The sequence below is a fragment of the Rutidosis leptorrhynchoides genome, chromosome 10 (genome assembly GCF_046630445.1).
Source record: "Rutidosis leptorrhynchoides isolate AG116_Rl617_1_P2 chromosome 10, CSIRO_AGI_Rlap_v1, whole genome shotgun sequence".
Taxonomy (NCBI): domain Eukaryota; kingdom Viridiplantae; phylum Streptophyta; class Magnoliopsida; order Asterales; family Asteraceae; genus Rutidosis; species Rutidosis leptorrhynchoides.
In genome coordinates this window covers 9,361,878-9,433,966 of record NC_092342.1, presented here as the reverse complement: position 1 = coordinate 9,433,966, position 72,089 = coordinate 9,361,878, and the positions used below count along the sequence as shown (strand labels likewise).

The 72,089-nt window shown below is 35.9% G+C and overlaps 4 protein-coding genes across 4 annotated transcripts; 1 reads left to right on the top strand and 3 right to left on the bottom strand.

The window, feature by feature from the left end:
- Window positions 1-44,223: 44,223 nt before the first annotated feature.
- Window positions 44,224-45,879, top strand: LOC139872381 (L-cysteine desulfhydrase). Its single transcript, XM_071860239.1, has one exon. It carries the CDS (start codon window positions 44,265-44,267, stop codon window positions 45,663-45,665), a length of 1,401 nt encoding a protein of 466 aa, XP_071716340.1. The 5' UTR covers window positions 44,224-44,264; the 3' UTR covers window positions 45,666-45,879.
- A 922-nt stretch (window positions 45,880-46,801) lies between these two features.
- On the bottom strand, window positions 46,802-47,650 carry LOC139870017 (cysteine-rich receptor-like protein kinase 2). The gene has a single exon (XM_071857870.1). The coding sequence runs from the start codon at window positions 47,648-47,650 to the stop codon at window positions 46,802-46,804; it is 849 nt and encodes a 282-aa protein (XP_071713971.1).
- A 1,515-nt stretch (window positions 47,651-49,165) lies between these two features.
- Window positions 49,166-50,184, bottom strand: LOC139870016 (cysteine-rich receptor-like protein kinase 2). The gene is made up of 2 exons (XM_071857869.1): window positions 49,392-50,184; window positions 49,166-49,275 (listed from the first exon to the last, which is right to left on the bottom strand). The coding sequence occupies exons 1-2, from the start codon at window positions 50,182-50,184 to the stop codon at window positions 49,166-49,168; spliced, it is 903 nt and encodes a 300-aa protein (XP_071713970.1).
- A 1,751-nt stretch (window positions 50,185-51,935) lies between these two features.
- LOC139870015 (cysteine-rich receptor-like protein kinase 2) lies at window positions 51,936-52,748 on the bottom strand. Its single transcript, XM_071857868.1, has 2 exons — window positions 52,151-52,748; window positions 51,936-52,045 (listed from the first exon to the last, which is right to left on the bottom strand). The coding sequence occupies exons 1-2, from the start codon at window positions 52,746-52,748 to the stop codon at window positions 51,936-51,938; spliced, it is 708 nt and encodes a 235-aa protein (XP_071713969.1).
- Window positions 52,749-72,089: the final 19,341 nt, after the last annotated feature.

Sequence of the window (72,089 nt, the reverse complement as noted above, 5' to 3'; positions counted from 1 at the left end):
TGTAAAGGTAGTCATTTCAGTCGAAAGAACGACGTCTAGATGACCATTTTAGAAAACATACTTCCACTTTGAGTTTAACCATAATTTTTGGATATAGTTTCATGTTCATAATAAAAATCATTTTCTCAGAATAACAACTTTTAAATCAAAGTTTATCATAGTTTTTAATTAACTAACCCAAAACAGCCCGCGGTGTTACTACGACGGCGTAAATCCGGTTTTACGGTGTTTTTTGTGTTTCCAGGTTTTAAATCATTAAGTTAGCATATCATATAGATATAGAACATGTGTTTAGTTGATTTTAAAAGTCAAGTTAGAAGGATTAACTTTTGTTTGCGAACAAGTTTAGAATTAACTAAACTATGTTCTAGTGATTACAAGTTTAAACCTTCGAATAAGATAGCTTTATATGTATGAATAGAATGATGTTATGAACATCATTACTACCTTAAGTTCCTTGGATAAACCTACTGGAAAAGAGAAAAATGGATCTAGCTTCAACGGATCCTTGGATGGCTCGAAGTTCTTGAAGCAGAATCATGACACGAAAACTAGTTCAAGTAAGATCATCACTTGAAATAAGATTGTTATAGTTATAGAAATTGAACCAAAGTTTGAATATGATTATTAAATTGTATTAGAATGATAACCTACTGTAAGAAACAAAGATTTCTTAAGGTTGGATGATCACCTTACAAGATTGGAAGTGAGCTAGCAAACTTGAAAGTATTCTTGATTTTATGTAACTAGAACTTGTAGAATATATGAAGAACACTTAGAACTTGAAGATAGAACTTGAGAGAGATTAATTAGATGAAGAAAATTGAAGAATGAAAGTGTTTGTAGGTGTTTTTGGTCGTTGGTGTATGGATTAGATATAAAGGATATGTAATTTGGTTTTCATGTAAATAAGTCATGAATGATTACTCATATTTTTGTAATTTTATGAGATATTTCATGCTAGTTGCCAAATGATGGTTCCCACATGTGTTAGGTGACTCACATGGGTTGCTAAGATCTGATCATTGGAGTGTATATACCAATAGTACATACATCTAAAAGCTGTGTATTGTACGAGTACGAATACGGGTGCATACGAGTAGAATTGTTGATGAAACTGAACGAGGATGTAATTGTAAGCATTTTTGTTAAGTAGAAGTATTTTGATAAGTGTATTGAAGTCTTTCAAAAGTGTATAAATACATATTAAAACACTACATGTATATACATTTTAACTGGGTCGTTAAGTCATCGTTAGTCGTTACATGTAAGTGTTGTTTTGAAACCTTTAGGTTAACGATCTTGTTAAATGTTGTTAACCCAATGTTTATAATATCAAATGAGATTTTAAATTATTATATTATCATGATATTATCATGTATGAATATCTCTTAATATGATATATATACATTAAATGTCTTTAAAACGATAATCGTTACATATATGTCTCGTTTAAAAATCATTAAGTTAGTAGTCTTGTTTTTACATATGTAGTTCATTGTTAATATACTTAATGATATGTTTACTTATCATAGTATCATGTTAACTATATATATATCCATATATATGTCATCATATAGTTTTTACAAGTTTTAACGTTCGTGAATCACCGGTCAACTTGGGTGGTCAATTGTCTATATGAAACATATTTCAATTAATCAAGTCTTAACAAGTTTGATTGCTTAACATGTTGGAAACATTTAATCATGTAAATATCAATCTCAATTAATATATATAAACATGGAAAAGTTCGGGTCACTACAGTACCTACCCGTTAAATAAATTTCGTCCCGAAATTTTAAGCTGTTGAAGGTGTTGACGAATCTTCTGGAAATAGATGCGGGTATTTCTTCTTCATCTGATCTTCATGCTCCCAGGTGAACTCGGGTCCTCTATGAGCATTCCATCGAACCTTAACAATTGGTATCTTGTTTTGCTTAAGTCTTTTAACCTCACGATCCATTATTTCGACGGGTTCTTCGATGAATTGAAGTTTTTCGTTGATTTGGATTTCATCTAATGGAATAGTGAGATCTTCTTTAGCAAAACATTTCTTCAAATTCGAGACGTGGAAAGTGTTATGTACAGCCGCGAGTTGTTGAGGTAACTCAAGTCGGTAAGCTACTGGTCCGACACGATCAATAATCTTGAATGGTCCAATATACCTTGGATTTAATTTCCATTGTTTACCAAATCGAACAACGCCTTTCCAAGGTGCAACTTTAAGCATGACCATCTCTCCAATTTCAAATTCTATATCTTTTCTTTTAATGTCAGCGTAGCTCTTTTGTCGACTTTGGGCGGTTTTCAACCGTTGTTGAATTTGGATGATCTTCTCGGTAGTTTCTTGTATAATCTCCCGACCCGTAATCTGTCTATCCCCCACTTCACTCCAACAAATCGGAGACCTGCACTTTCTACCATAAAGTGCTTCAAACGGCGTCATCTCAATGCTTGAATGGTAGCTGTTGTTGTAGGAAAATTCTGCTAACGGTAGATGTCGATCCCAACTATTTCCGAAATCAATAACACATGCTCGTAGCATGTCTTCAAGCGTTTGTATCGTCCTTTCGCTCTGCTCATCAGTTTGTGGATGATAGGCAGTACTCATGTCTAGACGAGTTCCTAATGCTTGCTGTAATGTCTGCCAGAATCTTGAAATAAATCTACCATCCCTATCAGAGATAATAGAGATTGGTATTCCATGTCTGGAGAAGACTTCCTTCAATTACAGTCGTGCTAACTTCTCCATCTTGTCATCTTCTCTTATTGGCAGGAAGTGTGCTGATTTAGTGAGACGATCAACTATTACCCAAATAGTATCAAAACCACTTGCAGTCCTTGGCAATTTAGTGATGAAATCCATGGTAATGTTTTCCCATTTCCATTCCGGGATTTTGGGTTGTTGAAGTAGACCTGATGGTTTCTGATGCTCCGCTTTGACCTTAGAACACGTCAAACATTCTCCTACGTATTTAGCAACATCGGCTTTCATACCCGGCCACCAAAAATGTTTCTTGAGATCCTTGTACATCTTCTCCGTTCCAGGATGTATTGAGTATCTGGTTTTATGAGCTTCTCTAAGTACCATTTCTCTCATATCTCCAAATTTTGGTACCCAAATCCTTTCAGCCCTATACCGGGTTCCGTCTTCCCGAATATTAAGATGCTTCTCCGATCCCTTGGGTATTTCATCCTTTAAATTTCCCTCTTTTAAAACTCCTTGTTGCGCCTCCTTTATTTGAGTAGTAAGGTTATTATGAATCATTATATTCATAGATTTTACTCGAATGGGTTCTCTGTCCTTCCTGCTCAAGGCATCGGCTACCACATTTGCCTTTCCCGGGTGGTAACGAATCTCAAAGTCGTAATCATTCAACAATTCAATCCACCTACGCTGCCTCATATTCAGTTGTTTCTGATTAAATATGTGTTGAAGACTTTTGTGGTCGGTATATATAATACTTTTGACCCCATATAAGTAGTGCCTCCAAGTCTTTAATGCAAAAACAATCGCGCCTAATTCCAAATCATGCGTCGTATAATTTTGTTCGTGAATCTTCAATTGTCTAGACGCATAAGCAATCACCTTCGTTCGTTGAATTAATACACAACCGAGACCTTGCTTTGATGCATCACAATAAATCACAAAATCATCATTCCCTTCAGGCAATGACAATATAGGTGCCGTAGTTAGCTTTTTCTTCAATAACTGAAACGCTTTCTCTTGTTCATCATTCCATTCAAATTTCTTCCCTTTATGCGTTAATGCAGTCAAGGGTTTTGCTATTCTGGAAAAGTCTTGGATGAACCTTCTGTAGTAACCAGCTAGTCCTAAAAACTGGCGTATGTGTTTCGGAGTTTTCGGGGTTTCCCACTTTTCAACAGTTTCTATCTTTGCCGGATCCACCTTAATACCTTCTTTGTTCACTATGTGACCGAGGAATTGAACTTCTTCCAACCAAAATGCACACTTTGAAAACTTAGCGTACAATTCTTCCTTCCTCAATACTTCTAACACCTTTCTCAAATGTTCACCGTGTTCTTGGTCATTCTTTGAGTAAATAAGTATGTCATCAATGAAAACAATGACAAACTTGTCAAGGTATGGTCCACACACTCGGTTCATAAGGTCCATGAACACAGCTGGTGCATTAGTTAAACCAAATGGCATGACCATAAACTCGTAATGACCGTAACGTGTTCTGAAAGCAGTCTTTGGAATATCATCTTCTTTCACCCGCATTTGATGATACCCGGAACGTAAGTCAATCTTTGAATAAACAGACGAGCCTTGTAGTTGATCAAATAAGTCGTCGATTCTCGGTAGTGGGTAGCGGTTCTTGATGGTAAGTTTGTTCAACTCTTGGTAGTCGATACACAACCTGAATGTACCATCTTTCTTCTTGACAAACAAAACAGGAGCTCCCCACGGTGATGTGCTTGGTCGAATGAAACCACGCTCTAAAAGTTCTTGTAATTGGCTTTGCAGTTCTTTCATCTCGCTGGGTGCGAGTCTGTAAGGAGCACGAGCTATTGGTGCAGCTCCTGGTACAAGATCTATTTGAAATTCAACGGATCGATGTGGGGGTAATCCCGGTAATTCTTTCGGAAATACATCGGGAAACTCTTTTGCGACGGGAACATCATTGATGCTCTTTTCTTCAGTTTGTACTTTCTCGACGTGTGCTAGAACAGCATAGCAACCTTTTCTTATTAGTTTTTGTGCCTTCAAATTACTAATAAGATGTAGCTTCGTGTTGCCCTTTTCTCCATACACCATTAAGGGTTTTCCTTTTTCTCGTATAATGCGAATTGCATTTTTGTAACAAACGATCTCTGCTTTCACTTCTTTCAACCAGTCCATACCGATTATCACATCAAAACTCCCTAACTCTACTAGTATCAAATCAATCTTAAATGTTTCGCTAACCAGTTTAATTTCTCGATTCCGACATATATTATCTGCTAAAATTAATTTACCATTTGCTAATTCGAGTAAAAATTTACTATCCAAAGGCGTCAATGGACAACTTAATTTAGCACAAAAATCTCTACTCATATAGCTTCTATCCGCACCCGAATCAAATAAAACGTAAGCAGATTTATTGTCAATAAGAAACGTACCCGTAACAAGCTCCGGGTCTTTTTGTGCCTCTGCCGCATTAATATTAAAAACTCTTCCGCGGCCTTGTCCATTCGTGTTCTCCTGGTTCGGGCAATTTCTAATAATGTGGCCCGGTTTTCCACATTTATAACAAACTACATTGGCATAACTTGCTCCGACACTACTTGCTCCGCCATTACTCGTTCCGACACCATTTGTTCCTTTCGTTTTATTAACCCCTGGTCCGTAGACCTCACACTTCGCCGCGCTATGACCATTTCTTTTACACTTGTTGCAAAATTTGGTGCAGAACCCCGAGTGATACTTTTCACACCTTTGGCATAGCTGCTTCTGATTGTTGTTGTTGTTGCGGTTATTATTGTTGTTGGGATGATTGTTGTAGTTGCTGTTGTTGTTGTTGTTGTTGTTGTTGTTGTTGTTGTTGTTGTTGGGCCTTTTGTTGTAGTTGCGATTGATGTTGCGATTGTTGGGATAATTGTTGCAATTATTGTTGTAATTGCTGTTGTTGTTGTATTGGTGATTCTTATCACCGTTTTCCTCCCACTTTCTTTTGACTTGCTTCACATTGGCCTCTTCAGCAGTCTGTTCTTTAATTCTTTCTTCAATCTGGTTCACTAGTTTGTGAGCCATTCTACATGCCTGTTGTATGGAGGTGGGCTCGTGTGAACTTATATCTTCTTGGATTCTTTCCGGTAATCCTTTCACAAACGCGTCGATCTTCTCTTCCTCATCTTCGAATGCTCCCGGACACAATAGGCACAATTCTGTGAATCATCTTTCGTACGTGGTAATATCAAATCCTTGGGTTCGTAACCCTCTAAGTTCTGTCTTGAGCTTATTGACCTCGGTTCTGGGACGGTATTTCTCGTTCATCAAGTGCTTGAATGCTGACCATGGTAGTGCGTACGCATCGTCTTGTCCCACTTGCTCTAGATAGGTATTCCACCATGTTAATGCAGAACCTGTGAAGGTATGCGTAGCGTACTTCACTTTGTCCTCTTCAGTACACTTACTTATGGCAAACACCGATTCGACCTTCTCGGTCCACCGTTTCAATCCGATCGGTCCTTCGGTTCCATCAAATTCCAAAGGTTTGCAGGCAGTGAATTCTTTGTAGGTGCATCTTACACGATTTTCTGTACTGCTAGATCCAAGGTTATTGTTGGTATGTAGCGCAGCCTGTACTGCACACTATATTACATATATTACACCACACGAATACAGCTATCTTATTCCGACTCGCTTGTTTCTTCTTCTTCGGTTTTGGTTCGTTTTGCCAAGTTTCTAGGGATATATGATGTTCCCCTAATACGAGCCGTCGTTATCCACATTGGTTTAGAAAAACCTGGTGGTTTAGAGGTTCCCGGGTCATTGTTACAACTTAAGGACTTCGGGGGTTGACGATACATATAAAGTTCATCGGGGTTGGAATTAGATTTCTCTATTTTTATGCCCTTTCCCTTATTATTTTCTTTTTCCTTTTTAAATTCAGTTGGGGTAATTTCTATAACATCATCGGAATTCTCGTCGGAATCCGATTCATCGGAGAATTGGTAATCCTCCCAATATTTTGCTTCCTTGGCGGAAACACCATTGACCATAATTAACCTTGGTAGGTTGGTTGAGGATTTTCTTTTACTTAACCGTTTTATTATTTCCCCCACCGGTTCTATTTCTTCATCCGGTTCCGATTCTTCTTCCGGTTCCGATTCTTCTTCTGGTTCCGACTCTTCTTCCGGTTCCTCTTCGGGAACTTGTGAATCAGTCCACGAATCATTCCAATTTACATTTGACTCTTCATTATTATTAGGTGAGTCAATGGGACTTGTTCTAGAGGTAGACATCTATCACATAATATCAAACGCGTTAAGAGATTAATATATCACATAATATTCACATGTTAAAAATATATAGTTTCCAACAAAATTTGTTAAGCAATCATTTTTCAAGTAAACACGGTCGAAGTCCAGACTCACTAATGCATCCTAACAAACTCGATAAGACACACTAATGCAAAATTCTGGTTCTCTAAGACCAACGCTCGGATACCAACTGAAATGTCCCGTTCTTATTGATTAAAAACATTCCATATTAATTGATTTCGTTGCGAGGTTTTGACCTCTATATGAGACATTTTTCAAAGACTGCATTCATTTTAAAACAAACCATAACCTTTATTTCATTAATAAAGGTTTAAAAAGCTTTACGTAGATTATCAAATAATGATAATCTAAAATATCCTGTTTACACACGACCATTACATAATGGTTTACAATACAAATATGTTACAACAAAATAAGTTTCTTGAATGCAGTTTTTACACAATATCATACAAACATGGACTCCAAATCTTGTCCTTATTTAAGTATGCGACAGCGGAAGCTCTTAATAATCACCTGAGAATAAACATGCTTAAAACGTCAACAAAAAATGTTGGTGAGTTATAGGTTTAACCTATATATATCAAATCATAATAATAGACCACAAGATTTCATATTTCAATACACATCCCATACATAGAGATAAAAATTATTCATATGGTGAACACCTGGTAACTGACATTAACAAGATGCATATATAAGAATATCCCCATCATTCCGGGACACCCTTCGGATATGATATAAATTTCGAAGTACTAAAGCATCCGGTACTTTGGATAGGGTTTGTTAAGCCCAATAGATCTATCTTTAGGATTCGCGTCAATTAGGGTGTCTGTTCCCTAATTCTTAGATTACCAGACTTAATAAAAAGGGGCATATTCGATTTCGATAATTCAACCATAGAATGTAGTTTCACGTACTTGTGTCTATTTTGTAAATCATTTATAAAACCTGCATGTATTCTCATCCCAAAAATATTAGATTTTAAAAGTGGGACTATAACTCACTTTCACAGATTTTTACTTCGTCAGGAAGTAAGACTTGGCCACTGGTTGATTCACGAACCTATAACAATATATACATATATATCAAAGTATGTTCAAAATATATTTACAATACTTTTAATATATTTTGATATTTTAAGTTTATTAAGTCAGCTGTCCTCGTTAGTAACCTACAACTAGTTGTCCACAGTTAGATGTACATAAATAAATCGATAAATATTATCTTGAATCAATCCAAGACCCAGTGTATACGTATCTCAGTATTGATCACAACTCAAACTATATATATTTTGGAATCAACCTCAACCCTGTATAGCTAACTCCAACATTCACATATAGAGTGTCTATGGTTGTTCCGAAATATATATAGATGTGTCGACATGATAGGTCAAAACATTGTATACGTGTCTATGGTATCTCAAGATTACATAATATACAATACAAGTTGATTAAGTTATGGTTGGAATAGATTTGTTACCAATTTTCACGTAGCTAAAATGAGAAAAATTATCCAATCTTGTTTTACCCATAACTTCTTCATTTTAAATCCGTTTTGAGTGAATAAAATTGCTATGGTTTCATATTGAACTCTATTTTATGAATCTAAACAGAAAAAATATAGGTTTATAGTCGGAAAAATAAGTTACAAGTCGTTTTTGTAAAGGTAGTCATTTCAGTCGAAAGAACGACGTCTAGATGACCATTTTAGAAAACATACTTCCACTTTGAGTTTAACCATAATTTTTGGATATAGTTTCATGTTCATAATAAAAATCATTTTCTCAGAATAACAACTTTTAAATCAAAGTTTATCATAGTTTTTAATTAAATAACCCAAAACAGCCCGCGGTGTTACTACGACGGCGTAAATCCGGTTTTACGGTGTTTTTCGTGTTTCCAGGTTTTAAATCATTAAGTTAGCATATCATATAGATATAGAACATGTGTTTAGTTGATTTTAAAAGTCAAGTTAGAAGTATTAACTTTTGTTTGCAAACAAGTTTAGAATTAACTAAACTATGTTCTAGTGATTACAAGTTTAAACCTTCGAATAAGATAGCTTTATATGTATGAATAGAATGATGTTATGAACATCATTACTACCTTAAGTTCCTTGGATAAACCTACTGGAAAATAGAAAAATGGATCTAGCTTCAACGGATCCTTGGATGGCTCGAAGTTCTTGAAGCAGAATCATGACACGAAAACAAGTTCAAGTAAGATAATCACTTGAAATAAGATTGTTATAGTTATAGAAATTGAACCAAAGTTTGAATATGATTATTAAATTGTATTAGAATGATAACCTACTGTAAGAAACAAAGATTTCTTAAGGTTGGATGATCACCTTACAAGATTGGAAGTGAGCTAGCAAACTTGAAAGTATTCTTGATTTTATGTAACTAGAACTTGTAGAATATATGAAGAACACTTAGAACTTGAAGATAGAACTTGAGAGAGATTAATTAGATGAAGAAAATTGAAGAATGAAAGTGTTTGTAGGTGTTTTTGGTCGTTGGTGTATGGATTAGATATAAAGGATATGTAATTTTGTTTTCATGTAAATAAGTCATGAATGATTACTCATATTTTTGTAATTTTATGAGATATTTCATGCTAGTTGCCAAATGATGGTTCCCACATGTGTTAGGTGACTCACATGGGCTGCTAAGAGCTGATCATTGGAGTGTATATACCAATAGTACATACATCTAAAAGCTGTGTATTATACGAGTACGAATACGGGTGCATACGAGTAGAATTGTTGATGAAACTGAATGAGGATGTAATTGTAAGCATTTTTGTTAAGTAGAAGTATTTTGATAAGTGTATTGAAGTCTTTCAAAAGTGTATAAATACATATTAAAACACTACATGTATATACATTTTAACTGAGTCGTTAAGTCATCGTTAGTCGTTACATGTAAGTGTTGTTTTGAAACCTTTAGGTTAACGATCTTGTTAAATGTTGTTAACCCAATGTTTATAATATCAAATGAGATTTTAAATTATTATATTATCATGATATTATCATGTATGAATATCTCTTAATATGATATATATACATTAAATGTCTTTAAAACGATAATCGTTACATATATGTCTCGTTTAAAAATCATTAAGTTAGTAGTCTTGTTTTTACATATGTAGTTCATTGTTAATATACTTAATGATATGTTTACTTATCATAGTATCATGTTAACTATATATATATCCATATATATATGTCATCATATAGTTTTTACAAGTTTTAACGTTCGTGAATCACCGGTCAACTTGGGTGGTCAATTGTCTATATGAAACATATTTCAATTAATCAAGTCTTAACAAGTTTGATTGCTTAACATGTTGGAAACATTTAATCATGTAAATATCAATCTCAATTAATATATATAAACATGGAAAAGTTCGGGTCACTACACTCAATTCATCCGGGATCAGATAAAATGTACCAGGATTTGAAGGCATTCTATTGGTGGCCAAATTTGAAAGCTGACATTGCTACCTATGTCGGTAAGTGCTTGACTTGCGCTAAAGTCAAGGCTGAGCATCAGAAGCCATCGGGATTATTAACTCAACCAGAGATTCCCCAGTGGAAGTGGGAAGGTATTACCATGGAATTCATCACGAAACTGCAGAGAACGGCGGGAGGTCACGATACTATTTGGGTTATCGTGGATCGTCTCACTAAGTCTGTACACTTTCTACCAATAAGAGAAACTGATAAAATGAAGAAGTTGGCTCAGATCTACATTAAGGAAGTCGTCTCTAGGCATGGAGTGCCTATATCCATTATATCCGATCGTGACAGCGGATTCACTTCCAGATTTTGGCAGTCATTACAGAAAACAATGGAGACTCGTTTAGATATGAGTACAGCATATCACCCCAGACAGATGGCCAGAGCGAACGAACTATTCAGACTTTTGAGGACATGTTGAGGGCATGTGTCATCGATTTCGGGAATGGATGGGATAAGTATTTACCACTAGCTGAGTTCTCATACAATAACAGCCACCATGCGAGCATTAAGGCTGCACCTTTCGAAGCATTGTACGGAAGGAAGTGTAGATCTCCCGTTTGTTGAAGCAAATTGGGAGATAGTCAGTTGACAGGTCCTGAAATTATTCAGGAGACAACTAAGAAAGTTCTACAGATTCAGGAATGATTGAGAACAGCTCGAAGTCGTCAAAAGAGTTACGTCGATCTTAGACGGAAGGATATAGAGTTCCAAGTTGGTGACAAAGTTATGCTTAAAGTATCACCTTGGAAGGGTATTGTACGATTTGAGAAACGAGGTAAACTGAGTCCTAGATATGTTGGACCGTTCGAGATAACTGAAAGAGTTGGATCAGTAGCTTACAGATTGGAACTGCCACAAGCTCTCAGCGGTATACACGACGTTTTTCATGTATCCAATTTAAAGAAGTGCCTAGCAGATGAGAATTTGATTATTCCATTAGAGGAACTACGTATCGACGACAAACTTCATTTCATTGAGGAACCTGTCGAAATCTTAGGCCGTGAGGTCAAACAGCTGAAGTAAAGCCGAATTCCTATCGTTAAAGTTTGGTGGAACGCGAGAAGAGGACCAGAGTTCAAGTGCGAGCGTGAAGACCAGATAAGGCTGAAGTATCCACAACTGTTTCCCGAGGAAACTACTTCAGAGGATGATCACTAAAATTTCGGGACGAAATTTTCAATAACACGTGGGTAATGTAACAACCCTGCTTTTTCCGTTACTTCCGTTAACCTTCCGTTAGTTTACTTAACGGCGATTATTTAACTTTTGTGCGTTTACGTGTAATAAATGCATATTTGATCTTTGGAGGGTTACAATAATTAATATGGGTTGATATTAATTCAAATAAATATTTCGGATAATGAAATACGATAAAACGATACGATTTTGATAACTGCTTTTTGAGCAACGAAACGCTCGGGTTTATTTTAATAATTAATTAATTAATTAATTATTAACTTTTTAAAAATAATTAATTTATTGGATTTTTAATAAATTAACGTTTGGCTGCGTTTAACGATCGGTTTAGCGTTACGGGCCTTCGGTACGACTAAACGACACTTGAAACGAGCCACGATTACACGGAATTGCATAACACGAGCCCGGGAGTACCCCATGGGGCCCAATCGGCTGAAACCCCACTCCCCACCCCTTTTTAATTTAAAAATTGCAACTTGAAGGACTTAGGTGTAAATTAGGAGAATTAGGGCTTAATATATATACTTACTAATACCCTAACTACACAAATCCTTCCCCATTTATTTTTTTTGGTCGACATCTACTCTCCCCCTCCTCTCCTCTGCTGCCGTCGACCACCACACACCCACGCACACTCAATTTTTATTTTTTGATCAAACCTCAAGAACAAACGTTGAGATTCGCGTTATCCTCTACGTATTGGTGTGCTTTAATTCTTGATCTAAGGTATATTTACATGAACCCTAATAATGAAAATCTGATTTTAAATAAAGTTTCATAATTATGTTGTCAATTGCTCAAGTCTATACGCGTACGTGTTAATTGTAATCGTTATATTGATTGTTTGATGCGTTAGGGTTTAAAAACGAATTTGTTTATGCATGATCAGAAAAATTAAGTTTTTCAAATGTTAATTATTATGTTATATTCAGATTCCTTGCGAAAAACTATTGATTTTAGGCTTTGGATTCGCTTGATTTCGTTTCTGGATGATCAAGTTATGCTTAATTGAAATTAACGTTGTGTTTTTGTGATTGATCAGAAATATGGAATTGATAGACCACGAATTGGCATGTGAAACTTATACCAATGAAAAGCTAATTTAAAAACACTCAATTTAGACTAGGATATCATGTCGTTTGCTTATGTATAACCCGAGATATGCTTGAATTAGTGTAAAAGTAGTTTTATACAGCACTTGCATGAAAATAACCTTGTATGATAAAATGTGTTAACTTCCGTGATTAAAGCTTTGCATATTTAAAATGTACACAAAAATTAATTCACCTTTCATGTAGATATCATAGGCTAATTGTATATATATCTTCGGATAATCTCGTGCGAATGTGACTAGCTAAACTAGAATCGAATCTGTAAATTGCTCTCTGTTTTATACTCTGTGGATTGTGTTTATTGAATGAGCTTGTAAGCTTCTGGAATATGAATTTTAACATGATATTTGACTTATTTTTAGCTTATGTCAATCTCTGAAACCTTATGCATTGGGCACAATAGAGCCGTACTTTGTGTGACTTCTGAATTGAGCTGAAAAACTGAACATTCAACTTGCATGAATAAACTGTACAAATTGTGTTACTTTGACTTGTCCTTAAACTATGGCCACTGGTCTTGTATAAATTGCATGTTCCTAACTCCGGTTATAGCCAAAACAAAATCAGTGCGCGGTCAGAAACTGACTTGGCAAACCCCAAATGTACCCCTTCTGATTCCTAACTTTTAATTATCGTATGAGTCCCTGGCTGGACTTTTTAGAATATATTTTAAGTATATTTATGATCTGAAGTTTTCCATGTTTATGTGAATTTTGTACAATGAGATATTGTGCTAAGTATGCTACAAGTTCATGAACTTTGTGCACAACGATAAACTGAAATTGTGAAAATGATCATTCATGACCTGAAACGTATTGTTTGACTTAGGTTTAACATGTTGACCACCATTTGACATGAACCTATTGATGTTGACTTTAGTTGACGACTTTGACCAAGTTTGACTTTCGATTTGACTTCGGTTGACTTTGTTTGACTTGCATGATATAGTTGACTTTTACTTGGAAACGCGTCGAGTCGAGCAATAAGACAACTTATACTATGAAACCACCCTTATTTAAGATACATATATATTGACCAACCTAAATACGTATACTTAGGTTGCATTATTCAGCTGTAAACCGTACAAGTTTTATCTGTCATCCAAGCTTATTCAAAGGTGAGTCTACAGTCCCACTTTTTACATGTTTTCAGGGATGAGAATACACGCTGTTATACTTAATTTATCAAATGCTTTTGTATTGACACGAGTACTATATATGCATATTGAGTTTGTTCAAAAATCCTCTAGCTTGAATACTTTTAATACCATCGGTGTAAGCACAATTTAGATGGACGGATATGTTAGGTTGACAACCTCACCCGCTATAATAACTGTGGTGCATTTATTTTGAACATTAGATACACTCAAACAAGTGTATAACATTTTAGGAGGTAAAGGCGGATATAGTGGATTCTATACTCGGGTCATTGCTAGTATTCAGGTGCTCATATTATGCAAACGTTTTTACGACTTGGTGTTGTACTTGTAAAATCTCGTGGTCAAGGAAACTAAACTATTTTTCTGATAACTGTTTTTCAGATACTGTTACTTAAGTTTAAACCTGTAGATTCACCAACATTATTTGTTGACCTGTTTTGCGTGTTTTTATTCTCAGGTCCTTAAGAGGTAGGCTTCCGCTGTGTTTGCTGCATGTCTGGCCGTGGAGTCAGCATTTGATTTAATGAACATTATTTACTCTCACATTTAATACTTTTATAACTATTTAAATACTGTTGGCTTGTGGTTACCATCACAACAGTGTTTCTATTTTGGGATGATTGACTTATGTTTTGAAAGTCAACTTTTAAATAAAATTAAATGCAATTGCTTTAAACGTCTCATATAGAGGGCGTAACTGTTAACTGTAGGACATGGATTAACACGCCGTCAGATGAAAATTTGGCGGGGTGTTAAAGTAATATTTTTTAGTAACACCGTTGTTTTGGAATATTGTAATAACATTAACTAAGTTGATTTGTTAACTATGGTTTGTAAGCATTAACCAGGATTATTTTAGTCATTAAATGTACTTCCGCTGTGATAAAAAAAATCAGGGTGTTACACTCACAGTCTACGGAAGTTTGCAAACGGATAGATCCCGAAAAAATACACAATTTGAAACCAAACGGTGACCAAATAGGAGTTATGAGTGAAAAGATACGATAGATCTAACATTTTGGGCAAGCACCCTGAACCGTCGGTGGTGTTTGGTGCGTGGTGCAATTTTTCGAGGAATGATGTCTTTTTCGGAATCTAGACGACCTCGAATGGCAAGCAAGTTCATAGAGTCTTGTTTGTTCGGTCGTTTTAGGGTGATCTTGAGAATTTCAGCACAATCTGAAACCGAAGGTTATGCGCCGCCAAATGGTACTCCATCTGGCGGCGCATACTAGTTATTTAAAAAACGTGTTTAATGAAGTGACATTAGATTCAAATTTACACCCGTTACACAAGATTACATTGCAAGTGAAATAATAGTCCTTAAAACGATATATACCATGCTAAGTCATGCATACACAAAATTAATAATAAAATATATATTGAAAACGTTCAAAGAGAATATTAAAAATGAGTAAAATGTCTTTTTTCGGCATCCTGACGACCTCGAATGTCAAGACACTATCCAGGAGTCTTAATGTTAGGGTCGTTTTAGGGTGATCTCGAGAATTTCAGCACAATCCGAAACCGAAGCTTATGCGCCGCCAAATGGTACTCCATTCGGCGGCACATATTAATGATTTACAAAAGCGTGTATAATAAAGTGACATTAGATTAAAATTTATATGCGTTATACATAATTCCATTGCGATTGAACTAATAGGCCTTAAAACAATATGTACCATGCTAAGTCATGCATAAACAAAAGGAATAATATGGATGAAATTTAAAACAGTCAAAATCGAAAAAGGCAAAATTGAAGACTTTCGAGGTCTCTATTCGAAAACTATTAGGGACAAACCTTCTACAACAGTTTGCCAACGGATAGATCCCAAAAAATACACGATTTAAAAAAAAAATGGTTACTATATCAAAGCTACAAGTCAAAAGATACAATAGATCTAATATTTTGGCCAAAAACACAAAACACCAAGCACCACGAACCGTCGGTGGTGTTTAGTGCGTGGTGCGATTTTTCGAGGAAAGATGCCTTTTTCAGAATCTAGACGACCTCGAATGGAAAGAAAGTTCATAGAGTCTTGCTCGTTCGGCCGTTTAAGAATTTCAGCACAATCAGAAACCGAAGGTTATGCGCTGCCAAATGGTACTCCATCTGGCGGCGCATACTAGTGATATAAAAAAAACGTGTTTAAAGAAGTGACATTAGATTCAAATTTCTACCCGTTATACATAATTACATTGCGAGTGAAATAATAGGCCTTAAAACGATATATACCATGCTAAGTCATGCCTACACAAAACTAATAATAAGATATAAATTGAAAACGTTCAAAGAGAATATTAAAATGAGTAAGATGTCTTTTTCGGCATCCTGGACGACCTCAAATGTCAAGAAACTATCCAGGAGGCTTGATGTTAGGGTCGTTTTAGGGTGATCTCGAGAATTTCAGCACAATCTAAAACCGAAGCTTATGCGCCTCCAAATGGTACTCCATCTGGCGGCGCATATTAATGATTTAAAAAAATCGTGTTTAATGAAGTGACTTTAGATTCAAATTTATACCCGTTATACATAATTACATTGCGAATGAAATAATACATTTTAAAACAATATGTACCATGCTAAGTCATGCATACACAAAAGGAATAATATGAATGAAATTCAAAACGGTCAAAATCGAAAAAATCAAAATTAAAGACTTTCGAGGTCTCTTTTCGAAAAATATTTAGGACAAGCCGTCTACGGCAGTTTTCCAACGGAGATCGGGAAAAAATACACGATTTGAAAAAAACGGTGACTAAATTGGAGCTACGATTCAAAAGATACGATCGATCTAAAACTTTGGCCAAAGACACAAAACACCAAACACCACGAACCGTCGATGGTGTTTGGTGCGTAGTACGATTTTTCGTGGAAAGATGTATTTTTTGGAATCTAGACGACCTCGAATGGCAAGCAAGTTCATAGAGTCTTGCTCGTTCGGCCGTTTTAAGGTGATCTTGAGAATTTCAGCACAATCTGAAACCGAAAGTTATGCGCCGCCAAATGGTACTCCATCTGGCGGCGAATACTAGTGATTTATAAAATGTGTTTAATGAAGTGACATTAGATTCTAATTTATACCCGTTATACATAATTACATTGTGAGTGAAATAATAGGCCTTAAAATAATATGTACCATGCTAAGTCATGCATACACAAAAGGAATAATATGAATGAAATTCAAAAAAGTCAAAATCGAAAAATGGCAAAATTGAAGGCTTTCGAAGTCTGTTTTCGAAAAATATTTGGGACTAACTGTAACATCCTTAGACATGGCTTAGATATAAGATGACTATTTTGCCCTTAGGCATAATTGTGTGGTTAATTATGCTTTTATTTTTGTTGAATAGTTTAAGTTATTTTATTATTTGGTTGACCAGTTTGTGACAAGGGTCACAGAACAGGTTCGTTTATTTAATTTAGAGTCCGTTAGGGCGGTCAAATTAAGTACAAAAGTTATCAGATAACTGGTAAATACCCGTGTGTTATGGGGTATGGGGTTTTAACCCCAAATTAAGTGTATGACCAGCTATTTTCCTCTCATTTGTTCCTGAACCTTCCTCTCACTCACTCTCACCTAACTTCACCTCCTTCAAACAACCCTAAATCATTTGATCTCGAATTGATTCTTGATTTTAGTGTCAAATCGTTCCTTGTGTTGTTGTGATTCTAACAAGGTAAAGTTTGTTTGATTTTCGTGATCAAATCAGTGTCAAAATGGGTGTATTAGTTAAGTTTTATGAAAGTGGGTTTTGATGTCAAAATTGGCAAAATTTGTTGTTGTTTGTGCTTAAAAGTTGTGGTTTATGTTTCTAATTGTTTGGTGTAAAAGATGTGTTCAGTTTTGAGGTCATAACGTGTCCAAAATCGAGATTTGGTGATTTTGGGTTGAAACCCGTCACTTTGCTACTGCTGCAGCTGATGAACTACCTTCGGCCGATGGTGACTGACAACTGGTCGATGGTCGTTGACCATCAACCGATGGTGGAAGTCCTTCGGTTAGTGAAATTATATTAGACGTTCGGTCGGTAGAAGAGACCCTCGGGCGATGGTGTAAAAACAGTCGGCCGATTGTCTTGGTCAGTCAGCCGATGGTCTTAGGTAGTGAAAATGTTATTAAGTGTTGATATCTAGCCGTTATGCTGCCCGCGTGACTTATGATAATCAGGATGTAAATTCTGAAAATGCATAAGTGTTAGGTGGACTTTTAGTGGCACTTTTTGTGACTAATTTTCTGTACTGTGCTACTTTGTGTTAACGAACAAAAACTAACTTGATTTGCCTTATGTTCAGGTGATAAGGATAAGGAATCCGCTCAGTGATATATTATCTGAGTTAGTTGCTGGTGTTTGGTGAGTGGGTCTATCTCCGGATAGAGTATTAAGTAGCTGACACGCTGCTTGTTCAGACTCTTTATTTTTATGTTTATGCCCTGTATGAGTACCATGTGTAGTTAGATATTGCCATGCTAGTTAGGATGATTGCATGACTGATTATCTGTGATCTTATGTGCACACTGTTAGTTGGACACCAACCGAGGCTGCAAGGTTGGGAACCCAACGAGACATCAAGGTAGGGTTGATGTGAGGTCGACCGTGGTAGCCTGGTTGGGTCATGATGTTACTGATTGTTCAGTATAGCATAGAAGGACGCATGTGTTGCGTGTGGACGGTTATGCAGTGGAGTCAGTAAAGCGGACTATCGGTAGACTGTAGCCTGATCAGGTAAGTCGTGTGCTTATACAAGCCACCGATCTTCATATTGTCAGTTGTTGTATGCTAGTTCAGGACGTTAGCATAGATGTGACCCTTGCATGTTCAGTTGCTTATGCTTGGTTTGTTAGATAGTATCCATTCACTTAGCGGTTGTGCTAAATCCCCCACATTTCCACCCATTGCGGGTTCAGGTACTGCTGGCTAGAAAGGGTGATACTGACGGGTTGAAGACATGTTTGACTATTAGCTGAACTCTGATGTTTTCTGGTTTTGTAATGTTTTTTAGTAACACCGTTGTTTTGGAATATTGTAATAACATTAACTAAGTTGATTTGTTAACTATGGTTTGTAAGCATTAACCAGGATTATTTTAGTAATTAAATGTACTTCCGCTTTGATAAAAAAAACAGGGTGTTACACTAACCGTCTTCGGAAGTTTGCAAAAGGATAGATCCTGAAAAAATACACAATTTGAAACCAAATGGTGACCAAATCGGAGTTACGAGTCAAAAGATACGATAGATCTAACATTTTGGCCAAAGACACAAAACACCAAGCACCCTGAACCGTCGGTGGTGTTTGGTGCGTGGTGCAATTTTTCGAGGAATGATGTCTTTTTCGGAATCTAGACGACCTCGAATGGCAATAAATTTCATAGAGTCTTGTTCGTTCGGTCGTTTTAGGGTGATCTTGAGAATTTCAGCACAATCTGAAACCGAAGGTTATGCGCCGCCAAATGGCACTCCATCTGGCGGCGCATACTAGTTATTTAAAAAAAATGTGTTTAATGAAGTGACATTAGATTCAAATTTACACCCGTTATACAAGATTACATTGCAAGTGAAATAATAGGCCTTAAAACGATATATACCATGTTAAGTCATGCATACACAAAATTAATAATAAGATATAAATTGAAAACGTTCAAAGAGAATATTAAAAATGAGTAAAATGTCTTTTTTGGCATCCTGACGACCTCGAATGTCAAGACACTATCCAGGAGTCTTGATGTTAGGGTCGTTTTAGGGTGATCTCTAGAATTTCAGCACAATCTGAAATCGAAGCTTATGCGCCGCCAAATGGTACTCCATCCGGCGGCACATATTAATGATTTAAAAAAGCGTGTATAATGAAGTGACATTAGATTCAAATTTATATGCGTTATACATAATTACATTGCGATTGAAGTAATAGGCCTTAAAACAATATGTACCATGCTAAGTCATGCATAAACAAAAGGAATAATATGAATGAAATTCAAAACGGTCAACATCGAAAAAGGCAAAATTGAAGACTTTCGAGGTCTCTATTTGAAATCTATTAGGGACAAACCTTCTACGGAAGTTTGCCAACGGATAGATCCCAAAAAATACAGGATTTAAAAAAAACGGTGACTATATCGAAGATACAAGTCAAAAGATACGATAGATCTAACATTTTGGCCAAAGACACAAAACACCAAGCACCACGAACCGTCGGTGGTGTTTAGTGCGTGGTGCAATTTTTCGAGGAAAGATGCCTTTTTCAGAATCTAGACGACCTCGAATGGAAAGCAAGTTCATAGAGTCTTGCTCGTTCGGCCGTTTAAGAATTTCAGCACAATCAGAAACCGAAGGTTATGCGCTGCCAAATGGTACTCCATCTGGCGGTGCATACTAGTGATATAAAAAAAACGTGTTTAAAGAAGTGACATTAGATTCAAATTTCTACCCGTTATACATAATTACATTGCGAGTGAAATAATAGGCCTTAAAACGATATATACCATGCTAAGTCATGCCTACACAAAACTAATAATAAGATATAAATTGAAAACGTTCAAAGAGAATATTAAAAATGAGTAAGATGTCTTTTTTCAAGTTTGATAAAATGGATTTTTAAATATTATCAGCCGAGTAAATGAAATCTTATATAAGGCATGTCTCGTTTTGTTAAACTATTGTCAAAATTGACTTTTTGAAACAACTTTGGATAACTTTTGTATGTCGATCTCGAGCATTAGGATTGTGATACACTATGACCTGACCTAGCTTAATAGACATTTATTGACCAACATATGTTCTCTAGGTTGAGATCTACGGTTATTTAGTAATCCGAGTTTCAGTCATGTCATAACCCGTCCTTAACCATAAGAACGTGTTAGATAACGTATGATTTCATTGCGAGGTATTGACCTCTATATGCGACATTTTTAAAAGAACAACTGCATATATTTTACATTACAAACCATAATTCTTATTTTGATACAAACTTTAGACAAAATAAAGATGATTATCGTTTAGCGATAATCTTAGACTTACAAACTTTACATGTGATGATAACAATACGATTTCTAGCATATTTTACATTACAAATCCTCCGATATGCAGTTTTATTTTTGACACAAATATGCATACTCAAGATCTTGTTTAAATTCAACATGTTGCAGCGGAAGCTTCTAATTATCACCTGAGAATAGACATGTTTAAAACGTCAACATAAAGTTGGTGAGATATAGGTTTAATGCCGGCAGCGATATAAATATAGACCACAAGATTTCATATATAAACATTTTAATAAAAATATTCTAAGTGGTTGAGCACTTGGTAACCATACTTAACATTTTATCACGTCGCATATTCCCTTTATTATGAAATCTTACTACACCGTACCAAGTGTAGTCACAAAACGAAGTACTGTGCAACCGTTGAATACTGGTCGTCCAGTCCGGTTGGGGTTGTCAGGCCCGATAGATCTATCAACAGGATTCGCGTTTACAATACCGCTGTAAATAATAGTTACCAAGCTACAGGGAAGTATGCCAGTGGTACAACTCAACGTAGAATATATTTTTCAGTTACTTGTGTCCATAACGTAAAACATAAAATACATGTATTCTCATCCCGAAATACTTAGAGTTTAAAAGTGGGACTATATACTCACTGTTGTCTTGAAGATATGTAATTTCGACTTGGTCTCCGATTGATATCACGAACCTATCCATATATAGTTTATCAATATATTTCTATTTTAAACAATCGTCACATATATATATACTTTTTATACTTTTAATAGTTTTAATAATTTCTTAGTCCGTAGTTAGCAGTCCGATGTTAGTAATTCAATTTTAATGGTTCATTTTTAGGTGTTTAATAAACCCCCAATGAAATAAATAAAAACCCCCATCGTATATGTATTGGTCGAGATTAATCTTGACCCACGGTACCGGTGTTGTCAAATGACGTGTTGCGTACATAAAGTACCGGTGTTGTCAAATGACGTGTTGCGTACAATCATGGGATCTTATGATTAATCTTCTCGTATTGTTTACGGGTGATCCTGAACCATATAAAATTAAATTATGAGTACATATATATAAAATATCATGTTATTTTAAAAAGATGTGATTTATTTAATTTTCTCCAATTATTTTCGTAGCTAAACTAGTCTTAGATATCCGATCTCGTTTTGGTCATAGTTTCTTCGTTACAACTCCGTTTTCGTTGATTCAACTTGCCACTTCCTTGGATCGAGTCCCTCTTTAAGACTATGAACTGTAAATATCTTAGTTTGTATTCGAAATCACAGGTCATAGGTCAAACTTTAGTGAAACTTATGGAGTTGATCATTTTCCATCATGTAAACAACCTTAAATGATTATTTTTCTAAAAATACTTATACTTTGAGTTAAATCATGAAATTTTTATGTGTTAACATATTCATAGTAAATATCAATTTTCCAGAAAATAAGCCTCCAATTCAAAGTTCAAAATAGTTTTTAATTATCCAACCCAAAACAGCCCCCGGTTACACTCCGACACCGTAGATTCAGTTTTAAGGTGTTCTTTGAAAAACCAAGTTATACCTTGTTAAATTAGCATATATTTAAGTTATATTACAGGTCTTGAAGTATTTTAAAAGTTAAGTTAGAAGGATCTATTTAGTTTGCAAACAAGTTTGAAAACATTCAAACTATGTTCTTGTTGTTAAAATTTTATACCATAAAATAAGATAGCTATATATATATGAATCGAATAAGGTTATGAACATAGTTACTACCTCAAGTTCCTTGGACAAGGTTGCTGTAAAAGAGGAGTAAAAAGCTAGAACCAAAAGGGTGTTGGAATTGGATGAAAGATTGGAAGTAAGTTTGTGTTCTTGGAAGGATTTCTTGAAGTGTTTTTGTATGGTTTTCTTATGGTGATTAAGTGTTGTTTTTGAAGCTAAATGATGGGGAAAATGCTTAGAGATGATCAAGTATGAAGTTAAGAGTATTTTGAGAGAGAAATGGGAGTGTAAGTATGAGAAAATGGGGTGAAGAAATGGTGTGCATGCATAAAAACGTTTTTAGGTTATAAAGGAAAAAAAAGATACCTAACTTTGTTTTCTTGCTAAATAATTCATGCTACTTGACAAATGGTTGGTTCCACATGTTTTTTAATCATTTAAGGCTGCTAAGGAGCAGATTTTTATTGGTATATACCAATAGTAAATACATCTAGAAGCTGCGTATGATACGGGTACATATACCCTAGGTATACGTATAGAAATCTTTGAGAAAACGGAACGAGGATTCAAATATAGCTATCTTTTGTAAATATACTTATATTGTTTTATGTATGTAAGCCCTTTAAAAGTGATAAAATACATATCTATACGATGCATGTATAAGTATTATAGGTTATAAGTATTTATGTCAAATAACGTTACATATGGTTATCGTTTTGAAAACTTAAGTTAGTAGTTTCAAAATATACTTATAACTTATTGTTATTAATACAAAATGAGATATTAAAACATTCTTAGATCATGTTAAATATGTATATATACATATATATACACAAACATATAATTATCATATATTGTATAGTTCGTGATATCATCGGTCAAACTAGACGGTCAAACGTTGTGTAAAACTCTTTTCGAAAACATAAGTCTCAACAATTTAGATTGCTTATCATGTTGGTAACGTTTAATTTATATAAATATTAATCTTATAAGTATAGAACGATCGAAAAAGTGCGGGTCGTTACAGTACCTACCCGTTAAATAAATTTCGTCCCGAAATTTTAAAATTGTACCTATTTTGCGTCATCGGAAAACAAGTGTGGATATTTTTGTTTCATTTGATCCTCTCGTTCCCAAGTAAACTCGGGACCCCTTCGAGCATTCCAACGAACCTTAACGATCGGTATGTTGCTCTGCTTGAGCCGTTTAACTTCACGATCCATGATTTCGATTGGTTCTTCGATGAATTGTAGTTTCTCGTCGACATGGATTTCTTCAAGAGGAATGGTGAGGTCTTCCTTTGCAAGACACTTCTTAAGGTTTGAGACGTGAAAGGTATTATGTACTCCGGCGAGTTGTTGTGGTAACTCGAGTCGATAAGCTACCGGTCCAATGCGTTCGATAATCTTGAACGGGCCTACATATCATGGGTTCAGTTTACCCCTTTTTCCGAAGCGTATTACACCTTTCCACGGTGACACCTTTAACATAACCATGTCACCGATCTGAAACTCTAATGGTTTCCTTCGAACATCGGCGTAGCTCTTTTGGCGACTACGGGCTGTTTTCAATCTCTCCTTGATTTGTACTATCTTCTCAGTCGTTTCGTGTATGATCTCGGGACCAGTTAATTGTCGATCTCCTACTTCATTCCAACAAATAGGAGATCTACACTTCCTTCCGTACAATGCTTCGAATGGCGCAGCTTTAATGCTCGCATGATAACTATTATTATACGAGAATTCTGCTAATGGTAGATATTTATCCCATCCGTTTCCAAAATCGATCACACATGCCCTGAGCATGTCTTCAAGAGTCTGAATCGTTCTTTCACTCTGCCCGTCGGTTTGCGGATGATACGCGGTACTCATATCCAAACGAGTTCCTAGTGCCTCCTGTAGTGATTGCCAGAACTTTGAGGTAAATCTACTATCACGATCAGATATAATGGAAATAGGTATTCCATGCCTTGAAACTATTTCCTTTATATATAATCGTAATAATTTCTCCATTCTATCCGTTTCCTTTATAGGCAAGAAATGTGCAGATTTGGTAAGACGATCAACAATTACCCAAATAGTGTCGTATCCCCAGGCAGTCTTTGGTAACTTCGTGATGAAATCCATGGTAATACCGTCCCATTTCCATTCTGGGATTTCTGGTTGTTGAAGTAATCCTGACGGCTTTTGGTGTTCTGCTTTGACTTTGGAACAAGTTAAACACTCCCCAACATATGTTGCAACGTCTGTCTTTAAATTAGGCCACCAATAATGCGTCTTAAGATCTTGATACATCTTTCCAACTCCAGGATGTATCGAGTATCTTGTCTTATGTGCCTCATTCAATATCAACTTCCTTAATCCACCCAACTTCGGTACCCAAATACGGTTTGCAAAATATCGAATTCCGTCTTCCCGTATAACGAGTTGCTTCTCATACTTCTTCATTATTTCATTTCTTATGTTTTCTTTAGTAAGTGCTTCTCGTTGAACTTCTTTGATTTGTGAGTTGAGATTCATGCGAATTTTTATGTTCATCGCTCGTACTCGAATTGGTTCTCGTTCCTTTCTGCTTAGAGCATCGGCCACCACGTTCGCCTTCCCGGGATGATAACGAATTTCACAATCATAGTCGTTTATCAGCTCGACCCACCTACGTTGCCTCATGTTCAGCTGTTTTTGATCGAAAATATGTTGAAGGCTTTTATGATCAGTAAACACAGTGCATTTAACCCCATACAAGTAGTGTCTCCATATCTTCAATGCAAACACGACTGCTCCCAGTTCTAGATCATGCGTCGTATAATTCCGCTCGTGAATCTTTAATTGTCGGGATGCGTATGCAATAACTTTCTTCCGTTGCATAAGAACGCAACCAAAACCTTGTCGCGAAGCGTCACAATATATTTCAAAATCATCGTTCCCTTCTGGTAACGATAAAATAGGCGCCGTAGTCAACTTCTTTTTCAGTAATTGAAATGCACTCTCCTGCTCAGAAGTCCATTCATATTTCTTCCCTTTTTGCGTTAACGCTGTCAACGGCTTAGCTATTCGGGAAAAATCTTGAATAAACCTTCTATAATAACCGGCTAAACCCAAAAATTGGCGTATCTGCATTGGTGTCTTAGGAGTCTCCCATTTTTCAATGGCTTCAATTTTTGCTGGATCAACCTGAATTCCTTTGCTACTAACAACGTGGCCAAGAAATTGCACTTCTTTCAACCAGAAAGCACATTTAGAAAATTTAGCATATAGCTGTTCTTTTCTCAACAACTCTAATATCAACCTTAAATGCTGCTCATGCTCTTGCTCACTCTTGGAATAGATAAGAATATCATCAATGAAAACGATAACAAACTTATCTAAATATGGACTACAAACTCGATTCATGAGGTCCATGAATACAGCTGGCGCATTCGTCAATCCAAACGGCATGACCAAAAATTCGTAATGACCGTAGCGTGTCCGAAAAGCAGTTTTCGGTATATCTTCTTCTTTGACACGTAATTGATGATAGCCCGATCTTAGGTCAATTTTCGAGTACACACATGATCCTTGGAGTTGATCAAATAAGTCGTCAATTCTCGGTAGTGGATACCGATTCTTGATAGTTAACTTATTTAATTCACGATAATCTATACACATTCGGAAAGATCCGTCTTTCTTCTTGACGAATAAAATTGGAGCTCCCCACGGTGAAGTACTTGGTCGTATGAATCCACGATTCAGTAATTCTTTTAACTGACTCTGAAGTTCTTTTAACTCGGACGGTGCAAGTCTATATGGAGCACGGGCAACCGGTGCAGCTCCTGGTACAAGATCTATTTGAAATTCTACAGATCTAAATGGAGGTAATCCCGGCAACTCTTCCGGAAATACTTCAGGAAAATCTTTTGCCACAGGCACGTCATTGATGCACTTCTCTTTTTCTTTCTTTTCGACTTTATTAACATGTGCTAAGATAGCATAGCACCCTTTCTTCAAGCACTTTTGAGCTTTCAAATAACTAATGAGTTTTAGCTTTGATTTACCCTTCTCTCCATAAATCATTACTGGCGTTTTATCCTTACGAGGAATGCGAATTGCCTTCTTGGCGCACACAACTTCAGCTCCTATTTTGGACATCCAGTCCATGCCGATTATTACATCAAAACTTCCTAATTCTACGGGTATCAAATCAATCTTAAATGTTTCTCCGGCTAAATTTATTTTACAATCACGGCAAATTTTATCGGCTTTAATTAGTTTACCATTAGCTAACTCAATCATGTACTTAGCATCTAGAGGTAATGATGAACAATTCAATTTAGCGTGAAAGTTTCTACACACGTAACTTCTATCAGCACAGTATCAAATATAATAGATGCGGATAAGTTATTAATGGTAAACGTACCCGTAACAAGCTCCGGGTCTTCACATGCCTCTCTAGCATTAATAACAAATGCTCTCCCACGTGCAGGTCCGATATTCTTCTCTGGATTCGGGCACTGGCTCTTATAGTGACCTTGTTTTCCACACCCAAAACAAGTAATGGTAGCCAAAGCAGTTCTATTTGCATTGGTGGCAGGAGTCTTGGTACCATTTGTATTTGTAACGAGAGCCCTACAATCTTCAGCAAGATGACCCTTTCGATTACATTTGTTGCATACCACATTACAGTAACCAGAGTGATGTTTGTGGCATCGGTTGCATAAAGGATTTTGTCCTTTATAACCAAAGCTTAAACCACTACCCGTACCTTGCGTGTTTTCTTGTTTCTTAAAAGATTGTTGTTGGTTACCTCGATCATAATTTCCATTCCACTTTCTTTTGTTACCTGATACCTTCACATCAGTATTGGATACTTTCTTATCCATGATGACCTGATCCATCAGCTCGTTTGCCATGGTTATAGCTTCATGAATTGTCTTAGGTTTCGATGCTGTAACATTTGCCTTGACCTTTTTGGGCAAACCATCTTTGTACATTTCAATCTTCCGTTCTTCGGTTGGAACCAATTCAGGACATAGCAAAACTAATTCCATGAATCGCTGATTGTAGTTGGTGATTTCAGTACCAAAAACCTTCAGACTTCGTAACTCATCTTCCAACTTCCTAACCTCGTTCCTTGGACAATACTCGTTGATTAACATTGTTTTGAATTCTTCCCAAGGAGTATCATAAGCTACATCTCCTCCTACAGCCTTCACATAATTTTTCCACCACGTGAGTGCACTATCTTGTAAAGTGCACGATGCGTATTTGGTCATGTCCTTTTCAACACAACCACTGATTTTGAACACAGTTTCCATCTTTTCTATCCACCGGGTTAAACCGATCGGTCCTTCTGTTCCACTGAATGATGAGGGCTTGCAAGCTTGAAAAGTTTTGTAAGTGCACCCCACACGAGGATTTGGGTTAACTGCAGCACCTCTTGCAGCCTCGACCCATAACATTCTGTCGTTCACTCGCTGATTGATGAGTTCCTGGATTTCTTGTTCCGTCATTCGGTTCAATCGCGCCATATTCTTCTATAAGAATGAAAAGAAAATAATTATTCACATGGAATATTATAGATGTAGTGTATATTTACAGTACATTATAGCTTATTAATAATATGAACCAGGTATTATTATAAAAGCCTTTTCTTCTTATTAGCGTTTTATAATTATATCTAGGGTAGTACCTACCCGTTAATGTCCATACTTAATAGCTTAGTACAGAATCAATTACTACCATCTAAATAATACTTAACCATGGAAAATTATTGCATTTTACACTTCACTATTTTACATATGCTTATCTTACATCGAACATTAAGCAAACCACACTAATAATATTATACAAAACATTATATGATCCCATGGTTTAATACGGCAGCGCATCGTTTGGTCTATTTTCTAGGACGTTTAGGTTCAGAGAATCGCTTAACGCTTATCCTGGCTGTCTGCCTATATTTTGGCTGTGGGACTGAGGAACTGGATGCCGGGATAGAATGAATAGGAATAGCGGGAATAGGGGTGGTAGTGTCTAGTGGAGTTGGTGCCACATCATCCTTATTAAACTCAGGATTTGAATTTTCTAATTCATTAGCCTTTCGTTTCTTTCCTAGTTCGAACTCTTCTTTTGTAATTTCCTGTATTTCTTCCTCGGGTTCACTTTCCTCCTCGGGTTCACTTTCCTCCTCGGGTTCACTTTCCTCCTCGGGTTCACTTTCCGGGTTCTCTATAGTCGGTTCATCCGGAATTTGTGAGTCTTCCCCAAAGATATTATTTTCGTCATTGGATAGGTTAATGACTGGAACACCATCTGAAGATTCTGGTTCGGAGTCGCTGAATGTGATAACAAGTTTTGAGCCCGACATCTATCACACAACAACTAACCCATTAGTACTACATAATATTTACATATAAATTTTAACCAACAATGATAAGCAATGGTTTTTAAATCAGACCCGGTCAAAGTCCAGACTTACTAATGTATCCTAACGACTTATCAGTTAGACACACTAATGCAAACCTGGTTCGCTAAGACCACCGCTCTGATACCACATGTCATAACCCGTCCTTAACCATAAGAACGTGTTAGATAACGTATGATTTCATTGCGAGGTATTGACCTCTATATGCGACATTTTTAAAAGAACAACTGCATATATTTTACATTACAAACCATAATTCTTATTTTGATACAAGCTTTAGACAAAATAAAGATGATTATCGTTTAGCGATAATCTTAGACTTACAAACTTTACATGTGATGATAACAATACGATTTCTAGCATATTTTACATTACAAATCCTCCGATATGCAGTTTTATTTTTGACACAAATATGCATACTCAAGATCTTGTTTAAATTCAACATGTTGCAGCGGAAGCTTCTAATTATCACCTGAGAATAGACATGTTTAAAACGTCAACATAAAGTTGGTGAGATATAGGTTTAATGCCGGCAGCGATATAAATATAGACCACAAGATTTCATATATAAACATTTTAATAAAAATATTCTAAGTGGTTGAGCACTTGGTAACCATACTTAACATTTTATCACGTCGCATATTCCCTTTATTATGAAATCTTACTACACCGTACCAAGTGTAGTCACAAAACGAAGTACTGTGCAACCGTTGAATACTGGTCGTCCAGTCCGGTTGGGGTTGTCAGGCCCGATAGATCTATCAACAGGATTCGCGTTTACAATACCGCTGTAAATAATAGTTACCAAGCTACAGGGAAGTATGCCAGTGGTACAACTCAACGTAGAATATATTTTTCAGTTACTTGTGTCCATAACGTAAAACATAAAATACATGTATTCTCATCCCGAAATACTTAGAGTTTAAAAGTGGGACTATATACTCACTGTTGTCTTGAAGATATGTAATTTTGACTTGGTCTCCGATTGATATCACGAACCTATCCATATATAGTTTATCAATATATTTCTATTTTAAACAATCGTCACATATATATATACTTTTTATACTTTTAATAGTTTTAATAATTTCTTAGTCCGTAGTTAGCAGTCCGATGTTAGTAATTCAATTTTAATGGTTCATTTTTAGGTGTTTAATAAACCCCCAATGAAATAAATAAAAACCCCCATCGTATATGTATTGGTCGAGATTAATCTTGACCCACGGTACCGGTGTTGTCAAATGACGTGTTGCGTACATAAAGTACCGGTGTTGTCAAATGACGTGTTGCGTACAATCATGGGATCTTATGATTAATCTTCTCGTATTGTTTACGGGTGATCCTGAACCATATAAAATTAAATTATGAGTACATATATATAAAATATCATGTTATTTTAAAAAGATGTGATTTATTTAATTTTCTCCAATTATTTTCGTAGCTAAACTAGTCTTAGATATCCGATCTCGTTTTGGTCATAGTTTCTTCGTTACAACTCCGTTTTCGTTGATTCAACTTGCCACTTCCTTGGATCGAGTCCCTCTTTAAGACTATGAACTGTAAATACCTTAGTTTGTATTCAAAATCACAGGTCATAGGTCAAACTTTAGTGAAACTTATGGAGTTGATCATTTTCCATCATGTAAACAACCTTAAATGATTATTTTTCTAAAAATACTTATACTTTGAGTTAAATCATGAAATTTTTATGTGTTAACATATTCATAGTAAATATCAATTTTCCAGAAAATAAGCCTCCAATTCAAAGTTCAAAATAGTTTTTAATTATCCAACCCAAAACAGCCCCCGGTTACACTCCGACACCGTAGATTCAGTTTTAAGGTGTTCTTTGAAAAACCAAGTTATACCTTGTTAAATTAGCATATATTTAAGTTATATTACAGGTCTTGAAGTATTTTAAAAGTTAAGTTAGAAGGATCTATTTAGTTTGCAAACAAGTTTGAAAACATTCAAACTATGTTCTTGTTGTTAAAATTTTATACCATAAAATAAGATAGCTATATATATATGAATCGAATAAGGTTATGAACATAGTTACTACCTCAAGTTCCTTGGACAAGGTTGCTGTAAAATAGGAGTAAAAAGCTAGAACCAAAAGGGTGTTGGAATTGGATGAAAGATTGGAAGTAAGTTTGTGTTCTTGGAAGGATTTCTTGAAGTGTTTTTGTATGGTTTTCTTATGGTGATTAAGTGTTGTTTTTGAAGCTAAATGATGGGAAAAATGCTTAGAGATGATCAAGTATGAAGTTAAGAGTATTTTGAGAGAGAAATGGGAGTGTAAGTATGAGAAAATGGGGTGAAGAAATGGTGTGCATGCATAAAAACGTTTTTAGGTTATAAAGGAAAAAAAAGATACCTAACTTTGTTTTCTTGCTAAATAATTCATGCTACTTGACAAATGGTTGGTTCCACATGTTTCTTAATCATTTAAGGCTACTAAGGAGCAGATTTTTATTGGTATATACCAATAGTAAATACATCTAGAAGCTGCGTATGATACGGGTACATATACCCTAGGTATACGTATAGAAATCTTTGAGAAAACGGAACGAGGATTCAAATATAGCTATCTTTTGTAAATATACTTATATTGTTTTATGTATGTAAGCCCTTTAAAAGTGATAAAATACATATCTATACGATGCATGTATAAGTATTATAGGTTATAAGTATTTATGTCAAATAACGTTACATATGGTTATCGTTTTGAAAACTTAAGTTAGTAGTTTCAAAATATACTTATAACTTATTGTTATTAATACAAAATGAGATATTAAAACATTCTTAGATCATGTTAAATATGTATATATACATATATATACACAAACATATAATTATCATATATTGTATAGTTCGTGATATCATCGGTCAAACTAGACGGTCAAACGTTGTGTAAAACTCTTTTCGAAAACATAAGTCTCAACAATTTGGATTGCTTATCACGTTGGTAAGGTTTAATTTATATAAATATTAATCTTATAAGTATAGAACGATCGAAAAAGTGCGGGTCGTTACAAGTCACATTTTGGTGAACGACTTTATATGCTGCTAAGGTGAGTTTCATATGCTCCCTTTTTAATTGCTTTTGCAATCTATATTTTTGGGCTGAGAATACATGCAGTTTATTTTAAACAATGGACACAAGTACATACTTAATTCTACACTGAGTTTGAACCGAAAACCTCTTAGCTTTGGTAACTAGTAACTGCCGGTTATAAGAACTGGTGGGCGCGAGTAGTTATATATGGATCCATAGGGCTTGATATCCCCGTTCGAGCTAGAGCACTAGCCTTTTAACGGACGTATGCTATTTGAGAAGCGTACACGTTGGTTTGCGTGTATTATTAAGATGATTATACAAAGGGTACAAATTATATATACGTTAAGTTTAGTTACCAGGGTGCTCAATCTTGTAGAATATTTTGATAAACGTTTCTAGATGAAACAACTGAAATCTTGTGGTCCACCTTTATATACAGATTATGCGAAATACTAAAACTATGAACTCACCAACCTTTGTGTTGACACTTGTTAGCATGTTTATTCTCAGGTTCCTAGAAGTCTTCCGCTGTTTGCTTATATGTTAGACAAGCTATGTGTATGGAGTCTTACGTGGCATATTTATCAAGGAAACGTTGCATTCACCAAATCATCACCATGTATCTTATTTTGACTGCATTGTCAATGGAAGTACTATTGTAAACTATTATTTACGGTGATTGTCTATATGTAGAAATCATCAGATGTCGAAAACCTTTGATTTAAATATTCATTTATGGTGTGCCTTTTCAAAAGAATGCAATGTTTACAAAACGTATCATATAGAGGTCAAATACCTCGTAATGAAATCGATGAATGACGTGTTCGTCCATATGAATTTGGAGCGATCGTCACAATTTTCTTTCTCAAAGATTGGGATTATTGAATTATTTCCAGAATAAGATTGAGGGGGAATGTTAAAATATATATATATATATATATATATATATATATATATATATATATATATATATATATATATATATATATTCAATGTTATTCTGAAATATTATTTTTTTTCTTATATTTGTTTTTTATTGTTTATTTTTTGTAGGTTTTTTATTCTTTTGCTAATTAAGAAGTAAAGTTGCTGAATGTTGATATTTGGAGTCTTGAGGGATCTATTTGTGAAGAATTAAAGTTGCAGGGACCAAAGTGCAATATGGGCTATATATACCTTGTATCTGGATGCATCTCCTCATTCATTCATTCGGCTAATCTGTTCATCATTTGTTTTCTCTCTTGTTTCATCACCAAACCCTAGTTTACACGATCTGTTGATTTGTGAAATATCATCTTGATACTCTGTGTTCTTGTGGGAGATATTCAATTAGTTTGCTCGTTTCTTAGAGTTCTATTTCTGTATTTGTTATTGGATCTTTGTTCTGTAATTTTGGTTATAATCTAAAGATTTACAAGGTTTGGTGATAGTTTCGTACACAATTCAATTAGGATCCACTGGTATCATTGGTGTTGAATCACGGTTTGCAAGAGGGAAAGTGAATGGATAATGAATGCTTATGAATTTAGACTGTGTATGTCTGTGTTTGTTATTATTATTTTTTGTACCATAATTAATTTAACGGTATTTAGAGCTTTTTCATGTTGATTAGCTAATGAAATTTATTTGTTAACTAATGACTCTAATGAAATTTATTCATCGCGGAAATTCATAGCAAATGCTTCGAGTGGATAAGTAGTAGTTGAAAAAAAGACTCGTTGAATTGGCTAATGTGGATTACGGACCCTAAAAGCTTCGATGCAACACACTCAAGAGTAGGTGTTGGTTAAGGTAGGTTTTTTATGCCGGATCTCGTCGAATTATTACTTAGTAGGGTCCAAGTGGTTTTAGTCTCTATTGCTTCGCTCCGCTTGACCAGCACTGTTCGAGTTCTAAACCGGCTTGTCTTTTCAAGTTGATCCTCCTTTGTAGTAACCGATGGGTGAAGACTTTTTCCTACCATCATTTTACCAACCTAATTTTGTCCATATATATCGTGTAATCCATAGAGTTTCTTTTCCCTTTCGAGTTATAGTTATAGGTTTACATAGTCCTGATGTTCCTAATTAGTCCTTAGGACCTCCTGATTGTACTCTCTTTTTTAATAATAAAATTGTTGGCTTTTCAAAAAAAATGGATGACTAAAATTGATTTCTGAAACAGTGGCGAAGCCAGAATTTTAGATGAATGGGGTCTATATCGAAACGTAATAAGTCAGAAAATTTAACTAATAAAATATGATTAAGTACCAATATAAAAAATCAAGTTATATTTTAACATAAACGTACCCTATGATCTCTCATCCGTTCAAAACAATCCATAATTGCTACGTCCGTATACCCTAGTTATTGCATTTTTATATAAATAAATTATAAATCATATAAATAATAATTAGATAACTACTCAAATTTGTTATGTTCATTAAAGAGTATTAAATAAATGGGCTGTGGCTTTAGTATTGTTTGGGAATCAAATTCCCAGCCACCAAAAAGGTAATTAAATTTAATATTATTTTCATTGAATGGGGTCTTATATAAATGGTGTCAATTTTTTTTTTTTTTTAAAGCAAAAAAGTATTATTATTATTATCTGGAATATAATAGTACAAGTCTCTACACGCATCTATACAATGATATGAATAATATCGGAACAATCGGGAAAAGATTGGATTATAAACAATAATGTAATTAAAAGTCGGGAGCGACGAAGCCAACTTAACGTTAAGCGGGAACGAACTTGAAAAAACAAGCAGAGAAGGAGGAGACAACAGTGCCGATCAAGCGGCGACAAAGGTGCCAAACAACCAACTCTTTTAATCTAACCCACATAAGTTAAGAAAAGACTGCGAACACTACCCGATTTATGTAATGTCATGTTAACCGATACCCATGCGATTTGGAGGCGATGCCACATAAAAGGAAGGGTTAAGGAGCCATTGATGCCAATCGATAGGTTTTTTCTTCCGAGAACGGTTTGAGATCCAGCTAAAACTTTGAGTTTGTATCTCGGAGATAATCATGGCGGGATTCCACACTTTACTTGAGAAGACTTTTAAATTTCTATGTTTCCATAATATATAGCACGCAATCCATTTGGTGGCTTACCATAAGGAAGATCCAATGGAGTTATGTGAAAATCCTCGATCGGAGATGATGACATCATTGATGCTAGAAATTGTTATGTTATTTTGGTTCCACCAGTCGAGCAATTGTGTCCAAATTGAAGACACATTATGACAATTAACCAAAGCGTGTTCAATGGTTTCGATATGGTGATCGCATAAGGGACATAAGATGGTGTGTAGGTCAATTCCTTTTTTATCAAGTTCACTTCTAACCGGAATTTTTAGTTAGATGACTCTCCATGAGAATATGAAGACCTTTTGTGGAACGAATTTGTTGCGGGGTAGTGGCATGTTTCGAGAGTGGACGCCGTATTTTAGATTGTTAATCAAATTCGATAATGATGATGTAGTGAAGGTGCCGGATGTGTCAAGGGAGAATTTTCATGAGTCGGGGCGATCCGAAATACTTACGGATGATATTAGATTATTGAGTTCCGTAAGTTCATCCAATGCCCGACCACCAGGTGACCGGGACCAATCCCAATTTCCGGTTGAAATCGAGTTGACATTCAAAATTCTATCGGCAACAGTTGCTTCTTTATGAGATTCCAACATGAATAATCTATGAAATGGTGTTTTGAGACTTTCGGATCCGATCCATATGTCATGCCAGAAACTAATCGATGTGCCATTGCCGATACGTTTTGAAATCGAAGATGTAAAGAAAGTGCCTAATTTGTCAGCGACTTTTCCGGCTTTAATGATCTCTTTCCAAATGGTGTGACCTGAAATATTCCTGCATAAAACATTAGTATCCCCCCCCCCCGGCCCGTAAATACTTTTTATGATTTTTACCCATAAAGCATTATGTTCGTTTTTATTATTATCCTACATACTAAAACATATTCAGAATTTCGTCGTTTCAGTTGTTTCGGATTATCGTTTTCAGTTTGCGTTCACACTGCAATCGGTCCCTCAACTTTGGCTCAATTTACACAACGACCCCTCAAGTTTACATTTTTTCAGGAGTTGAAAGTGTAAATATATAATTTTATTAAAATAAAAGAAACTAATTACACCCGAATTTTTAACGGGCCCTATCTTCTCGCTCGGTGCGAGTTAAATTTTTCCGAAACCACCGTTCAACTCGAAATAATTTTACGAACACAACGCGACTAACTATACACGAAACGGAGATCATTAAAAAAACACTAAATATTTCGGGCTATATTTCATACATATACATACACGTACAACAAACAACCCAACCTATTAGATATATTAGGTACCAAACAACGTATATTCAAATTTGACCGCGCGTTGAATACTACCGCAGCAATGATCGAATTTTTTTCTAGTTTCATATAAAACTACAAGCCCAATTTTTTCCAGTGGTGTCAATTGAGCCACCTAAATTATATGTGGCTCCGCCACTGTTTTGAGGTGATTATATGGTCATGAAGGAGTTTGATTTTTTAATGAGGTGAGATAATGCTCATCTTTTAATATATAAAAATGAGAAAGAAATGCATTATCGAGTATGTATGTATGTATAGTAAGAGAGAAATGGTGATATTGTTAAATAAATCCACCATGATACGACCATACATTAGTGTTTTTTGGCTTGCGATAGTTTAGCCTAAATATTTGCATTCGCAAGGCGACATTGCGAAATGGGGTAAGGTTCGTTAAATTGTAATAAGTTTCTTGTAAACTTTAAATGGTCGTATCTTTTGACTCGTAGCTCCGACTTAGTCACTATTTTTTTATCCGTTGACAAATGGCTGAAAGCGGTTTGTCCCAAAATGTTTTCGAAATTCAGCCTCGAAGACCTTCAATTTTGACATTTCTATTGATTTTGACTTTTAAACATGCTTTAACCACTCATAACTTGCTATGGAAGATTCTAATTTGTAATTCGTTAAATTTATCACCAATGTTGACAAAAGTACACGAAACCCCTCAATCAATTTGAGTAAATAACACATTTCACGAATCGACACATGCGTGCATAAATCGCAACTCGCAATATGCGGTTGATTTTGAATAAAAAATAGGCCATTGGTTTTAGTAAAATCACGTAGATCTCTAAAAATGGTGTCTAACTACGAGTTACGGATTAAAAGTTATCGCGATTTAAAATATTTTTGATCGTGTCCGATCTCGCGCCTAGTCGTAAGTTAGCAAGACCACCTTTCAACTCGGTGATCGCATGGTCACAAGCCCAAGTCGCAAGGTCGCAAGGGCACCTTGCGAGGGCATTTTGACAATTTCTTTTTTTAAAGGAAAATTGTTATAGTTTGTTGATACCTATTTCCGACCAGCGGCTTATAAGTATCAGTACAAGACTAGAAATCCTTAGCGTGATGGGATGAATTGCCGATTGATATTGCCAATAACGGAGGTTGATAATGATATTCTCAAGATTTCAAAAAGTTGTACTTCAAGGAACATTAGTTGTCCTTTTCACATATATGTATAAATGCAGTAAGTGCGTGCCATCCACCTTTAGCATGTGTAAAAGGTAATCATGAGGTTTGTGTGGTAAATATGAGTTCCACCTTGCATATATATTACTCCATTATATATGACTTATAAGATTTCAGTTGAAATTTTGAATCATCTAATTACAACCTGATAACAGATGGTGATGACAGTACAGATGGATTACGTATGAAAAGCTTTTGTTTCCTTATGTCTTATGGGTACGGAAGTATTTCAGTTCCTTTTGCTTTAAAATTTTTGCATTGTTGAGATTCTTTGAAACGGATGGCGCCATATGTTGGTATGTATTTTCGATAAAAGAGTAGATATACATACCAGTGCAAGGTAGAATATATTACGCGAGGGGTAGTTTGCCGATTGACGTTTACTCTTGGGACGAATCCCTGCAAACCAGGATCATGGTCTAAAACCATGGGTTGACTTAAGTCAATCTTCAAGTAAGGCTTATGTATGTATTGCATGTGTCATGAGTGAGAAAGTATTTCTTGAAGTCATGTAGTCTTGTGATGTTATGGTATGCTTCTTGAAGGTTTAATGTTTGAACTCCAGAAACTTTATCCTCCCAGCGAGTTGATTCGCCCAGCGCTCAGCATTTGATGTCGTCCTGCACTCAGGACTTGATGTCGTCCAACGCCCAGCTCTTGAGGTCGTCCAGCACTCAGGGCTTGGTGTCGTCCAGCACTTAGGCCTTGATGTCGTCAAACTACCAGATCTTGAGGGAGAGAGTCTAGAGAGAGAAACTGTGTGTGAGAGAAAGTGAAATATCTGATCTCTCGTGTAAGTCTCAAATGAGGTGAGGAGTCCCTCTATTTATAGGAAAAAACTTGGGCTTGTAAGGAAGCTTCTTGGGCTTAAATCATGGATAAGCCCAATAACATGTATATTAATATATACACCAATAATGTTTACCCTCAGGATGGAGTCCCTGCGGACCCAGATGACGGTCTAAAACCATGGGGTGGCTTAATAAATCTTGCAAAACCAAACTGAGTGTTGGTCCGTCTAGCATTATGCAGGTAAGTCTTCAAGTTCTAGAGTAAGAAAGTATTGTGTGTGAGAGAAAGTGTGTTCACTGCCACAAGTCCAAGTGTCTGAAAAGTGATGCCCCGGGTGACCTATTGTAAGCGTGGGTGCTCTGTAATGTTCGGAGACACATGTCACGTTTCCATTGATTGATTTATGCGAAAAGTGCGTAATCGACTTTGTGCTTTATGCTGACGTGGTATGTGTGTTACTCGTGTGTTCTTTTTAGGGCTTAAGCATAAGCAGCGGCATACGAGGCATACACAAAACACTGTGCGGCCTAATTTTTCATTTATCATGTTCTTCTCTACGGCAGACGCTCACCGTGGGGTATGCTTCCACCCAAGTTAATGATAACAGCGTGGGGTATGTTTCTAGTGGAAGTAAAAGTGGCGATAAGCATAGCAGTAAGCATACAATTCAATTGAATTCCAAGGACAGTTGTGCTAAATCTTTTGACAGCTCATATGATATTCACGAGGGGCCCACGCAAGTTAATGATTTCAGTCCTTTAATGACAGTCAAACTAAATTTTAACAACAACATGGATCAAAATGTTGCGGGCCAAAATAAAAACGACGCTGTTGGGCCTAACAAGACAAGCCCCATTGCTCAACATTCATCCAACCAATCACAAAACAATTCAATTAATATTGAAGACGTTGGTGCTCACTGTTGCAACAGTAATCGACATATTCCTTTAAATAAGGATGATGATAGGCATGTTGGGCCTGAGGTTGAAGCTAAGTTGGCGAGCCCATCTGTCTCACAAAGTGGCGATTGTATTCCTGAGAACTCAAAGACTATCAATATACCAAGTTCGGCCAAAGAGAAAAGGGATAACAGACCGCTCAAAGACAAAAGTAAAAAAAGTTCAATGAAGAATGATTGCTGTCGTTCCAAACTTCGCAACTGGAAGGCGTCTTCTAGACTCATGAATTTTAAAAGTGTTGCTAGGAAGGATCAATCGGGTAGAGGCCCTCTAAAATCCACTTGCACCTCGTGTGCAATTAACTCAAAATCCAAAGACAAACTGAAAAAGCCGTCCAGCTCTCATACCTCCAGGCAAGCTTCTGAATCTAGCTTTTCGATTAACAATGATGGTATCCACGAATTCAGCCGACAATTAGGGTTGAAGTGGGTGGAAAAATCCATTCATTAATTTTTTCCATTCCTTATCGTATTTTATTGTTTTCTTATGAAGATGATCTCACTTAATATTCGGGGATTTGGGGGTGGGAAAGACAGTAAAATTGGTTGGGTTAAAAGTTTGTGTCGTTCTGAAAATCCTAACCTTTTAGCTCTTCAAGAAACTAAGTTGCACACTGTTGACTTAAATTGGATCCGAAATATTTGGGGTAAAAATGACTGTAATTTTATCCAAAAAGAGATGGTCGGGAAGTCGGGTGGTCAGATTATAATTTGGGATACTAACATGTTCTCTGTTGCTAATTCGTATATCTCGGATTTTTGTATTGGCATTCGAGGGAACTGGGTTCGATGCGGCGGCGCTTTTAACATCATAAACGTTTACGGGCCACATGATGATCTCAATAAACACAGATTATGGGATCTCTTGCATAGTACCGTCGTGTCAAGAATGAATGAAAGTTGGGTTATTTGTGGTGATTTCAACGAAGTTCGCAATGAGGATGAAAGGATGAATTGCAATTTTATTGAGAGCAGGGCAAAAAAATTTAATGATTTTATTGACAAGACCAAATTGATAGACATTCCTCTTGGCGGTAGGAAGTTTACTCGAATTAGTGATGACGGTCTCAAATTTAGCAAATTGGATCGGTTCCTAATTAATGATAATTTTCATGCTATATGGAATCGCCTGTCGGTTGTTGCTCTTGATCGAAAACAATCCGATCATTGTCCTATCGTTCTAAAAGATGATGTAAAAAACTTTGGTCCCAAACCGATTAAAGTGTTCGATGATTGGTTAGATATGGACGGTGTGGAACAAACCATTAAAGAGGCTTGGGATGAATACGGTGGGGGAGGATCACGGAAAGATTGTTGCTTGAGAAATAAAATGAAAAAAACCAAGCTTGCTTTAAAAGATAAAAGTATTGAAAAATTTGGGAACTTAGATGGTGAAATTGAAGTTTTTAAAAGTATAGCAAATGCTCTTGAATTAAAGGCGGAATCAGGCAGTATTAATGATGGAGAAAGATCTCAATGGTTAGAAGCTAGAATGAAATGGTTACAAAGAGAGAAAGTCAAATCAAATATGTTGAAGCAAAAAGCTCGCGTGAGGTGGATTCTTGAAGGTGATGAGAACTCCAAGTTTTTTCATGCTTTAATTAGAAGAGGATACAACAAAAACAACATTCGGGGTCTATCCATTAATGGTGTATGGAGCGAAGATCCTCTTGAAATTAAGGAAGCTATCTTCAATCACTTCAAAGGTATTTTTGCAGATCACACGACTTCAAGACCTAGTCTTGTAGACTTAGTGTACCCGACTTTGTCGGCCGAAGAAGCGAATAGTCTCGAATGCCCCATTTGTGAATCGGAGATTGTTGAAGCCATCAATTATTGCGGTAGCACCAAAGCCCCTGGTCCGGATGGTTTGAACTTGAGGTTTTTTAAAAAATTCTGGGATGTGATTAAAGTTGATGTTGTTAATGCCATCTCTTGGTTTTGGAGCAATGGGGAATTTTCGAAGGGTTGTAACGCTTCTTTCATCACTTTGGTCCCGAAGAAGAATGACCCCATTACCCTTAGTGACTATCGACCTATTAGTCTCATTGGAAGCTTCTACAAAATTGTAGCCAAAATTCTATCCAATAGACTCAGAAAGGTTATTCCTAGACTTGTTGGTTCGGAGCAAAGCGCCTTCTTGAAGGAAAGATACATTTTAGATGGTGTGTTAATCGCTAACGAATCCCTCGGTTACATGAAGGCACACAAGAAAAAAGGCATTGTTTTTAAGGTGGACTTTGAAAAGGCATTTGATAGTTTGAATTGGGATTTCCTCATGGAAGTCATGGCTAGTATGGGATTCGGGGCTAAATGGAGGAAGTGGATCTTATCGTGTCTAAAATCGGCTAGCATATCCATCTTAGTAAATGGATCTCCAACTCGTGAGTTTTCTATTTGTAGGGGTGTTCGACAAGGCGATCCCTTGTCTCCTTTTTTATTTATCCTTGCTGCCGAAGGTCTAAATATTCTCACTAAAGCCGCGGTTGAACGTAATCTCTTCAAAGGAGTTAAAATTGGGAGCGATAATATCTTGATATCCCATTTACAATATGCCGATGATACCATTTTCTTCGGTGAATGGTCCCGATTAAATGCGCGAAACCTTCTTAATATCCTTAAATGCTTTGAATTGGCCTCAGGGTTAAAGGTAAATCTCCAAAAAAGTTGTCTTTATGGCGTTGGTGTCAACTCGGTCGAAATTGAAGCTCTTGCTAGACGTATGGGTTGTCAAGCCGGGAATTTTCCCTTTATTTATCTTGGGCTTCCTATTGGTACTAATATGAAAAAATTGAGTGATTGGGCGCCGGTAATTGAAAAATTCAAGAAAAGGTTATCGGAATGGAAGATGAAATCGTTGTCCTATGGTGGAAGATTAGTTCTTTTAAAATCGGTTCTTAGTAGCCTTCCGTTGTATTACTTCTCGCTCTTTCGTGCCCCGCCTTGTGTGCTTAAACTGCTTGAGAGTGTGAGACGTAATTTCTTTTGGGGTGGGGATCTTTCGGGTTCTAAAATGTCATGGGTTAAATGGGATACAATTCTTTCACCTTACGGGTCGGGAGGGTTAAATATTGGATCCCTAAAAAGCAAAAATCTTGCTCTTTTGGGCAAGTGGTGGTGGAGGTTCAAAACCGAAACCGATTGTCTATGGACCAAAATTATTTGTAGCATTTATGGAATTGACGGTGGCTTACGGTCGGAGGGTGGGATTGCCCACCTTTCGGGCGCAAGTACTTGGAAAAATATTATTTCTGCAGGTCTCAAAATTGAAGATTTACAAGTTCCCTTCATTAACTCCTTCAAAAGATCTTTAGGTGACGGTCGATCTACATCTTTTTGGAGCGACATTTGGTGCGGTTCGGTTAGCTTCAAAGACTCGTTCCCAAGACTATATAGACTCGAGTGTAACACGGATGCTGCTGTCAGAGATCGTATCATTGCATGGGACAACAACTCGGGATCTTTCTTCTGGAACTGGTTACGAGTCCCTCGTGGCCGTACCGCGGATGAATTCGAAGAGATGCTCCTGTTGCTGCGTTCCATTTCGATAAATTTTCAAGATAAAAGTTCCTGGTCGTGGACTCTTGCAACCAACGGGGTCTTCACAGTTAAACGGCTCGCATATCTTATTGATCATCAGATTCTTAACTTACCAATCTCACCGTCTCAACAAACCTTGCGAAACAACCTCGTTCCGAAAAAAGTGGAAATTTTTGTGTGGAGAATGTTGAAGAAAAGAATTCCGGTTCGGGTGGAACTAGATAAAAGGGGTGTGGATCTTCATAGTTCTCGATGCCCCGTTTGTGATGAAGATCTTGAATCGGTTGTTCACTCAATGGTCTCTTGTAAGTTTTCAAAGGATGTGTGGTCTCGGATCCTCAAATGGTGGAATTTTGGTTCGTGCTCAAATATTAACTTCATGGATATGTTCCAAGGTAAATCGCCAAATTCAACGTCTCCTCTTGGTCTAAAAATATGGCAAGCCGTAGAGTGGGTTTGTGGATACTACATTTGGAAGAATCGTAATAGGGTGGTGTTCGAAAACAAAAGTTGGTCTCCGGCGGTCGTCATTAATGAAATTCAAGTCAAAACATTTGAATGGATTTCGAATAAAATCAAAGGCAAAAGTATTGAATGGCATGTGTGGCTCACAATTCCTTCATTGTATTTAGATATTTAGTCGTGTTGGGTGCTTCTCCGCCCCTTTAGTTGTTTGTTTTTTCGTTGTTTCGTTCTTGTTTTCGGCTAGTGCTTAGCCGGGTTCTCTTTGTTTCTTCGTTTTGATTTGTTTATGAAAGTCTCTTCTTGCTCTTCAAAAAAAAAAAAAAAAAAAAAAAAAAAAATTATCATTTTTATGCCTTTCAAGTGTTTTCTTCATTTTGAAGTGATGTTTTTATTCGTACAAATCATATGAACGTTTTTATAATACTCTTCTATGTAGACGGTAGTTTCTCCATGGTAAAACAGATTTATTAATTTCTATATCAATTGTACTCATTTTCACCTTCCACCATTCTGTTGTAATGTTTAAAAAAAAAAAAAAGGGTTTTTATCAAGGGGGATGATTCTCACACACACTTTTTTGATCCTCACACACATATTTTAACCTTTTACTCTTCTAATAATATTCAATTGGTGTGTGAGAATCAAAAAAGTGTGCGTGAGAATCATCTCCTTTTATCAAACACATGGAAATAGGATCCGAATCGGGTTTCTGTGACGGGGCTACTTGAAAACACAAAATCAAAATTCTTGCAAATGAAACCCTAAAAACAAAATACACACACAAAAATGGGGGAAATTAGAAACCATGAAGATAATAATGTTGAAGAAGATAACAATAACAATAACAATCACAATCAAACCCTAATTCACCTCCAAAAGAAACCTAAATTTGCATCATTCATAACTCAATCTCAAATCCAACAAGAATTCTCTCATCACTTGTCCGGCGTTGCCCGTATCAACAACGGCAGCTTCGGCAGCTGCCCAGCTTCCATCATCGCTGCTCAAAAACGTTATCAGCTCCAATTTCTCCAACAACCTGATGATTTCTTCTTTAATCAACTCCCTACACAAATCCTCCGTTCACGAACACTTATTAAAACCCTAATTAACGCGGATGACGTCAGCGAAGTATCAATTGTCGATAATGCTACAACCGCTGCTGCCATTGTTCTTCAGCACGTCGGTTGGGCGTTCGCCGAGGGCCGGTTTCGAAAAGGCGATACGGTGGTTATGCTTCACTGCGCGTTTCAAGCGGTTAAGAAATCGATCGAAGCCTATGTTACCCGCGCTGGTGGTTCGGTAATTGTAGTACATCTTCCTTTTCCTATTAGTTCGAATGAACAAATTGTTAATGAGTTTAGATTAGGGTTAGAAAGGGGGAAAATGAATGGTAGGAAAGTTAGATTAGCTATAATTGATCATATAACGTCGATGCCATCTGTTATTATCCCTGTTCGTGAATTGGTATCGATTTGTAGAGAAGAAGGTGTTAATCAGGTGTTTGTTGATGCTGCTCATGCTGTTGGTAGTGTTCCGGTTGACGTGAAAGAAATCGGGGCGGATTTTTACGTTAGTAATTTGCATAAGTGGTTTTTTTGTCCACCGTCTGTTGCGGTTTTGTACTGTCGGAAATCATCTTTATCGTCAGATTTACATCATCCTGTTGTGTCACATGAGTATGGGAATGGGTTAGCGATTGAGAGTGCGTGGATTGGGACTCGTGATTATAGCTCACAGTTGCTTGTTCCCGAGGTTATAGATTTTGTTAACAGGTTTGAAGGTGGAATTGACGGGATTATGAAAAGGAATCATGATGCGGTTATTGAAATGGGGTCGATGCTGGCTAAGGCTTGGGGTACGAGAATGGGTTCACCACCTGAAATGTGTCCTAGTATGGCTATGGTTGGGTTACCGTCTTGTTTGGAGGTTTTAAGCGATGAAGATGCTTTAAATTTCAGGAATCATTTGAGAGATGAATTTAGTGTCGAAGTTCCTATACATTACCAGCCGTTGAAAGAATCAGAGGTTGGTCCTAGGGATGAGAACGGTGGTTTTATTACAGGGTATGCTAGGATATCTCATCAGGTTTATAACACAGTCGATGATTATATCAAGTTTAGAGATGCTGTTAACAAGCTGTTGCAAGATGGTTTTAATTGCAAGAGGCTGCTTTCTAAAGAGTAATAAAGTGGGTATGTTTTCACCCTTTTCTTGTTATTTCTATTTACAAGACATAAAATTTGTGATATGTTGTGTAGAATGTGTGCTTTGCACCGAGTTGTTTGTATGGAGATGTTAATGTTTTGTACAATGACCATATTCTTTACACAATATCAATCTCAAAGGGCAAGTCTTTTAGCTTTATGTTTGTGCATGAGAATAATGTATCCTGGTTTTATGTGACAATAATGCAGTTTTTTGTTTCTGTCTCTTGTTCTATGACTGCTTATTGATACCATCATTTCTTCATTGATATCCTTCTAAAGCTTAGAAATACGTGAATGTTACCATTCCCATTTGTTATATGCTTATAAGAAGTGCATCATGATATAATATCTTAGGACTTTTTACAATTGCTCTGTTTTTTTGTCCTATTGACACTTGTATTCTACAAGTGTTGGGTTGCTTATTGTTGCTACAATAGTCTCATATAATCGTATTATTTACTTTGCCACATTAGTTAAAACTGTATTTTTAGAACTAAACTAGTACGTGAGGAACCATTTTAACTAAGAGGTTTTGGGTTCAAGCCTTGTTGTGGCATTATTCCGTGAATAAATGAGTGAACACGCAAAAAAATAAAAAAAATAAAAAAATTATAATAATAATAAATAAATACTCCGTACTATATAAGAAATCATCAATGTTATCAACCAAAAAATATTCTAACTATTTGTATATGTAATATTATATTTATTTATCAATTTATCAATGTTATCAACCAAAAAGAATACTAACTACTCCCTCCATTCTGTCACAAGTGTCCACATTTCCATTTTGGATATCTTATTTCAAGTGTCCACTTTGTATTTCTACCAATGAGAAGAGGTTATTATGGAGAGAACCTTTCTGATTGGTGGAAAATGAAGTTAGTGGAATTTCCTAAAACTGTGTTATCAAAGTAAGTGAACACTTGTAATGAGACGGAGGACACTTGTAATGAGACGGAGGCTGTATTTTTCATTTATCATTCTATCATTCTATATAATTAAAAGAGTAATTAAAAGAGTAACTAGAAAAGTATATGTGACATTTTTTAAAAAACTAAGTACGATTCCTAGTCATCCTCACACAATTTTTGGAGTCCTCTCACAATGATCTCACACAGCGTCGCACACAGTGAGCACGCATGCAGTAATACTAATAATTACAACCAACAAAGCACCTAAAACGGAAATAATAATAGTTTTTATAGCATGACTTGTGTGACGAACATGATTGAGAAAATTGGTATCCGAATACCTTAGAAAACATCCCGTATTCAGTGCACGACCTTCGGACCATGGTAGGCACTTGGAAACCGATGCAGTTGCGTTCGTCAAACACGCACTACAAGAGCTCGGACTCAAAGTCCCCCAACAGTTAGCAAGCACATACACAGATTCATTCTTATTACCAGAAACCAACATTTGGTCCTTACCAAAATATTCCTTGTTTCTTAATGCATCTGTTACAGCATTAGACATTGCCGGTGTTACCGTATCTTGAAACGCCGTACTCTTTCTTGTTTCGTTCCCACAAACGTTCGTGTCGTCAGGCCCTGTATACTCCTCAAAAAAATTGTAGTTTTGGAATCGTGTAAAGCAACCGTCTAGATAAATTCGACCCCCGTTGCTGGGAAAACAACGGGGAAGAGCATTACGAGCTTCATTGTAGCATAAGTTACAATCTTTTGTAGATAGATCACCATAGCATTGGGCAAGGCCGAAGTTACTGTCAGGTCCGGTACTGATACTTGCTGTTCCAATACGTGATTTTTGCATTTGGGCGCCAAGTAAATCTGTCATGTTGACAAAATTCTGATTGAATTCGGTTACATTGTTTTGTTCCTTCTGATCACAAGTGATTTTGATGATCTGGGCTCTGGCATGCAATTCTGTTGTGGATACTAGTTGTAGGATTATGATCAAAGTAAAGAAAATCACAGGTTTAAGTGACGATTCCCTCATCATCAACTAGTAAGCAAAGCGAGTTTTATGGGCTAGAGAGGCTGTTTACAATAGGGAATTGCACAGTTAGTTTACTAAAATCGTATTAATATCTTGGGGTATAATATTAAGGGTTAATATTATAAAGATCTTATACAGAGTAAATATTTGAAGTAATATATAATATTTTATTCATAAAGATATTTATCTTATACGGAGTATAATATTAAGGATTAATATTTTTTCCCTAAATAAATAAATATACAATATATTATTTATGAATGATATTTATTTTATATACTCCTATAAAAGAATGCAATTAGTTCGTTCTAGCGATAAAAAGGATGTAATGCAACTCTCTGTTTGAACTTAATCGTTAATTGTCACATTTTATAGTTCCTTATGCTCAATTAATCATTAATAACTTAACTTATGTATTATTAGATGCTTTTATAAAAATGTTCATATATATGCACTAACAATTTTTAACTCTTAATTCATAAATCATATTAATGTAATAATTATAATTATATTAACATATTAATATTTAATATTAATATTATAATGATGTGTCCAAGTTCGAAGGCCCGTGCGTATACAGATGTTTTAATCCTAGTGGAGTTGATAAATTAAGCATGCGATATGCAGTCCTGGAGCAAGATTGACTTGTAGTTTTGTACACTTCTGTAACCTACCAGGGTGTTGGAACGCTGAGATAACTCACTGATAAAGGTGCGAGCATTTGCCAACCAATATTTTAGCCTCGGGTGCATCACCGTTGTTCCTGTAAGCAATGTTGGCTCGAATAGTGGTGTCATTGAACAACACAGGTTCTTGCAATTAGTTTGTTAAGTTGAATAAAGTGGATGGGTGTTGGGTTGCTACATTAGTCCCATATAATCATATTATCTACTTTGCCACATTAGTTAAAACTGTATTTTTAGCACTACGTGAGGAACCATTTTAGGCGAGAAGCCATTTTAACTGAGAAGCCATTTTAACTAAGAGGTTGTGGGTTCTAGCCTTGTTGTGGCATTATTCATGGGTGATTGATTTGTACTCGAAGGCTTATGTTGGGGTTACAGTCTTATGGTTACTTTTTGATTTTGTCGGTCTGTATTGTTTATTTGTTTAGATGGTTTGTCAATGTGTGGTGTTTGGTACAAAATCTACATAGATGGTTTGCTTTCAGATTTTCATACAAAATCTTAAGCTAAAAAGATTTAGGGATATTATTGAATTTACGGAGTAGTTAACTAAATAATATCACATCACAACAATATGTATATGTATATAAGTATAAATAAATGTATAATATTAATACGGAGTCTTAAATTAGAAAAATAAATATTATATTTATTTATTATTGTTAACAACCAAAAAAAATTAGGTAACTATTTTTATTAATCACTCTATATAATTAAAAAGAGTAACTATAAAAGTATACGTAACAATTTGTTTAACAACTAAATAAAATTCTTATAATCATCCTCACAAATTCTTGGACTCAATCTCACAATGAACTAATAATAATAACTACAAGTAATTCCGCTTCTCAAACCATCTTATAGCGAACCCGCATGAGGTAACAAAAACTACAGACCCCACAGCACCTAGAACACAAAGAACAATAGTTTTCCAATTCACTGCAAAACTCACATATAAGAAATCATCAGAGCCACATACATAATAAAGACATTTATGGAGAGGACTTACACTAATTTTGTCATCATTAAGTGAATAGTTTGACTAATTTCGTTACCTTTTTTGTTGATAGCGCGACCTGTGTCAAGAACAGGATTGTGAAAATTGGTATCCGAATACCTTAGAAAACATCCCGTATTTAGTGCACGACCCTCGGACCATGGCAGGCACTTCGAAACCGATGCAGTCGCGTTCGCCAAACACGCACTACAAGAGCTCGGACTCAAAGTCCCCCAACAGTTTGCAAGCACATACACAAATTCATTCACATTCCCATTCCAATTCCCATTACCAGAAACTAACATTTGATCCTTACCAAAATATTCTTTGTTTCTTAATGCATTTGTTACAGCATTAGACATTGCCAGTTTTACTGTATCTTGAAACGCCATACTCTTTCTTGTTTCGTTCCCACAAACGTACGTGTCGTCAGGCCCTGTATACTCCTCGAAAAAATTGTAAGTCTGGAATCGAGTAAAGCAACCGTCTAGATAAATTCGACCCCCGTTACTGGGATAACAATGGGGAACAACTTTACGGGCTTCTGTGTAGCATAAGATACAATCTTCTGTAGATAGATCACCGTAGCATTGGGCAAGGCCGAAGTTACTGTCGGGTCCGGTACCGATACTTGCTGTTCCAATGCTTGAGTTTTGCATTTGGGCGGCAAGTAAGTCTGTCATGTTGACAAAATTCTGGTTGAATTCGGTTACATTGTTTTGTTCCTTCTGATCACAAGTGATTTTGATGATCTGGGCTCTGGCATGCAATTCTGTTGTGGATACTAGTTGTAGGATTATGATCAAACTAACGAAAATCGTAGCTTTTAGTGACGATTCGCTCATCATCATCGATCTAGTAAGCAGCTGCTGTTTACAATGGGAATTAATCCACAGTTAGTATGACACCATGCTCATAAGAAGTACACTACGTGTATTATTTATCATTAGACTTATAATTATATTATTATAGTAAATAGTAAAAGTAAATATAAAGGAAAAAATTACTATAAAGTTGCTGATCAGAGCTAAGTTCATACCTGGCGATCACTTTTCAAATAACGTTGAGGGGATAACAGATTTTTATTTTCTTATTTCCGATAGGTATGTATGATATATAGTTTGTTTATATTTATATTACGGAGTGTTACATTTTGTCTGCAAGGATTGGGTTATAATTGGAAAATTACAATTCCGTACAACAATATTTTTTAGACGTATAATTAATTAATTTAAGGGAAAGTGTTAGTTGCAATGGTTCCCTACATACACGACCAGGATAATATGTTTGAATTTATTTTTGATTCTCAATATTCACCATAAATACACAGACACTTTATTGATTGGAAATCATTTCCTTTTCATGGTCAAGTATTGTACGGAGTACGGAATATTATTTATGTGTTTCCAATATAATAGCCAAAGATAGATCGTATTCACAATCATATAAGTCAATCTTAGTACTTTATGGTTGATATAGTAAAAGTAATGGTTGAAATATCAATCCCCATTTATTTAAGCATATGCGATACGCGCAGTTTGGAGCAAATATTGACTTGCCGTTTGTTACAATTATTTTTCTTTTCTATCTCCATCATAAATTTTGATTTTGATTTTAATTTCAATTTTAACTTTATTAGATTACTAGTTTAGTTTAAGACCCGTGAATTCGCACGATTACGACTACTTTACAACTAATTCATGACTACGGACGACTGCCTGTAGGGGGTTTAGTGCACAAGGGCCCTGCAGAGCCCGGGGACAATCTCTCAAATACACATTAAGATGTTGACCCTCTTTCTTTTCTTTGATGATTCCTCTCAATAAAATTCGCCATTGGTCTATCGAGAGGGAACGAGAAATTCTCAACGAAAAACCCGCCACCTCATGTGCCAAAAAAAAAAGGGTAAAAATGGAGTGATACGTTTTAGGTACCGAAGTAAATGTGTATTTTAGTTACATGTATGTAATGAACTTTAAAGAGATTGACAAAGATAAACACAAATTTTGACATAGTTTTATAGATCATTTTAGTTTATCTTTGTCATTTCAATCGCTATCGCTTTATAGATCCGATATCAACCTAGCCCAGTTGTATGGTTGAACTCTTATTCTTTCATTTGTACTTGTATCAGCATACATTCAAGTAACCGAAATTCGATAATAATAATAATACAAAAGATCATGCATTTGATCACAGGGTCAAATGATGTAAATCACAGACCATGCGTAGATTTGTAGCTGCATTTATAATACATTGTGCAATAGATGTATTGAAATTGACTTGTTAAATTTCAAGACCACAATTTAGAGGTGATTAGGTTGAATGATGAATGAAACTTATTTATTTATCTACAATGTTACCATTTGATGTGTATCTAAAACACGGCAACCAATAGTTCTGGATTGTAAATCTCAAACTGAAAAGGATATCAATCCAAATGTAATAAAAAATTAAAATAGGTAACTAATTTTATTAATCAGTAAATAATTTAAAGAGTAACTAGAAAAGTATACGTGACATTTGTTTAACAATTAAGTAATATTCCTATAGTCATCCTCACACAATTCTTGGACTCCATCTCACAACGAACACGCATGAACTAACATAAACTTGAACGGCATCTCATAACGAACACGCATAAACTAATAAGAAGTAGAAACCCACACACTGCACCACCTATAATGAGACCACGTTTAATTATCTTCTTCACTGCAAAACCCACATATAAGAAATCATTAGATACATAAACACATTTATGAAGGACTTACACTAATTTTGTCATCATTAAGTCGATAGTTTGACTAATTTCGTTACCTTTTTCATTGCGAGCGTGACGAGCAAGATTGAGAAAATTTGTATCCGAATACCTTAGAAAACATCCCGTATTCAGTGCACGACCCTCAGACCATGGTAGGCACTTGGAAACCGATGCAGTTGCGTTCGCCAAACACGCACTACAAGAGCTCGGACTCAAAGTCCCCCAACAGTTAGCAAGCACATACACAGATTCATTCTTATTACCAGAAACCAACATTTGTTCCTTACCAAAATATTCCTTGTTTTTTAATGCATTTGTTACAGCATTAGACATTGCTTGTGTTACCGTATCTTGATACGCCGTACTCTTTATTGTTTCGTTCCCACAAACGTACGTGTCGTCAGGCCCAGTATACTCATCGAAAAAATTGTAATTCTGGAATCGAGTAAAGCAACCTTCTAGATAAATTCGACCCCCGTTGCTAGGAAAACAACGGGGAAGAACATTACTAGCTTCGTTGTAGCATAAGTTACAATCTTTTGTAGATAGATCACCGTAGCATTGGGCAAGGCCGAAGTTACTATCGGGTCCTGTACCGATACTTGCTGTTCCAATATGTGATCTTTGCATTTGGGCGCCAAGTAAATCTGTCATATTGACAAAATTTTGATTAAATTCGCTTACATTGTTTTCTTCCGGCTGATCACAGGTGATTTTGATGATCTCGGCTCTGGCATGCAATTCTGTTGTGGATCCTAGTTGTAGGATTACGATCAAACTAACGAAAATCGCATATTTAAGTGGCGATTCGCTCATCATTATCAATCTAGTAAGCAGCTGCTGTTTACAATGGGAATCTACAGTTAGTATGACACCGTGCTCATAAGAACTACGTACGTGTATTATTTATATTTAGACTTATATTATTATATTATTATTATAGTAAAAGTAAATATAAAGGAGAAAATTACTATACAGTTGCTGATCGGAGCTTAGTTCATACCTGGCGATCACTTTTCAAATAACGTTGAGGGGATAACAGATTTTTATTTTCTTATTTCCGATGGGTATGTATGATATATATATAGTTTGTTTATATTTATATAATACATTTTGTCTGCAAAGATTGGGTTATAATTGGAATATTACAAATCCGTACAACAATTTTTTTAGACGTATAGTTAACTAAATTAAGGGAATATCTTAGTTGCAATTGTTTGCTGCCAACTCCCTACATACACGACCAGGATAATATGTTTGAATTTATTTTTGATTCTCAATATTCACCATACATACAGAGGCACTTTATTGATTGGAAATCATTTCCTTTTCATGGTCAACTAATTATACGGAGTACGGAGTATTATTTTTGTGTTTCCAATATAATAGCCATAGATAGACTAGATTAAAAAAAAAAAAAAAAAGAGACTAGATCGTATTCACAATCATATATCTAAGCATATGCGATACGTAGTCTGGAGCAAAGATTGACTTGCCATTTATTGTTAGACTAGCTATTATTAGTCCATATGCTAGCCCATGTTCTTTCTTGTATTGGGCTTAGCCCATTATCTCTTGTAGGGTTCATGCCTATATATTTATGCTTTGTATGATCATTTAGCAATCAAGAAATAATACGAATCATCTATTAACATGGTATCAGAGCCACCATCTACTTTCTAACCCTTATCATATTTTCATCATAATTATCTTTATCTTCTTTTCCTATTCTTCATCTTCCCTGCCGTTCTACAAATCCCTACTACACAAAAGAACACAAACACGTGACTTCCTCCTTTTTCTAGGGATAGATTTCAATATTAGTTTATTTGATTTTTTTTATGTGGCATGTGGAAGCAATAAAAGAAACTACATCAATTAAATATTGTGTTTGGTGTATTGGAGATCTACAACATCCTTTCTTATCTTTTCACTCCGTAAAATCGAAGACAAATAATTTTTTTTTTCTTTTTTTTTTCTCTACTTTTCAACCTACTTTATCTTTCAACGCAAATAAGTGGTGACATAATCCACTTTCTTGAAGACCATAATAAACGTATACGGTACTAGTTTTTTTTTTCTAATATGGCTGGAAATCAGAATATTGGGCCGCAAATTTCTGGCCTGCTTTCAAGTGGGCTTCTACCAAATAGTTATGGGCCACCTCTGTTTGGGCATACCAGTTTTTCTCCTTACCATGTTGGGCTACATCAACAACCAGTTGGTAATTTACATGTTTTGCCACAACAACAACAAGCTTTTCAGGCTTCCATTTCTACTCAACCCAGCTTGCTTGGGCCTTATCCTCATGGTACTAATGATTCTGGTTGGAATATGGATACTGGTGCGTCCACTCATCTTACCTCTTGTATTAATAATTTGAGTACTGTTTTTAATAATTGCAAATATCCGTCAGTCGCTGTCGGTGACGGGAACACCATTCCCGTCACCAATACCGGCCATAGCTTGTTGCCTAATTCTCACCGACCTCTTCACTTACATAATGTCCTTGTTACACCTAACATAGTTAAAAATCTAATTTCCGTTCGTCAATTTACACGTGATAATCTTGTTTCTGTTGAATTCGATCCTTTTGGTTTTTCTGTGAAGGATTATCTGACGCGCCAGCTTCTTCTCCGATGTGATAGCACCGGAGATTTGTACCCCGTTACACCACACTCTTCCCAACATGCTCTCCTCGCTAGCCCCGTCACCTGGCATCAACGTCTCGGTCATCCTGGACATGACGTTCTTCGTAAACTTGTTTCTAATAAAGATATTGTGTGTAATAAAATTATGTCTCCTTTGTTTTGTCACGCATGTCAGCTTGGCAAATATGTGCGCCTTCCATTTTCTGTTTCTAGTTCTAATGTAACTTCTGCTTTTGATATTATTCATTCTGATTTATGGACTTCTCCTGTTGCTAGTATTAGTGGCTTGAAATATTATATTATCTTTCTTGATCATTTTACTCATTATGTTTGGGTATTTCCATTACGTTATAAATCTGATGCGCTTAAGACATTTGTTCAATTTCGTATCTTTGTAAGAACTCAATTTAACAAAGAAATCAAAGCCTTTCAATGCGACAATGGTGGTGAATTTGATAATACAGCGTTTCATCATCTCTTACAATCTAACGGTATGCAATTCCGATTCTCGTGCCCTCACACTTCTCAGCAAAATGGGAAATCTGAACGAATGCTTCGCACAATTAACAACCTCATTCGCACTCTTCTATTCCAAGCTCATCTTCCACCTATGTACTGGGTTGAAGCTCTTCATATGGCAGCCCATCTTCTCAATATTCTCCCCTCTTCCGCCATAAACCACGACATTCCGCATACTCGCCTCTACAAACAAAAACCTAACTACTCCACTCTTCGCGTCTTTGGTTGTCTCTGCTACCCGCACCTTCACACCACAAACAAACTTGAACCTCGCTCTACTCCATGTATCTTTCTTGGCTACCCGTCGAACCACCGAGGCTACCGTTGTCTCGATCTTACTACCAACAAAATTATCTTATCCCGCCATGTTACATTTGATGAAACCGCCTTTCCATTCGGCTCCATGACTCCCACTCAACCTCCTTCTTACGATTTCCTCGACCCCCCACCTAATATTTTCTCTCGTACCCTTCACCTCTCTGAACCCGTCGTTACTACTCCCACTCACTCGCTCCCGGAGACACAGCCTCCTCCTACTGAGGCTACTACCGCTACTTCGGAGACTCAGCCTCCTCCTGTTGAGGCTACCACCACTCATCCTGTGCCTACTACTACTCTTCCGGAGACACAGCCTCCTCCTACTGAGGCTACCACCACTACCGCATCTCAGTCTACTCACCCTATGATCACCCGCACTCGTACTGGTACCACCAAGCCTGTTCAAAGGCTTAATCTTCATACCTCTGTCATCTCTCCTATTCCTCGCACTTACCCAGATGCACTTCGTGACCCTAATTGGAAACAAGCAATGACTGACGAATTTAATGCTTTAATTAAAAATAGTACTTGGAAACTTGTGCCCCGCCCATCGGACACGAACATAGTTCGCTCCATGTGGCTTTTCAAGCACAAGTTTAATGCAGATGGTAATTTGAACAGGTATAAGGCTCGACTCATTGCTAACGGTTGCAGCCAGCAGGTTGGGGTGGATTGTGATGAGACCTTCAGTCCGGTTGTTAAACCGGGTACTATACGGACTGTTCTTAGCCTGGCTATTTCTCGACACTGGCCTGTTCATCAGCTGGATGTCAAGAACGCCTTTCTTCACGGCCAGATATCTGAGACTGTCTACATGCACCAGCCTCAGGTTTTCGGGACCCTAGATACCCTGATTATGTATGTCTTTTGCAAAAATCTTTATACGGCCTCAAGCAGGCACCCCGGGCTTGGTTTCAGCGATTTGCAGGGTATGCTAAGCGGATTGGTTTTCATAATAGCCGTTGTGATACATCTCTATTTATCTATCGTGAGGGCTCCGAAACTGCTTACCTGCTCCTCTATGTTGATGACATTATCTTGACAGCCTCTTCCACATGTTTACTTCAGCGGATAATCTCCTCTCTTCACAAAGAATTTGCCATGACCGATCTAGGGCCGCTGAACTATTTTTTGGGTATCTCCGCCACTCGCACCACCACTGGGTTATTTTTGTCTCAGAAACAGTACGCCATAGAGATTCTTGAGCGTGCTGATATGGCCACATGTCACCCATGTAGAACCCCGGTCGAACCAGGGGCCAAACTCACTACTCACGGTCCTCCCGTGAAGGACCCGACTTTATATCGTAGTCTCGCAGGCGCATTACAGTATCTGACCTTTACTCGGCCTGACATCACTTATGCTGTTCAGCAGATTTGCCTCTTCATGCACGATCCCCGAGAGCAGCATCTTCACGCTCTCAGGCGGATCTTACGGTATATTCAGGGTACTACAGATCTTGGTTTACAGTTGTACGCATCATCTCCTACCACCTTGGTTGCCTACTCTGACGCTGATTGGGCTGGTTGCCCTACCACCAGACGCTCTACATCTGGTTATTGTGTGTTCCTTGGAAACAACTTGCTATCGTGGTCGTCTAAACGACAACATACTCCTTCTCGCTCTAGTGCTGAGGCCGAGTACCGCGGCGTGGCCAACGCCGTTGTAGAGACATGTTGGATTCGTAATCTTCTTCGTGAGCTGCACTGTCCTCTTACTTCAGCTACTCTCGTCTACTGCGACAACGTCAGCTCTGTATATCTCTCCTCCAATCCGGTTCAACATCAACGAACCAAACACATTGAGATTGACATTCACTTCGTTAGAGACTTGGTTGCTCAGGGACAGGTCCGAGTTCTTCATGTGCCTTCGAGATATCCGTTTGCAGATATTTTCACTAAAGGTCTCCCGTATGCCTTGTTTGATGACTTTCGGTCCAGTTTGAGCGTCCGCAGCACTCCCGCTCCAACTGCGGGGGGATGTTAGACTAGCTATTATTAGTCCATATGCTAGCCCATGTTCTTTCTTGTATTGGGCTTAGCCCATTATCTCTTGTAGGGTTCATGCCTATATATTTATGCTTTGTATGATCATTTAGCAATCAAGAAATAATACGAATCATCTATTAACATTTATTACAATTATTTTTCTTTTCTTTTCTATCTCCATTATAAGTAGTAGAAACCCACACACTCCACCACCTATAATGAGACCACGTTTAATTATCTTCTTCACTGCAAAACCCACATATAAGAACTCATAAGAGCATATACATAAACACATTTATAAAATCATTAAGTCGATAGTTTGACTAATTTCGTTACCTTTTTCATTACGAGCGCGACCAGCAAGATTGAGAAAATTTGTATCCGAATACCTTAGAAAACATCCCGTATTCAGTGCACGACCCTCAAACCATGGTAGGCACTTGGAAACCGATGCAGTTGCGTTCGCCAAACACGAACTACAAGAGCTCGGACTAAGTCCCCCAACAGTTAGCAAGCACATACACAGATTCATTCTTATTACCAGAAACCAACATTTGTTCCTTACCAAAATATTCCTTGTTTTTTAATGCATTTGTTACAGCATTAGACATTGCTTGTGTTACCGTATCTTGAAACGCCGTACTCTTTATTGTTTCGTTCCCACAAACGTACGTGTCGTCAGGCCAGTATACTCGTCGAAAAAATTGTAATTCTGGAATCGAGTAAAGCAACCGTCTAGATAAATTCGACCCCCGTTGCTAGGAAAACAACGCGGAAGTACATTACGTGCTTCTTTGTAGCATAAGTTACAATCTTTTGTAGATAGATCACCGTAGCATTGGGCAAGGCCGAAGTTACTATCGGGTCCCGTACCGATACTTGCTGTTCCAATATGTGATCTTTGCATTTGGGCGCCAAGTAAATCTGTCATATTGACAAAATTTTGATTAAATTCACTTACATTGTTTTCATCCGGCTGATCACATGTGATTTTGATGATCTGGGCTCTGGCATGCAATTCTTTTGTGGATTAGTTGTAGGATTACGATTAAACTAACAAAAATCGAATATTTAAGTGGCGTTTAGCTCATCATCGATCTAGTAAGCAGCCGCTGTTTACCATGAAAATTGCACAGTTAGTTTAATAAAATCATATTAATGGAGTATATATGCTTACAGTGTTGCAAAAAACCCGATTACTCGCCGATTAATCCCAAATTAATCATTTTTAAGAGCAATCCGTTCCGATTTCCAAAAATCCGTTTAATTAAACAGTCAACGTCAATTGATGGGTCAAAATCGAATTTGGTAATCAAAGTTGGTCAAAGTTAAAAATGGTTAACATTTTAACATGAATTTATACTAGAACTTTATAGTTTTTGAGAAAAAATAGATAATTTTAGACAGTTACGTTAGAGTTTATTTTTATATTTATGGTTTTTTTTCTATATTTACACATATAATTTTAAAAATTTAGTATTTAAATGTATACAGTACAATCCGATTAATCCCCGAATTACCGATTAATCCTTTTAAAGTCCCGACCGATTAATCCTTGAATAGCGAATTTTGCAACCTTGTATGTAAATATAAATACAATATAGAATTTGCTAACGATAGAAGTAGGGATTGTCGTTAAGATGCATAAAAAAGTTGTACACGACGGTTACATGTGACTTTAATCATAAGAGATGTTGTTAGCATTTTCTATATAATATAAGGACTATTAAATTTTGTATGACACCATGCTCATAACTCATAAGAACTGCTCCGTATAGTAATTATCTATATCTATCTATAGTCTATACTATATATATATATATATATATATATATATATACACACACATTAAAAGAAAAGAAAAATTGAGTTATTCCTTTTTAACATTATTGAATTTGGACCCTTAGATCAAAAAAATGACCTCCATTGCCCTTACTTGATAACCATTGGATCAACCTATAACCTTATAATTATTTGCATTCTTACAAGACTTCCAATAATACCCTTGATGCAATAAAAATTACCGGAGTATTGCATCTAAACAAGGGTCACACTATTCTAATCCATTTACGCCATTCACCCATTATCATCAACCCTAATCTACAGTGCTTTCTTTCTAATGATGCCTCCTCCTACATTCATCATCTCAAAAATCAAAGGCAATTATCACGATCGAACAAGGTTAGCGGGTTGATTTTCATCACGATCGAACAAGGTTAGGGTTCAATTCACGCTGAACCCTAATTTTTTTCATCTAAGCATTCCTCCCGATCAACTATTATCGTTTGAATCGTCTCCTTTTTTTAATTTATTCAAATCTATTGAAGATTTAGGGTATAAATCAAGGTTTGAGGCGATTGATCTGAAACCGTTTTCCATCATTTCTGTCAGTCAATTCACACTTACTGAATCGTTATTAATTCAACCTGAGTTGCTAATCGGTTGTTACCTTTTTTTCATTTAGTTAATTTGCATAGTGAATCGTTATTACTTCAGCGTGAGTTACTAATCCGTAGTTATCTGTTTTTTTTTCTTTCGATTGAAATTTGCAACTCGATGAGTTAGGGTTCAAACAAGGTTGTTGTTGTGCGTGGATTATCTTCTGTTTAAGGTAATAATAATTTATGTTTCATGATTTTTTGCTTTCTTCAATTTGTGTATTTTGGTTGTTTTTAGTTAATATCGATTGTTTACATGTTTCTTCATACGATTTGCTTTCATCTCAGATTCCTCTCAATTTATTCGTAGAAGCGTTGGTTGAAATTACCAGGTTAGTATTTGTTATAATTCAAAATCATTAAATTATTTCAATCAGAAATTATTAAATGATTTGCTTTCGTCTCCATTGCGTTCTAGGGTTCTACAATCACGATGCAATTTAAGAGGTTTTAATTCAAGGGTTCTATAATCAACCAGTCGCATATATGCTTTTCAATCAATTGGTAAGTTATGTTTGGAGATTATCTGATCATATTAACATTTGGTTGAATACTAATAGAATTTGAAAACTAGAGATGAATAAATTGAGAGGAATCTGAGAGGAAATATGTTTAATTAGTATTTTTTTTGGTGTATGCGACTACAATTTCGGGCTATGGTTTTGTTATTTGGTGAGTTTCTCTTGGTAATTTTCAGAATTTAAAAAAGGATTAGGTATAAATCGGTTACGTTTGTTCGATTACAGACTATAAATTAGGGTTTTTTCATTGCATTATGTTTGTTAGATTACAAACAATAAATTATGGTTTTGTTATAGTATTGTTTCTAAATTGTTGTTATTCGGTTGTATTAGGTGAAGTTGGTGATGTTCATCTGTGAGTTTCATCAGGTGATGTATTTCTATCAATTTTAATTTTGAGGTTTTTGAATGCATACAAGGTGTTCAATGTAATGTCAGTGAGAAAAGTTGACAAGTTGTTATGATGTGTCTGATGGTGAAGCTTTTATTGTGAATCTTCACTTATGATCACATTTATGGTTCCCGTTGGTTAGATTAATAACACCATCTTCACTAAATCGATCAAGAGTCTAATTGTCGAAGTAACTATTAATTTTCTGGCTTATATTTTATATGTTGTTGGCAAGTTTATCCGACTTTGTAAGTCAAATATATCTCATAATGCCAATAAAATATAGTATTTCCTGATTATAACCATGGATTTGGTATTGGTAATTACACTATCTTTCCATCTTTAGTGACTATAATTCTAAATTACTTTTTAAAGCGATTTCATTGGCGCAAGTAATTCAAAAGGTAACATCTTGAAAACATGTATGTTGATTTGAATGCGGCAAACATCCATGAAGAAGTTGAAAGCTACTACTTTTTAGTACTCTTACTCATTGTTGATTCTCCTTTTTGGTTATATGGCCTAAGATTTAGGACCATAGAGTATTCTCACAGCATGCTCCAGCAAGCCCTATGGATATAATAACATGATTTTTTGTTCTATCGCTAACCATTGATGACAAAAGTTAAAGTTTATCTGACTATATAGTATCTATCTTTACTCTTTTATAAATTTATTTGATATCAATTATTATGAGTTAATTTGTTACAGTGATCTTTCAATGTTGTCCTTTATGACAATGGTAATTTAAAATGAGTATTCTAATGTTGTTATTTTTAGTGTACGAAGCTAAAGGAATCATGTGTAAACATTTCTTAAGGATCATTCAATACATCTGAGTCTTTCCGTTTAAATAACTCAACTCCTGAATCGGGTCAGATTGGTTTTGCTTGACATAAACATTATGGTACGGTTAAAGTTTTTTGTAATTTTATTTGTATTAGTAGTGTTTGCAAGATGGTTATCTTATTTTCGAATTACCACTGTAACAATCTGAATTATTTACCTTTGCTCACATTTTATTATTGTTCAAGTGTTGATTTATTACATAATATTATTTTGCTATGTTTTTGTTTTGGCGAAGATGCTTCAAGGATTACCTTCTACTTACAATTTAGAAGACAAGGTATTGTACTTCAATTCTTTGCTCATTTGCTCTAAATCTACTTGTGTGGTTTCAGATCATATATCAAAACAAAGAAAAATCACATTGAAAGAGATGATAATGCATTACGCTTCTTTTGTAGCTGTCAAAATGAAAGGCTGTAACCAACTCAGACAACTTAGCCAATATAGCGTATGTTCTATGTTTTATGTAACGACCCGACTTTTTCGACTTATACTTTTGTGCTCATTACTTTCACGAAACTGCGTATTTGTGCATACTGAACGAGTTTATGTTCTGGGATCTTATTTCATGATAACTACTTTGGTTAACATCTTACAACGTGCTATTAAGTGTTTAATCACTTAACTTGATCCCCGAATGCTTTTACGACCGTTGGTGTCACTTGACGTTTGAAACGAGCTATGCACTTGGTACACGTTTAACTTTTGTCATAATTGGAATATTATGACTACGTAATACTAATTGTTATTTCCTAATAACAATTACTTGGCATTTTGGTTGCTTAACTACGCTTAGTAATTTACTTATGCTCACTAGTTAGTCTTGTTAGACTTTCTACCTTGTTGAACTTTAGCCCACCCTACTCTAGTTAATGGACTATTTAAATAGCCCAATTTTAATAAGTTTATGACCCATATAAATGTAAGACAAATACACATTAATAAGAGGGAACATACTAGCATTTTTGTTAACCATAATCACAATTGTTGCATGGGATCCCAACATAAGCACCAACTTTAGACCACCATTAACCAAAAAGCAAAAGTTGTCCCCCCTTGTCCCCCTTGAAACCTACAGCCACCACCACCTCACCACCACCTCACCACTCTATAAATACCAATCAAATCTCACCCATTTCACACTTAATCTCATTCACATTTTACATACACTTACTCTCTAATTCTCTCTCTAGTCTTTCTCACTCTAAAAAGTGTAAGTTTTAAATTTTCTTCTTCTTCCTCTTCTCTTCTCATTTTCGACATCATCATCATCATCATCATCATGCAAGGATCAAGCTTTTTAGCTTTTTGATTGATGTGTTAAGACGTAACCTTTAAAATGTAGACAATATACTTAATAATTAACACATAATACAGACAACTAAAACCCGATCATGTAGTAACTAGCAAGTAAATTGACCAGTTCGATCCACAGGGAGAAATTTGTTTTAAGGACTTCAAAAACAGTTAATTATTCTAAGAAAAAGGGGAGTTTTAATTATAGAATTGTTAAGTAACAAACGGGAAATAAAATGAGATAAATAACAAGGATGAGAAGGCGGTGTTTACTTCAATGCTTGATAAATGATAAGGATTGTTCTTTTATACTTAAACCCGTTATTTTGTAGTTACAAGTAAATGGTTCATATCAATCTCACAATATCTATAAACCGAGAACTATAAACTTAGTAAATTCACATAAACCTTGTCATTAGTTCTTCTTTACCTATGTTTAATCAATAAGACTCTTCCTTGGTTGAATTTACATAAAACCTAGTTTATTAAGATCACTCTAAATAAACTACACTATTGTAAAATCTAGTTACCATTAAATTACCATCCTACACTCACATGTAGATGTCTAAATCACTAGGTGTTGAAGTACTAGCCATGAACATTGATAAACTCACATAAACCAATTCATAACTTGTATAATTGAACTAGAGTAAATGGATACTTACAACAATGGATCTATGGAAGAACATAATTGATTTAGATTGATTAGATTAATTAGACCCAACCCGATTAAACTCACGTAAAACCTAAATTACAACAATCACTTGAGGTAAATTCATGACTATGTAGTTCTAGTACTTATTCAATTACCGATCTAAACATATAGCAAAGTCGTCAATTAAGTATATATTTACCCGTCTAGATTACTAAAAGTATTGAAGCATAGATTGTGTTCCTAGTGTCACATGTAGTTAACAATCTATGTAATAGAAGGAAAGTACCAAACTAGCATAACTATGGTTCTTTTGGTTGGACATGGTAATTTAATCAATCAAACATCATAGTAACTTAAATAACATTAAAAGATAAAACAATCCCAAACCATAAATCTTACATTAAAGTAAACACACAAGGCTTTAGCCAATCATAATAATGAAGGTTACAACGATACAATTAAAATAATAGGAATTCATAATCTTATCACTAAAATAAATGAAACCGAGAGTACCTATCGTAGCGTATGATCACTTCTTCAATCTTGATGCTCAAAAGGGTGAAGAACCCTTTAGAATGGCTAGGGAAAGCCCCCTTCTCGGACTACTACTGATCTATATTGTGGTGTCTCAAATGTGTAACCAAAGCTCTTCTTAAATAGGCTCAAAAGTTAGGTAAAATGGCCAGAAATGCATCAGATGCGCCGCATCTAAAGGTGATGCGCCGCATCCCTTTATTTTTAGTGGTTTCCAGCTCGTTTTAGGACCCAGAACTATTGGCAAGACCTCAGATGCACCGCATCTGAGTTAGATGTGCCGCTTCTGGCTCAGATGCGCCGCATCTGGCACAGATGCGCCGCATTTAAAGCTGTCGGGACTATTTTGGCCTCAGATGCGCCACATCTATAGCAGATGCGCCGCATCTGGTACTTTTTATTGGTAATTTTCCAATATGATGTTGTAGAGGTCTGAGTTACGGACGTCTGGGCTCTGGATTCACCCTTTTTCGAGTTCGTATGACCAAGTTATGGCCAAAACGGTGCAGGTGCGCATAATCTTCTAAAATCAGCAATATTTTCCATAAATCTTCGCTTCAACACTTGCAATGGATTATACACACATTTTAACTTATTACAATACACAAGTACAACAATTACATACAAAATGATACAAAATCGGATCGAAATAATGACAACAAATATGTATAATTTTGGCGTTATCAAATCCCCACACTTAAACCTTGCTTGTCCTCAAGCAAGACTTACAAAAACTAAAATATATTACGATGAACACACACATTTCTGAAAACACACACGAATCACACTCACACTTTTTATTTATTTCACAATGTAACACACGCACGCGTTTTGAGTATACACACACATTTAGAGTACACACGCGAATTGAAATCACACCAAAGTCGAAAGGTGGTTTTAAAGTCCCACATTTCTTAAAAATTTGGATCCTTAGGGAAATTAGGACCTTTGCGAAAAACCTTTGATATTTTGAAAAATAGTCATGTTAGTTTTTACACTAACAAGTTTTCCGGTTTTAACCTCAAAGTCCGGTTGAGGGTAACTGAAAACCGAAGCCTCAGTCGGCGTTTAGCAAGCTACTCGCCCCCATGATTGAAGTATCATGAAACTTGAAATCGGATGTTCTAAAAATGGTTTTACACAATATAGTTCATAAAATAGCATAAGTTTTAGAAGAAACTATATCGTGTCCAAATATCATCGGTGAACCATGAGTTTGCACTCCTCAATTTGTTATAGCATATGTATGTTGACCGCGGTAAACATAGATGCAGTTGATCTTTACGGAGATCATCCATGTGGGGATTAGATTCATTAGTCTTAAAAGCTAATTTGCAATGTGCCCCCCATTGTACGAGACAGATCCATCTCATGGTTAGGATAAGTCTGACCACCAAAAACCCTGTTTGATGCTGAGGTGAGGTGGATTTCCAGCCGATAATAGAGATGACTTTTCAAGATTTTTCATCAACCTACAGCTGTTCTGGACTACATCTTCTAACATAAGTTAGCAAGTGCGTCATTTTGGAAGACTTGACTTCCTTAATTCAATGTGTATTGGATTTGATTTCCGATTCAACAAAGTACTATAGAATCCTTGAGCGAAGTATGTGATATAGCGTGTTGATCATTTCCTTAGTTGGCTATTTCTTGAATCTTTTATACAAAATAAATTCATGCAAATGAATTTATAAAGTTAAAAATTTTCACATTTTAAGCCATTTTAAACCATTTTTTTTTTTTTTTGTAAAACCCACATTTTAAGCCATTTTAAACCATGTTTTTGTAAAACCCGAAAGAATTTACTCCTTCCCCACACTTAAAATCATGTAATGCCCTCATTACATGAAATCAGAAAAATTGTAAATTCGAGAAGGCAAATAGTATGAAAGAGAGTTAATACTTTCTAGGCTTTAGGCCGAAGATCACGGGATGATGGCGCTGAATTGGCTGTCACGATAAGAACATCATCCATTCCTTAAACGCTATCACAAACCAATCATCATGCAAGTATTTTGATGAACTTCATGCCAGTCTTTGAAAATTGCAGCACATAGCATAATACTCATTTTATATGGTGCATATTTATTAATGAGTTGTGCACCAAACTTTACCCCTTCTTTTAACACCTAATGGGGTCGTTCTTCCCCACACTTATCGGACGACATGTAAAATCAGTGGAAAAAGTTCCACGAATAAGTAACGTGAGCCAATCATTAACCCCTCGGGTGGTATACAATATATCATATAATTCCTTTTTCAATTTCTTGAAAAAGAAATACCTAACCCGAGAGTCAACACATGACTCTCTCCTAAGTGCGGCTTGCAGAAAAAATTTTATTCTTTCAGGTGGATCATGTCCAAACGGATCATCTTTTAATATATTCCAAGTGCTAACCTCGTGAGGATATACAAATTCCACATGAGAAGGTGTCTCCTCAAATGGTTCCACTATTTTAGACTCCTCATCGTCGATGATCTTTGATGAATCCATTTCTTCGACCTCGGTAGTTAAAACGTAATCATCATCACTATCCCATGAATACCAACCTATCGCCCGCAATTCTCGTTCATCAATTCCTGGATAAAGCATTACAAACGTGGACATAACTTGGGTGGTAGGTGGTATAATAATGGTACGCTCAACACTTTCTACCTCGGGTATCTGCGTATTACCCCTCGAATCAGCTAGTGAATTAGCCAGAAAAGTGTCCGGCTCCCTTTCTTCAATTTGCTGGAGTAGACAGCTCATGGTCCTCTGTAAACGCTCAATGGATTCTTGTTGGCCCGCTAGTGTTTCTTGCAAATTTTGGCTCCGTTCAGTCTCGTTTCTCATGAAGTCTAAAATTACATCTTCTAAATTCGACTGACTCTCCTCTCCTTCTTGAATTTGAAAGTGTTGTTGAGATGAATCCCAGGATGAGTTACCATCTTCATAATAATCCCATGGTTGGTCCATAGGGGTATAATGATACATAAGACTATCATCACACTCCTCGGGCATATAGTAACCTCCATAAGTCTCAGAAACACCTCTTGGTTCCACCCTAGCTTCCCAAGAACCCATATACCAATCTTCATTCATACCCATAAAAATTGATAATTCACCTGATTGTCGGACATCATACATGGCTTTCGAAATCATATAATCATACCCAGCCAAATTATACCTGTAACCTAGCTACAATCACACCACAAAAGAAAAACAAAACAAACAAAAAACAAAAATAAAGCAGGTAACTTTCGTGAAAATAACTTCCCACGAAAGGATCGAATAACTAAAAGTCTATTAAAATCTTTTAAACAAAACCGCTCCCCGGCAGCGGTGCCAAAAAGTTGATGTGTTAAGAAGTTGATGTGTTAAGACGTAACCTTTAAAATGTAGACAATATGCTTAATAATTAACACATAATACAGGCAACTAAAACCCGATCATGTAGTAACTAGCAAGTAACTTGACCAGTTCGATCCACAGGGAGAAGTTTGTTTTAAGGACTTCAAAAACAGTTAATTATTCTAAGAAAAAGGGGAGTTTTAATTGTAGAATTGTTAAGTAACAAACGGGAAATAAAATGAGATAAATAACAAGGATGAGAAGGCGGTGTTTACTTCAATGCTTGATAAATGATAAGGATTGTTCTTTTATACTTAAACCCATTATTTTGTAGTTACAAGTAAATGGTTCATATCAATCTCACAATATCTATAAACCGAGAACTATAAACTTAGTAAATTCACATAAACCTTGTCATTAGTTCTTCTTTACCTATGTTTAATCAATAAGACTCTTCCTTGGTTGAATTCACATAAAACCTAATTTATTAAGATCACTCTAAATAAACTACACTATTGTAAAATCTAGTTACCATTCAATTACCATCCTACACTCACATGTAGATGTCTAAATCACTAGGTGTTGAAGTATTAGCCATGAACATTGATAAACTCACATAAACCAATTCATAACTTGTATAATTGAACTAGAGTAAATGGATACTTACAACAATGGATCTATGGAAGAACATAATTGATTTAGATTGATTAGATTAATTAGACCCAACCCGATTAAACTCACGTAAAACCTAAATTACAACAATCACTTGAGGTAAATTCATGACTATGTAGTTCTAGTACTTATTCAATTACCGATCTAAACATATAGCAAAGTCGTCAATTAAGTATATGTTTACCCGTCTAGATTACTAAAAGTATTGAAGCATAGATTGTGTTCCTAGTGTCACATGTAGTTAACAATCTATGTAATTGAAGGAAAGTACCAAACTAGCATAACTATGGTTCTTTTGGTTGGACATGGTAATTTAATCAATCAAACATCATAGTAACTTAAATAACATTAAAAGATAAAACAATCCCAAAATATAAATCTTACATTAAAGTAAACACACAAGGCTTTAGCCAGTCATAATAATGAAGGTTACAACGATACAATCGAAACAATAGGAATTCATAATCTTATCACTAAAATAAATGAAACCGAGAGTACCTATCGTAGCGTATGATCACTTCTTCAATCTTGATGCTCAAAAGGGTGAAGAACCCTTTAGAATGGCTGGGGAAAGCCCCCTTCTCGGACTACTACTGATCTATATTGTGGTGTCTCAAATGTGTAACCAAAGCTCTTCTTAAATAGGCTCAAAAGTTAGGTAAAATGGCCAGAAATGCATCAGATGCGCCGCATCTAAAGGTGATGCGCCGCATCCCTTTATTTTTAGTGGTTTCCAGCTCGTTTTAGGACCCAGAACTGTCGGCAGGACCTCATATGCGCCGCATCTGAGTTAGATGCGCCGCATCTGGCTCAGATACGCCGCATCTGGCACAGATGCGCCGTATTTAAAGCTGTCGGGACTATTTTGGCCTCAGATGCGCCGCATCTGGTACTGTTTATTGGTAATTTTCCAATATGATGTTGTAGAGCTCTGAGTTACGGACGTCTGGGCTCCGGATTCACACTTTTTCGAGTTCGTATGACCGAGTTATAGCTAAAACGGTGCAGGTGCGCATAATCTTCTAAAATCAGCAATATTTTCCATAAATCTTCGCTTCAACACTTGAAATGGATTATACACACAATTTAACTTATTACAATACACAAGTACAACAATTACATACAAAATGATACAAAATCGGATCGAAATAACGACAATAAATATGTATAATTTTGGCGTTATCATTGATCTTGTTATATCTTGTAGATTCAAACTTGGGTTTGAATCCTTCAAGAACATGAAAGATTCAAGCTTTCTAGCTTTGAATCTTCATTACTTTGTTGGATCTAGGTTTTCTAGCTTATGATTCCTTTATTTTGTTAAAAAGTTCAAAACTTGTGTTTATGATCTTCATAAAGCTTGAAGATCTAGCCTTTTGCTTTAAGGATCTTCAAGAACATTAAAGATCCAAGCTTTCTAGCTTAAGGTTTCATTATTTTGTTAAAGATCTTAGCTTTTTAGCTTATGGTCTCATTACTTTCATTAGATCTTAGCTTTCTAGCTTATGGTCTCATTAATCTTGTAAAGATCCAAGCTTTCTAGCTTAGGGTTTTCTTAATACTTAAGATCTAAGTTATTATTGTAGATCTCACTTACTTAAAACCTTTTTGTGATTGTTGTGATGATAAAGATCAAGTCTTCATCATCTCATATGATGAAGATGCATAAACTTGTGTAAAAAGGACAAAGGTTGAAGCATTATTGGGTTTATGCAATAAAGAGGCAACCTTGATGTTCAAAACTTATAGAATGATAGCTTTTACTCATAGTTGTGTGTTTATGGTTGAAACTTGGTCAAAGTGATGCTAAAACATCAAAGAGTTTTACACTTGAAGCTTACACGCATCAAGGATGAGAACCGTGATGAGCATCAAGCACCAAGAAACCTACCGGAGCACTTGTTTGCTGTTTTTCGGGGTCTGATCAGGCTCCTAGGACTTCTAGAAAATTTATTTTCAGATAGTTCGTTTCGAGTAGATGACTTTTCGTTTAGGACTCGCCTAAATCCGATATATGGTTTAGGATTTATAGCCTTCCGAAATTCACTAAGCCGTTATTAATAGTTCAATGAAGAAACTTATTAAACGGATTCGCGATGCTAGAACCAAGGGGAACTTTAAGTTATGTAACCGGTTAGTATCAAATTTTTTGCCTAAAGAAAAGGCGAAACTAGTTGAATTTGTGGAAATTACACAGGAATTCGACCAATGGCTTAAAGCAAAAGTCACAGATATGCAAGTTGATTATGGTCCAAAAGAAATTGACAATGAAGTTAATCACAATTTCAAAACCACAACTACCTAAGTGTGGGGAGATTCAAATGTTCTAAAAAGAAAATGCTGTCTAGAGTTAGTTGTTCTGTTCTCGTGTAGTTCCGAGAATGAAATCTGATTGGTCTTTTCCACTAGCAGACACTAAAGAACTAGTTTTCTCCCCCCATTCTGAATTTTATTTTGTTTTGTAGGTTTGTATGAAAATAATACGTTTTTTAAATTTAATTTTTGTGTGATTTTAAAAAAACAAAAATTTACTTTATTTCATTAAAAAAAATGATTTCTAAAATTCGTCGTAAGTTAAAGACTAGGTCATGAAATCGAAATTGCTTTACCCGATGGCGGGGCGAAAAATTTTGTTATCATTATTTAATTTTATTGATCTAAAGTATACCAAAAAAATTAAAAAACCCAAAAATCTTTGCTTTTAAAACAATCGCTTTAAAAACGATAAATTTTAAATTTTGTCGAGGGACGGACTAGGTAAACATACCGAAACTACCTAAAGTAAAAGGAAACAAAATTTTAAAAAAAATTATTCATTTAAATTGTTTTAATAAATAAAAGTTTTATAAAAAAAATATAATAAAAATATTATGTATGTTTGTAGTTTATCTTATGTACAAAATAGGATAAAACATCGCACTTTCAAAGACTGACATTAAGTTCAGCAAAAGCTACTAATTTTAACGACAAGACGTAAAATATCAAATGTGATATAAAACAATATGTTTGCAAAATCGATATTTTTAATCACTTTTCTACACTAATCACCCTCATGAACTTATAATTATAGTCTGATTTCATGTAAATGAGGGCATTGCATGATCTCAAGTGTGGGGAAGGGTTATAAATTCTCTCGGGTTTACACTTAGTTTAATTGCCAATTTTTGTGAAAATTTGAAGAAAAAAAAATTGTGAAAATTTGAATGAATTCAAAATCATATTTATACATATTTATGAACGATAAAACTAGGTGTTAATGCCGAAATTATTGTTACCTCAGAGAGAACATAAATGGAGAAACAACTCAAAACACTTGAATTCATTTAAAATGGAATAAAGGAGAATAAAAAGGCAAAGAAAAGAATAAATAAAAGCTAAGTGTGGGAAGAATTTACCAAGTTCTTCAAAACATATATCACATATTTGTACAAGATTATTGCAGGTACTTTTGCTTTGGACTAAACTAATCAGTTTTACCCGATTTACTGTAATATATTTGAAAGAAAGATGGATCTACACGATGAATCAATTCCATCATTAAAAGGAAGTAAAGTCTTCCAAAAAAGACACGCGTTTCTTGATTCAGGTCAGGAAGTTGTCGTCCAGACCAACTGTAGGTTGACAAAAAATCTAGAAAAGTCATCTCTAAAATCAGCAGGAAATCTACGGACCTCAGCATCAAACAGGGTCGCCAAGTGGTCAGACTTATCCTAACCATGAGAGGATCTGTCTCGTAAAATGGGGAGGGCACCGTGCAAATTAGCTTGATAAGACTAATGAATCAGACCTCCAGAAAGGATAATATCCTTAAAGATTAAAAATCGGCTTT

Bases quoted from the DNA above. Each gene is read 5' to 3' on its own strand.
- LOC139870017 (XM_071857870.1), bottom strand. From the start codon at position 47,650: ATGAGGGAATCGTCACTTAAACCTGTGATTTTCTTTACTTTGATCATA.
- LOC139870015 (XM_071857868.1), bottom strand. From the start codon at position 52,748: ATGACAGATTTACTTGGCGCCCAAATGCAAAGATCACATATTGGAACA. The intron at 52,046-52,150 runs GTAACGAAATTA...TGGGTTTTGCAG, and splicing joins TCACGCTCGCAATGAAAAAG to TGAAGAAGATAATTAAACGT.
- LOC139872381 (XM_071860239.1), top strand. From the start codon at position 44,265: ATGGGGGAAATTAGAAACCATGAAGATAATAATGTTGAAGAAGATAAC.
- LOC139870016 (XM_071857869.1), bottom strand. From the start codon at position 50,184: ATGATGATGAGCGAATCGTCACTAAAAGCTACGATTTTCGTTAGTTTG. The intron at 49,276-49,391 runs GTAACGAAATTA...TGAGTTTTGCAG, and splicing joins TCGCGCTATCAACAAAAAAG to TGAATTGGAAAACTATTGTT.